General features: G+C 34.6%; 4 protein-coding genes and 1 non-coding gene across 6 annotated transcripts in view; all 5 read left to right on the top strand.

Moving 5' to 3' along the window:
* LOC130220153 (nuclear mitotic apparatus protein 1-like) overlaps positions 1 to 7961 on the top strand; it is a 9726-nt gene extending 1765 nt beyond the window's left edge. The window contains exons 2-6 of the mRNA XM_056452533.1: positions 297 to 638; positions 1800 to 1883; positions 4860 to 5090; positions 5997 to 6032; positions 7767 to 7961. Of these exons, the coding sequence (XP_056308508.1) occupies positions 297 to 638; positions 1800 to 1883; positions 4860 to 5090; positions 5997 to 6008 (669 nt within the window). The 3' untranslated portion in view covers positions 6009 to 6032; positions 7767 to 7961. The remainder of the gene's footprint in view (positions 1 to 296; positions 639 to 1799; positions 1884 to 4859; positions 5091 to 5996; positions 6033 to 7766) is intronic.
* Positions 7962 to 12710: 4749 nt separating this feature from the next.
* On the top strand, positions 12711 to 12839 carry LOC130220159 (small Cajal body-specific RNA 14). Its single transcript, XR_008836141.1, has one exon. It is a non-coding gene; the product is annotated as a small Cajal body-specific RNA 14 (non-coding RNA).
* A 15063-nt stretch (positions 12840 to 27902) lies between these two features.
* Positions 27903 to 33054, top strand: LOC130220157 (nuclear mitotic apparatus protein 1-like). Its single transcript, XM_056452537.1, has 3 exons — positions 27903 to 28190; positions 29963 to 30133; positions 32360 to 33054. Exons 1-3 carry the CDS (start codon positions 27912 to 27914, stop codon positions 32546 to 32548), a joined length of 639 nt encoding a protein of 212 aa, XP_056308512.1. The 5' UTR covers positions 27903 to 27911; the 3' UTR covers positions 32549 to 33054.
* Positions 33055 to 35141: 2087 nt separating this feature from the next.
* Positions 35142 to 51398, top strand: nlrc3l (NLR family, CARD domain containing 3-like). 2 transcript variants are annotated; one of them, XM_056452535.1, is made up of 7 exons: positions 35142 to 35274; positions 35391 to 35475; positions 38548 to 38637; positions 41622 to 41771; positions 44066 to 44351; positions 44635 to 44881; positions 45028 to 51398. In XM_056452535.1, the coding sequence occupies exons 2-7, from the start codon at positions 35435 to 35437 to the stop codon at positions 46620 to 46622; spliced, it is 2409 nt and encodes an 802-aa protein (XP_056308510.1). In that variant the 5' UTR covers positions 35142 to 35274; positions 35391 to 35434; the 3' UTR covers positions 46623 to 51398. The 2 variants fall into 2 exon arrangements, with proteins under 2 accessions (XP_056308510.1, XP_056308509.1); XM_056452534.1 differs by having other exon boundaries at positions 38542 to 38637.
* Positions 51399 to 53731: 2333 nt separating this feature from the next.
* Positions 53732 to 67700, top strand: chordc1a (cysteine and histidine-rich domain (CHORD) containing 1a). The gene is made up of 11 exons (XM_056452536.1): positions 53732 to 53924; positions 55399 to 55448; positions 56485 to 56541; positions 59135 to 59295; positions 60879 to 60985; positions 62067 to 62125; positions 62905 to 62975; positions 64204 to 64306; positions 65572 to 65691; positions 65779 to 65841; positions 67537 to 67700. The coding sequence occupies exons 1-11, from the start codon at positions 53861 to 53863 to the stop codon at positions 67672 to 67674; spliced, it is 993 nt and encodes a 330-aa protein (XP_056308511.1). The 5' UTR covers positions 53732 to 53860; the 3' UTR covers positions 67675 to 67700.
* Positions 67701 to 69844: the final 2144 nt, after the last annotated feature.

Raw genomic sequence — 69844 nt, 5'->3', positions numbered from 1 at the left:
ACTGATGACCAACAGTGAAAATGACAAATTGCACTATTTATCAATAGGGAAATCCACCAACAATCAAAAATGCATGTGTATATGCTGGCATGGCTTTTGCAGTCAAAAAATGTGATTTTTAAAGGAAGTCAATGGGGCAAAAACGGCCCTCAACATAATGAAAGGGTAGTCAATTTGAACAATGCACAAGGGTTAAGTCAGCAGAACATCATTCTAGGGCTTTTGAAATTTATTTATGAAACGCATTGATGCTGAAATGATATATTGTGCAACACTGAATCATTCTGTCTCGATAGCCCAGTCTAGGACCATCATTCACCGTAACGGATGAAGACCTGCGCTTGGGCGACCCGAGTGAGACGATCCGGCGTGCATCCATGATGCCGGGTCAGATTCTGGAGTCACTAAACTCTCGGCGGTTCTCCCTTGCACCTGAAGCGAGTTCAAGCCAAGCTCCCACGCGCTCTCAGCCCCAGCGCGCCACTATGCTGCCAGGTCAGATCCAATCCAGCACTGCCGCTCACCGGGCCTCTCAGCTCACAAAAACAAGCTCACATTCACACACTTCAGAGAACAAACGTAGCCCGCTGGCTCCCAAACGCCCGGCATCACAACTGCAAGGACCAGACACCCCTGAGGTAAAAGAGAGAGGAAATGTTAATTCTGCTTAAAGGGATAGTTCACTGAAAAATAATAATTGTCATGATTTATTTGTCATTCACACCAGTTTCTTTCCTTTGTTCAACGCAAAACAAGGTATTTTGCCATTGACTTTTTATTATATTTTGTCATACTATGGAAGTCAATGGCAATTGAGCTAAGAAAATAGTGTACACGATTTGGTTTATTCATTGTTTTAAGAAAATTGTGAGCTTGATATAATAATTTGTCTTTTGTTCTATGTAAATTGAATGCAAAGAAAAGTTTGGTGGTTGTATTTATTTTCCGTGTATATTATCTCAAAATTATTGTGGTTTATAAAGTAACAATAATAGCTATAACTTGCCAATCAGCATATATTAACTATGGAAGATGCCTGTTTATACACAAGTGGATACAATATGTAGCCTGAAGATGATTAAAGCAGTAGCAACTTTTAATTTTGTGCTCACAATTTAACTATAATGAGGACACAAATTATTATCGAGTGCAAAACAAGGGAACAAATAGTAAATCTTGCACATGATCTAGTAAATTGAGGGAATTAATAAAAAATCCAGAACATGATTTACATAACAAGAGGACCAATTAGCAAATTGTGTATGCTTTAGTAAATCGAAGGAAGAAATTAATAAATTGTGCACATAATTTAGTAAATCAAGGCAACAATTTAATACATTTTATGCATGATTTACTTAAAAAAAAAAAAAAAAAAAAAAAGATAAAAAAATGTATACCAAGGGAATGAATTGATAAATTGTATTAGGGTTGTCAAAAGTATCGATTTTAGTACCGATTGGTACTGAAGACGATACTTTTGTTAACCATAAATCGTATGCATGATTTACATACAACAAAGACAAACGAATTTCTAAATCGTGTGCATGCTCTAGTCAATTGAGGGAATTAATAAATCATACACATAATTTACTTAAAACAAGGGAAAAATTATAAAATCGTGTGCACGCTGTAGTAAATTTATGGGAAAAATGAGCTGACTTTTAACAGTTGTCAAATTTGTGAAATAAATGAGAAAATTCAATTTTCATTTTTGGGTGAACTATCACTTTAATTTATTCTGTTTGGGCAAAGAACTTAAGATTCAGGATGATAATTTATTAATGCTGTTGTTTCCACAGGCAAAGAAGTTGGCCAGTTGTTTCCCACGGCCAATGACACCTAAAGGCCGCTTTGGAAACCAAAACAGACCTCCAGTCTCTCCGGTAGGACACTTTTTAAAATTTATTTATCGGCAGTGGACATTTTAGAGAATAAATTTAACAGAACCAATTGCTCTGAAGTTACCTATGAGGAAACCTAATTTTTATTTAAGGGCAAAATTATTGAAAAGGATCTCTATTTTATTATTTTAATGTTTTGGGTGGGGGGAGGGGGGTTGTACATTGTATTGTCACTGTTGTTGTAAAAAATAAATGAGTGAAGATAGAGAGAACCCAGTCCAGCAGACTTGAAACAAGCAGAATTCCTTTATTGAGACGTGTTGGTTAATCTGCAGTCATACAGCGCCTTCAAGAAGTCCATGTGTCTGCAGAGCCTATTGGAGGCCTGTAGTCTGCGAGTTTTATCACAAGTCTGACTTAAGACAAAGATGTCCTGTCTATAATGTCTTCTTAGGAGGAGGGGAGATGGCTAAACGAAGCATGCAAATTAAGTTTTGGAGTCAGCATGACAACCAGCATATAGGTGTTAGAAACCGGCCCAGCAACTGACCACAACAAAAGGGTTTCTTTGGCCTGAAAGTTTCATCCGAAGACAAAGGCAGAGCATTCTGCCCGCAGCATTTGCATCACTTTGGCTCAGCCAGTAGTCAGAAAGACAAAGGATAAATGTCCCTCATGTCTATGAATAGAAATTATTATTAATATAATTAAAAACCAAAAGGAATTAACTTTTCAGTTAGGTACCGCCTACACCGGTGTCATAGTCATAACCGGTGTGACATTGCGCCACGACATGGATTTTCTAATACCGTCAATACCGTAATAAATCAATTATGCACCTTAAACGGCTGCATTTACATCAATAATAGCTAATTCTAAATAATAAGGCATTCAATTTTCTTCAAACGTTCAGTTGTGGTCTGAATACATGTCCTTATACTACAGGGCTCGAAATTGCAACCATTTTGGTTGCATGAGCGCCCAAAATGTAATCTATGCGCCCTCATAATATATTTGGGAGCATTTGTGCGACTGAATATAATGGTTGTAGTGCAATCTGATTTGATTTTCTCTAAAAACTTGCTGAATCGCTCTACCCTGCAGCTGTATTGGTTCATATTAGCTGTCAATCACTCAACGCTTCCCGCTGTCAGATAACAGGGAGCTTCTGTTACTGCAGGAAATGCAAACGGCTGAAGAGTGAAAAGTGCACAGGTTTGCAAACCTCACCTAAAGTTATAATAATAATAATGGCGCAGATGACAGCGATCATAACATGAGGTAAATGTTGATACTCCAGCTGAGATCTATCGAGTGTTTTCGGAGAAGGTGCCCGAATCTCGATGCGTTGCATTCACCGCGTGTTCAGCGCAAATGTCCGCTAAATATAAAGTCTAACACTGTAGACATCATCGCCAAAGAAACTCACCTTTACTAAGTTTACACTGAAACTACGGCTCATAACAAAGAGCGGAATTGCGCTGGTGGTCATCGCGAGAATCCTGCTGTCTGCTTATAAATTGGTGCGGCTGACTTGCCTGCTTTATTCCACCAACACAGAGAAATGAAGATCAGCTCATAACGAGACTGAGCATTTACAATGAACCAAACCAAAACTTTTAAAGAGTGATAAAAGTGAGACTTTCTTTTGTCCGTTCTTCCTTGAGATGTATATTATTTTGCTATTGAAAGTAATACCATGATATTATACCGTCACCGCTCAAAAGATGAAAAATACCATGATATTAATTTTAGGTCATATCGCCCACCTCTATTTTCAGTTATATGTTGAATATTGTTCATTTGAAACTAGATTATATAAATTTATATTTCCACACTGTGAATGTTTTATAAAGGTCATTTACAAATAATTTGCAGTGTATGGAGTGGACATGATTTACATTTTTCTGTTACTTATATATTGTTTAATAATATGATGTAATAATTTATATGTAAAATATCCATCTGGATTAGCTCAACTATACTAGTTGGGATGTGCACAAAAAGAAAAATAAAAATTTAGAAATAAATTAAATGAGTGTTTTTATTTGATTAGATTTTTTTTCATTTGTAATTTGTCTTTAAAACAATCAGCTTTATATTAAAACATTCAAATGTAATGAAATTAATAGTCTAACATTTAGACTAAAACAATCTATTGATAAAAAAACACCTAATACAAAAATGGTAGCATGTTAATGATGAATTTTAATGATCTCATTATAGGCCTATAAATGTATAATATAGGCCTAAAAATGCATAATATAGGCCCATAAAAATTTGCATGATTAATTTCATGTTTTGAGAATAATTTTTTAACAAAAATAGCAAAGATTATGCATTATTCATTCATTCATTTTCTTTTCGGATTAGTCTCTTTATTAACCTGGGGTTGCCACAGCGGAATGAATCACCAACTTATCCAGCATATGTTTTATGCCCTTCTAGCTGCAACCCATCACTGGGAAACATTCATACACACTCATACACTACAGACAATTTAGCTTACCCAATTCACATGTCTTTGGACTCTGGGGGAAACCGGAGCACCCAGAGGAAACCCACGCGAACTCTGGAAGAACATGCAAACTCCACACAGAAATGCCAACTGACCCAGCCGAGGCTCAAACCAGCCACCTTCTACCCACGTGCTACCCACTGCGCCACCGTGCAGCCAAGATTATGCATTATATTTGTACTATTACAAGTAGTGCTAATATAAAAGTCTTTGCATTGGTTTATATGCCTATAAGCTCTATGGAACTAAAAGAGTATTATATGAAGTAATAATATTTGGTAGCACTTTATTTTCCGATGTATTTTGTACACACATGATCCATGTACTTACTATAGTAATTACAATTCATTTTACTTCTAATTAAGTACAACTAAGCCTAAGCCTAATTCACATTCTACCCCTAACCATATAGTAAGTACATTTAATTCATATTACTCTAAAGTTAGTTACACTGTATAAACCCAATATTTCTCTTCCCTCTCTCTTATTTTCCTCTGTAGGCTGAGCGAAGGCAGTCTGTGATGTTTACTGTGGTAAATACTCCAAAGAACAGTGTTCGTGGAGACAGCAGGCTTCAGCGCGGCCTCAACAAGCTGCGTAACAGCGCCCGCAAATCTCCTGCCGTGGCCAGTCGGGCTTTGCGCTCGGCCGTGAGCGGGAAGTCTCCCCTGGACGTCACTCTGAGGAAATCTCCTCGAAACAAATCCCCGAAAATATCCAATGCCAAAAAGGTATGGTCAAGGAAAAACTGACTGTAATTAAAGGTACTGCGAAGTGCTTTGAAATGTGCATTCTCTTTATTTGGTGTGAAGTAATCTAAAATAAAATGGGGAGAGGGTGGGGTATAGTAGCGCCTTCCCTTTAAAAAAACAGCCAATAGCGTTTTGTTTTTATCACAGCTCTTCCAATGAGTGTTGTTGTTAATAGTTAATTGTGCATGAAATGCAATAAACAAACTACAAGCATAGATAATACAAAAGACCAAAGACAAAAGGGTGATAATAGTAGTGTTTTATGGTTATTTGGGCAGTCAAATAGTATTCCAAGTACAGAACTTAAATAATTATTGTAAAATAACATTGCAAAAGTCTTTACTGTGTAATTAATTTGATAAAAGTATTCTTTATTAAATGATACTATATGTTCCTGAATACTTTGAACTCTGTCAGGCCTTAAAAACATGTGCAAGTGATAAACTTTCACTCCGTTATGGTTAAACTCTGCTATAACTACACAATTCTCATGTGTTCTGAACAGTCTCTCCTGCTCAACTATAATCATAACTTAAGATTGCATATCCTGTGATGTGACTCTTGCGGATGTGCATATTGTGATATCAATGCTGAAACAATATATTGTGCAGCCCTATTAGCAATTTTTGTTTATAATATATAATTGATGCAATATATATATATATATATATATATATATATATATATATATATATATATATATATATATATATATATATATATATATATATATATATATATATATATATATATATATATAATATATATATATATATATTTATTTATTTATTTATTTATTTATTTATTTATTTATTTATTTAAATTCCAGCATTTCTGCTTAAAAATTGTTAGCATGTTAAAAGTGTTTGCTGTATGTGTGTTTAGGGAACACAGTGACCGCCTGTGCTGATCTATGCAGAAGTATGTGATTTGTACAGTACATGTCTGCTGTTTTACGGGAAATATAAGCTTTAACCCTGGTCTCTTTCCTTTATATGGGTTCATTACACTCACCTGCTAATTTGACCATTAATCTTTTTTTCTTTAAGTTTGGTGGCTGGTTTGATTTTTATTTTATTTGTAATATTTTATAATTGATTTATTATTGGATTTTAGCATAATCCAGTGAATGCAAACTTTAAACATGAAATTTACTTTATATTATTTATATATAAAATAATGCTATATATAAATGTTATATAATGTTATTTATATATGCAATATGATAGTAACATTAACATATAACATTAATTTTATATATATATATATATATATATATATATATATATATATATATATATATATATATATATATATATATATATATATATATATATATATATATATATATATATATATATAAGCAATATCTTGAGTTGCAGTGTGATATGGCTGTATATCAGCACTGGTGGGAGGCATGCGTTGGCTCGAGGCCACAGGCCGGAAACTTAAGTCTCCCACCTGTGATGATGTACAGCCATATCACACAGCAACGTATGTGATATTGTGTTTATACAACAGTTTGACAGCATTATTGTGTGTATAAAAAAGAAAATCAACCACAGAGAGTCTGAAAACCCTTTTGTAATAGAAACTACTTTCTTCCACCATTCATTCACATCTGTAGCTTACCATCGGAACAGCAGAAATCATTGCTAATTCACAAACGTCACTTTAGAGCTGGTATTTGAATGATTCTCTAGCGTAATGTCTAAAGTGATGACAAAACTGGTGATTTTGCTCACATTTTAAGATTTTAAGACTGAACAGCAATTAATTTCATCAGTCTTTCCTAGTATTTCTGTTGCAGTCGGGAGATCACAATTATTAACCCGGAAAAAAAGCCAAAGCAAAGTAAACACTAGCAGATTACTATGGTGTAAATACAGCACTACAACATACAAAAGAGAGAGATCGACTTAGAAAGTCACTTACCGGTTCTGTAATGATTTGTTCAGCTGTAGTTTGAAACGTATGCTGAAAAAGCTGAAAAAGGCTGTTTTTCTCCTCTAAGGGCTTATTATGCTGTCTCTGTCGCCATCTTGTGGCGGAACGTCAGCCGTCTTTACTCTGCTCAGTATGACAGGCTGATGACCACCAACGTGCTGTATCTCTGAAATTATAAATATTTAAAATAGGCACTATCCTTTTAAATAAACTGCATAGTTGCAATCTAAACAACTGTATTCTCACCTAAAAAGGCCTCTAAAGTACATTATATTGTCCAACAGCAGCAATATTTGTCAAACTGTAGTCCTCTGCTTGCCACTCATGTCGGCGTAGTAATACACAAGGGTGAAGCTGTAAGAGTGCTGATATTACATTATCTCACAGCTATCAGCCAATCAGATTCGAGAACCAGAGAGAACTGTTGTATAAATGTATATATTCATTAATCTATATTTTCACTTGACTAATGTTATTTTATTTATTAATATATAAATATAAAATAATTTATGTTACGTGTGTGTGTGTGTGTGTGTGCATGTACACTGTATTTGGTGATGGTGTTTCACTGCATTTCTGATTATTTCACCTGTCGTCGCTGCAGATCTATTCCAGTGTCTTTGTTGTCATTTTTCACTTGTAATCTATTTTGATACTGTAATGCACTGAATAATAACCCGATGCCTCTTTCTTTCTCTCTCTTTACAGATCAAGTTAAGGATCAAGGTTTAAATTTGAAGATTGGATCCAAAAACAACCATTTCCTTTTCCTTTTTATGTTCTTCTCTCTTTTCAGATAAGTTAATTCTTATTATGGGATGCAGTAGTGTTAATTACTGTCCTGTCATGTATTATATTTAAATGTGCTTCTTGTTCTCTGATAATAAAGTCTTTTATATCAAATCTTTGACATGTTTGTCAGCTGTTTTGCTAAATGAATGTAAAATAATTTCAATATTTGTGCAAAGTCAAATCAGAAATTATTGTTTTTCAAATTATACTTAACACAAAGCGATAGACAATGCATTCAACTTTAATGTATGTTCATTTTTTAATGTGTGTTTATAATTGAAGCTATATATATTTATATATATATATATATATATATATATATATATATATATATATATATATATATATATATATATATATATATATATATAAAGAGATGTTGTCTTTTTAATTCTAACTTGTGTAATATGAACAAATAGAGGCATCAGATTAGAGGGGAAAAAATGTAAATATTCTGGTTGTTATTGCTAATGTAATTGACATCAGATACAATTACTCTTAAGAAAACTGATTTGAAGCAGAGAGTTAATCAAATCTGGCAATATCATTTGTATCTCAATGTAATGACACTTTTTTTTCTTCTAAGGAATGCATTTATTAAGAGCTTTAAATTAATTCAAGTATATTTTGTAGTAATCTCAGCTATTACCAGTTAATATTTGCATTTTAAAGCATGAATAAAATGAAACAAAAAGCGTTTCTTGTGTCTTCCATAAACCATTCACAAACATCTTATTTTAGACTTTGAAAGAGTTATTAATTTAACTTATTTATTTTATAATGCCATTTCTATTTAAAAATTTCTATATATTAATTTTTAGGTACGACTTATGCTACATTACCTTAGTTGATATTAATACTGAGACTTTTTTTTTTAGGGTAGCATTTTTTTTTGTTTTAAATATGATTACAAATATTTATTTGTTTTTATAGTCGTGCCTGTGTTTTTGTATAGTTTTATGCATGTATTCTTGTGATACCTCTAGGTTTTTATATGTAGGTAAAGCATTTTGAGATGCTGCTTAAATTAGTTTATTATTATTATTATTATTAATAATAATAATAAAATTAAACCATAGGTCATGCCCACTTTCATTTGATTGGTCAGCTTAATCATTCTGACGTTGATGAGCGCTTTAGTCTTTTTAAAACCTTTTGTCATACCAACAACAAAGTGAGAGATATCAAAATCAAAAATTGATTATTACTAATAATATATATTTATATAGTTAGTAAATGTATATAGGAAATTGTAAAGGGATGCTCTCTATCTTTGGTTTATTATATAGATAGATAGATAGATAGATAGATAGATAGATAGATAGATAGATAGATAGATAGATAGATAGATAGATAGATAGATAGATAGATAGATAGACTAAGGAGAATTGTTATGTATGGACAGACTGTATGAGGAAAAATCTTCAACAGAGGATGTACTTCTTCAAGAAGTTTAATGTTCACAACACATTGTAATCATGTTTTATAGTGTTTTTATTGAAAGCATTATAACATTTTGTGTGATCTGTTGATATGGAAATGTTTCTGAGGCACAGAAGAGGTCACTTGGGAAGGTGGCAACAACCGCCTGTAAGTTTTTGGGAATAAAACTAAAGAGTATAGACAGTATATACAAAGAAAGAGTACTAAATAAGCCTGTCATGATTGTCAATGATGTGAGGCATCCTTTATTATACATCTTCAAATTGTTACCATCAGTTTGTTGATATAGGAAAAAATCTAAATATAATACCTCAAGCAATTAAGTTTTTAAATTCCTCCTCTCTCAGTAGCAGTTGATGGTCATAGACTGGATATTTAGAGTAGGAGACTACCATGTGTTTATATGATTTAGTTATATAAATGCTAAATGTAAAATGTCAGGTGTCTATGTGAGTGTGTGCTACAACTGGAATTTTCCTACAGGGAAATATAGAGCTAACTAACTAACTGCTAAGACGATGAAATTATAAACGCCTTACCCTTTTCAGCGTAGTTTCGATGTGCTTCTTGTTTTGTTGTCTACGCAATTTACGTAAGCCAATGAGCAGAGAGGAAGTAGTATCGCGTGAACTAATGAATTAATTGGTTTCAGCAGTCAGAAAAACAAGTAAATCATCTACTCAGGCGTGTTTGAGGTATTTGTTTCAAACTTTTGATAGATGAGAGTTATAACAAACAAGCTTTTGGCGAAACATCTAGCGGAAATGGAGCTGCACGTACTGAAGGAGGCAGCACTGTTGTCATGGGTAACGTAAACCTTTTTAATGTATCGTAGTCTGGTAACTTAGCGGTATTTTACGTTTAAAAACGTCTTTTATTATATTATTGGGGTAAAGTTGTTTTTATATTCACATATTAAGACTGTCACCTTCTTGATATCATTTCAGTAAAGTATTATTAGCAAATTCTAAATGGGGAAATAATATTAACTTAGCAGCCAATGGCTAACGATATCAAAGTAACGTTACAACATTGTTCACAGTAACGTTAACGTTGTTTTCGCGTTTAATAAAATAATTAAGCTGATTTAGTTATCGTGACGTATTGTTATGAGCACATCATATTTGTAACTAACACTATGTTTAAAGAGAAAAAGATAAACACAATTATCTCTATGGAGTGTCCCTAACTTGGATTGTTTACTATGGTATTTGAATATGGGGTATGGAATCACTTGTAAGTATGACAATTAAATATGAAAAATTTAGCACTATTTAATTGACTGTGAACAATGTTGTAGCATACTTTGATTGTCATTGGTTGCTAATATGATTTCACTATTCAGTTTGCAAAGAATACTTATCTGAAATTATATTAAGGATGTGAAAGTATGAATGTGTCAATATAAAACCAACTTTGCCTCAGCGTTTTATTTTGTATGTATTTTTTCTTTCGACAGATCAACAGTGTGAATCCTCAGGAGCCACTAACTAGACTCCTTCAGATGATGGACGGTCACCGACTCCTGAAGTTTGCATATAAAGTGTGAGCTGTGATGGTTGCGATTAATATACAGTCATTTCAGATTATTTGAGAAGTTTTTGTCCCAATTTTGTTTGTTTGTACAATTCTTTTGACTCCTTTTTTACTATTTACTCCCTTCAATCATTCATTCATTCATTTTCTGTCAATGATGCACTGCAAAAGACTACAAGTCAATCTCCCTATTTATACTAATCAGTTTATCTTTGGTGAGCAAATCAAGTTAAAGGCAGATTCTGCATGACTAGTGTATTCAGCAATGAACTTAGCTGGATTATAAATGTAATTGTTTTTATTGCATTAGGTTATAATTGAAAAAGTTAAAATGTAATATTTATTTTAAGATATTATGAAAAAAAAAAAATTAGGAAATTACCCATGTCAACTTTAAAGTAATATAGTTTGGTGTACTTGCCTTCGCCCCTCGGCTCTCAATGATATTTGGATTTTGGCTCTTCATACGAGCACCACTGCTTTGCATATAAAGTGTGAGCTGTGATGGTTACGATTAATATACCGTCATTTCAGATTATTTGAGAAGTTTTTGTCCCAATTTTGTTTGTTTGAACAATTCTTTTAACTCCCTTTTTTACTATTTTACTCCCTTTAATCATTCATTCGTTCATTTTCTGTCAATGATGCACAGCAAAAGACTACAAGTCAATCTCCCTATTTATAGTACTTAAATGTTTGATTGTTTTTATCATATGTATGTGAATTTTTTTTTTTTTATTTAATTTATTTCTTTCTTTTTTATATGTGCGCATATGTGACCCTGGATCACAAAACAAGTCATTAGGTGTTCGATTATGTATGTATTATGCATTTATGTGAGCATATGTGATTCTGGACCACAAAATGAGTCATAAGGTTAAAGTTTTAAACAAATTTACTTTATACATCAAATGAAACCTTAACAAGGTACATTTTTGGAAAGAAAAAGTATGCTTTTTCCATTAATTTTTGTATTTCCATTGTTGGTTTATTGTAATACAACTATGTGAAAATCTGGAATATGAGGGTTAAAAAAATCTAAATATTGAGAATCTTTTTTTAAATTGTCAAATTAAGTTCTTAGAAATGCATATTATTAACTAAAAATTAAGTTTTGATAGACTTAAGGAAGAACTTACTCAAGCTGTTCATGGAAGATGACGTTTATTTAATATATTCAATTGTATGTATTACTTTAGCCACAAATATATCTGGGCAACATGAGAGTAGTTTTGTCATCCAGGGTCATGTTTTATTATAAAAAAATTTAAGTTATGTTTATTTATTTATTTTTTTGGAAGTGCTATATTAAGTACACATGCACAAGTAAATTAAGTCTTGTGAATTTTATTTTTACATGTTTGTAGTGTCATGTTTCTTCTTGTAGACGTTCAGTATTTTTCAAAGCTTAGAACTCTTTAACACAAACAGTTTTAAATCCTTATGTAGAATTTATGAGTTGGTTGACAAAAATATTGATCAAAACATTTCTGATTTATTTACTTTAAATTACAACTTTTTAGACCATTTTAAACACTAAAACAATCTTTTAATAAAAACTGATAAATGATACCAATGTGAAATTGGTTAATTTTTTTCACGAAATGCATGATCTATTTAATTAGCAAATTAAAAGCATCTGTTAAATAAATTCTGAACAAGTTGTCATCTTCTATAGGCAAAGGAAAAGGTTCTGTGAGGATGTATTGCTGCCATCATGTCCTAATGTGATGGAAATGACCTTCTCTCTGCTGCAGGGTGAGTGATAAACTATCTCGCCAAACCATTCTTGAGTGTTGATGGCTCAGTGGGTAAAGAGTTGGACTGTGATTCTGAAGGTTGTGGGTTTGATTCCGGCTCAGAGCAGTAAATGTGGAGTATGTGGTTAGTCCCAGTGTGTCTGTAGATTGGAGCAGTGCTGCAGTCCTGGACGCCACACAGAGTGATACTGGTTCCTGCCGACAGGGCCTGTAGAGTCCTCGGGCTCCCTGTGCGATGGTTCCACACATTTACCTCTAAATTTAATCCCATTGAAGCTTGGGGCCTGTTTACACATGGTCATTTTAGAGCAGAGATGCTCAAACATTGGCCCCAGGGTAACCTTAGATTTGGCCCATCTGAGAAGAGAGGGAGAATGATGGGGCTGGTTTTGAGATTTTTATTTCAAATTTTATGGAACCCTTTGTATGTTTGTTTTGTTTTATTGTTAAAAGCCAACTGAAACTAAATGTTTCAATTTAAGTGGTGCAAAATAATCAGTTTATCTTTGGTGAGCAAATCAAGTTAAAGGCAGATTCTGCATGACTAGTGTATTCAGCAATGAACTTAGCTGGATTATAAATGTAATTGTTTTTATTGCAATAAGTTATAATTGAAAAAGTTAAAATGTAATATTTATTTTGAGATATTATGAAAAAAATTAGGAAATTACCCATGTCAACTTAAGTAATATAGTTTGGTGTACTCGCCTTCGCCCCACGGCTCTCAATGATATTTGGATTTTGGCTCTTCATACGAGCACCACTGCTTTAGGACAACGTTATAAGTAAGAATCGCATACAACAGTTATTATTTCATTCCATTTCAATATTATATACACCTAATATCATATTAATAGACTTTAATATTATATTAAAATACCCTTAAACATGGCGGAGAACTGAGCAGTAGAACGTGAATTATATGAATGCATTTGTGAATCAACTGCTGTTCACTGTAAACAACCACACTAAAACACCCTCAGTTCAAATAAAATGTTCAGCACCCATGTAAGCACCTGAAATCTTTATTTGACAAATGCTGACAAGTACATAGCAACTTCATTTGCAGTAAAGACCGCAATACACTCCATTTAAAATCCCTTTTTCTCAGTTCAAGCTGAAATCTGGCTGATTTGTGTTTATTTTTTAAATTTTATTTTTTTTGATGATGTCTCAACTTGAATGCAGACATCAGAAAATAGTCGTAGTCCCCATTTAACTGTATCTGTAGTAAATATACAGTTGGCTGGGTTATCTATGGTGGTTATCTAGGAGTTATCAAACTGGACACCGCAATGTGAAATGGGGAAAATGGTTTATTGAGATGCTTATGGCCTGTTTACACCTGGTCACCTCAGGGCCTCCTTATATTGGGACTTGTGGAGCTTCTCAGTGATGGATTTGCTCTTCGGACTTTCAGTAGTGAAATTTAAACCACACTGAACTTCAACTCTGAAAACTGGACTCACACAGTTTTGATTTACTAGAACATTCAATTTTGTTAAGCTGCTTTGGCACAATCTACATTGTAAAAGTGATATAGAAATAAAGATGAATTGAATTGAATATGGTCACCAGTGGAAACTGAAGTTCATCCGGTGGTGATGTCTGGTACTGCAACCAAACTATGTACTACTGAAAGCTCATTTTTTGAGTTATCAACTTTAAATTTGGAATATAATATGTTCAAATATTTAGTTTTTAGGATCTGCCAATTTTAGAGTAAAACAGGCTTTGTAAAATGCACTATGAAATAGGTCTGATATCAGTCCAAAAAACTATATCGGACTGTGTTAAAAATCTCCGATATAAGCAGTCCGATGCGCTCTTAACTCCGTTACAGCTATTATATCCAGCAGTGTCCAGAGCAGCCAGCGTGCAAAGCCCACCTAATCACAACACTGCTTGCTAGCAAAGTCCCTTTAAGATTTAACTCTTCACACTAAGTTATGGTGTATTACGATAGAAATCTATTGTGATGGTAGCACACGCTGACTCTATCAACAATGGCACATGTCTAACGTTACTAGTTTATTTACTTCATGTCAAGCGATCTTTACATTGTTTTGTATACGCTGCTAAGCAAGGCAAGGCACCAAATGGCGACGTAGCGCACATCGCGCAAGCCTCAATTCGGTCATGGCATGTCGTGGTGCTTCCAGGGTTGGCCGGTGCTTCTCAATCTCTCAGCAGCACCAAGACTAGGACTAGAGAGAGAGATTTGACCTGTCAGTGGTGCACATGGATAGTAGGAGTGAAAGAGTGGATTTCTGAAAAGAAACCGTGTCATGTAAAAGGTGTTAAATGCTAAACATCTTTGTTGTTTTAATTGTCTGTTAAATAAGAATAAGACATCATTCTGTTTTTGAGGGCCATTACAGTTTAAAAGAAAGAATGGTATTACTTTCGGGCAGAAGGCAAATTTATTTCGAGGTGTTCCCATATTTAACCCTTCTTTAAAAAGCCCAGAAAGATAAAGTGCTCCGATAAACAGTGTCAGCTTTGCACATGAGTTTGCAGTTCTGTCTTTATTTACATTGTCATACTTTTCCCATGTGGGATGTAGGGTGGAATCTGTGCAATATATTATGCAAATAAAATGAATTTTGATAAATAAAACTATTCTTAAAAGTCTCATTATGTTATGTGCTGTGGAGAAAAGGTGTGTGTCAATCCAGCTACTGCAAGTGTATTTATGTTAAAGATAATATGTGCAATATATATTATTATAAAATTAATAAGGTTTCGAACATTGATACAGCCATAATCTTTAATCTTCTTACGATACAAACACAGATTAAATAGATCTGATCATGTAAATGTTTGTACTAACCATACTGCACATTTTTATTAACTTAACAATAACTTATAACAGTAACTCCCTATTTCTGCTGCCCAGTGTGAAAGATATTTTTCAGCCTGAAACTGGATCAACAATTCATCAAGAAGCTGTATGTGAAATTGAAACGTTGGACACTCAATCTTTAACAATATATATTTTTCTTATGTTCCTGCTCTCAGCTGTTTCTACCATTTGCTGATGGTAAAAAATAAATAACTGAAGTGACCTTTGATTAGTATTTTGCACTTTAAAAAATATATTTTTGTTTATTTTAGATATTTTTCAGGGTCTTAAGAATATATAAAAAAGTATTAAAGAATAAAGATTATGTTAAAGGTTCATATTTATGCAACCAATATTCAATAAATTGGTAAAAATTTTTCCATACTTGCTGTTGCTGACTTTTGTTCTCAGTTTCCTCTAGCCGTTCAAACATTCCACTCAATGAAATGGGTAACAGTAAAGTATTCATGATTTGTGCTGATATCGGATTTATATCGGTATCGGTTCGTACTGAAGGCTGCAATATCGGTATCGTATTGGAAGTTAAAATGTGGTATCAGGACATCCCTAATTTTTTTTATGAGTTTTGATAATGGATCCATTTACATTTGACCAGATAAATACATCTCCGCTAAAAGGATGTGATCCTCAAATCCTGCACTATATGCAAATTTTACTAGCTTACATCAACTAAAGTGTTAAACTGCATATTATTTAATTTATATTATTATTTGCTTAAATGTAAGCTATATATCTTATTTGACATTCAAATTATTTTGAATGGAGGCTGTAAAACATCATTACAAGTGCACAAGGTGGGCTCTGTGATTACTTTCATTACAGGCTTAATGAAACGTATATTTTTGTTATACAGATGCGTGCAAGACCTCATTCAAAACTGTAAGGGGTTTACATTAATGTAAGGGGTTTTATTAATTTGTGCATAACCCAGTTTCCCAAAAAACTAAAGCATCATGCCTTTTGTAAATAAATGAAACAAACATTATTGTTATTATTATTATTGTTGTTGTTGTGATTGTTCTCTTTATACAGAGAGAGGCTACAGGTCGTTGTTGTTAATGCTGCCATCTGATATTAATTTAATTTAATCATTTTACAGTCAAAAATAAAACAAAACACAGTTTAAAATAAAACTAAACATTTAAAACAAGCTAAAAAGCATTACTTTGCTACAGCAATCCACATAAAATTGCAAAATCAAGTTGTTAGAAACCCTAATAACTTTTTACTTTTTTTCACTTCAGCTACATTATGACAAGTGTCTTTTAAACGAGACCAAGCTTAAACCTCTGTACCAGTGTGTTGAAGATTTACAATTTAAGTCACGTTAAGAACATGTCATTTTAATGTACATGCTCAAAAAGTGGGAGCGGCAGTTTAGGGGTTAAAATACTAACCTAACCTATAACCGGTTTACTTCCCTCCACATACAGATGACTTTAACTTCATCCCGAGTCAAGCATCCCTTCTGTTACAGAAAATCAGTAAGGGAATCGAGCTGGAGATTCAGCTTGCGAAGGTTTGTGTTTTTCTTTTTTTTCTGTTTATTTTTGCTGTTAATTAGATGCTTGTATTTTTTAAAGATAGTCAATAATGCTTGTAATAAATAAAAAATGGTAATAAAACATTAAAAATTTAATTATTAATATTACAAATTTGTATATGTTAAGTTTTTTGTGAATAATTTTTTAAATTGTAATTTTATTGGATTAATTTAGTAGTTTATTTAAAACCGTTACATTACATTTGACAAGACTTTTGTCACGTTTCTCATGTTCATGCTTCTCTAACTACGGTAAAATTGAAAATCATAAATTATTAGTGGTTTGAAAATGTATATCCATTTTAAAATCAATGCAGCAATGCAAACAAGAAGATATTTTGTTGTCTACTAAAAAAAAAAAGATAAAATAAGGGAATATACCTTATATAATAAAAGAAAATAAGAGAAAATACCTTAGGAACCTAGTGCATGTTATCAAACTCTGCATAAAACAGTTTTCACAGTGCTGAAAAAGCTATTTGGGATGTGGAATGTGTCTGTTTATATGTGTACTGTATAATATTAGAGAGAGACAATACCTTAGGAACTTAGTGCATGTTTTCAAATTATCCTGTATAAAATAGTGTTAATAAAGCACTTCTGAATGTACGCTTGCAGTAAAGGTAAATCAAATCCTGTGTTTTGTATGCGTGCAGGTGGTGATTGTGCTGTGTTATTGTGGTTTTAAAAAGCACAACCTGCCACCCTTGGACACAAAGACAGAGGTGAGGGTTTAATACTGACCGACGGCCTGTGACCTCGGTGGATTTTCTCCATCTTTCACTGTCTTTCTGTCGCAGGTGATGATCGCATCCATGTTTCAGTTTGTAGAAGATGATGCTGAAGGCCTGTCTTTAAACAAAGACTTAGATCAGTTTCTCACTAAAAGCTGTAAGTAGCCACAGTGTCAGCACATTCATTCATATGCAGTAGTCAGTATAGGAAGTGGATCAAAACCTTTCGTCAGAGTTTTCCTATTGAGCATCACTCATTCTTGTCTTAGGTCAATTTTGAGAAACCTTTTCTGATCCACTTCAAATGTTGACTGATGCATCTTTTGAGTTATGGCAATTTTAGTATTGTTCGTCTGCTAATTCACCAAGCTGGACTTATACTGCCAAGATATGCAGTAGAAGGGATACAGCTGCAGCCAAAAATTAACAAGAATTATTTATTAACTTAACCAATAATTGTATTTCATTAACATGTTTCATAAACCTAACCCTCACCGTAATGTAAAAACAGTAATTATACCAAGTATTATTCATATAATTAATTTAATTACCCATTAAATAGCATTTTATGAACACCTACCTCTACCCCAACCCTAAAGCCTACCCTCACGGTAATGTAAAAACAATTATAACGAGAATTATTTATGTTATTTATTAAATTACCCATTAAATAGTATTTTATTACTGTTTACCCCTACCTCAACCCTCACAGTAACATAAAAATATATTAGTTGTTGTACAGTGTCACATAACAATATGCTATATTGTTGTACGGTTATCAACGGTAGTGGCATCTTTTTTTGAACGCCTGTAGCAAGGCACTGAGCAGCCATTTTACAGACTTCTGGAAAGGGGAAGGCGTGTGACGCAATAACCATTTTAACTTGAGTGAGTGAGTGTGTGTGTGTGTGTGTGTGTGTGTTTTTCCCTTTATTTTGTTTTCAGCCAAATGCATCCAGAATTATTTCGGTTTCCGCCAGATTTGTCATTATGATGCATCTCCACTGTTTATCTGTCTAGCTGTCATGACCTTCTCCACCTCCGGCAGTGAGAGCAGTTCTCCTTTGACCACCATTTATAAGGAGTCTCCCATCTTCAGCCGCTTCCAAAACCCTCCCAGAGTTCAGTTTCAGGAGGTTTTCTCTGTGGCCTGCAGCTCCAGCGGGTAATGCTCTTTCTGCATCATTCCATCTCACACACTACCATTCACATTAAATCGGTTAAGAGAGACAGTGAGGACATTTATGAAGTTACAATAGGCTATATGCACAGCTAGTGTTTTTTTTCCCCTGCTGATAAACTTCAGGTGGTGAAAGGTTAATGTTACTTTTTTAAATGTTATACGGTTCCTTATACAGCATCAATGTTGTAATGTAATTAACAATAATCAGTTAAATAAAAATTAAGCATTCATTTAGTTCAAGTGTAAAATGAGTTGAAAAGCTGTTTACATTCACACTCTGTCGAGATCAGCAGGCTAGCCCAGAAACTCCATTGAATATACTGAAGTAAAAATAGTTTTAATTTTTTTTTCATTGAAATATTTTCTTTTTTTTGTTACGCACCGTCTAGGGATGGTGCACAACATGAAAGACAAGACAACGAAAGTGAAGTCAAAGATTTATTGGGGTTTGAATTCGGGAGCTGACAAGGCCAAAATAACAAACAAAAAATTCCTTTGTTAAATCTCTAACTTACCTGATCAAAAAGAAAAGAAAAGAAAGTACAATTCACTACCCTAACTACCTAACACAAAAACAGAGGTCAAAAAGGTTTTACAAAGAAAATGGCGTCAAACTCCTTACTATCCCAATATATATACTATTTACAAACTATTTACAAAACAGGCAATCATATTTAAAGGACAATCCAAAAATCAATGTCAGCAGGCAACAAATGTCAAACAAGCCAGTGGAACAAAGTATCATAAACAAAACAAACACTAACACAAAAAGTACTCACAAATCTCAATAGAATCTCAGTAGTCACACAAAACAAAAAGTACTCAATCTCAATCTCAAATCTTAATATTCAGACTTAACACATACAACTCTGGCCTATACCACATACAAACGAATCAACAAACACAAAGCAAGTGACCAAAAACAAGATGGCTGCCAAGGAAGTAGTGTCATGGCTTTTTAAAACACTGTAGGCCAATCAGGAACAAGCAAGCTGGAAGTGGCCAATAAGAAGTGTTCTAAGCAAAACAGAAAAGACAGATGAGACAAGAGAAACATAGGGTTGTAACATTTTTCATATTTTAAAGACATAATTTAAAGAAAATGTAATTTAATGCAGTGCTTCTTGTACATTCTGAGACCCACCTCATATCATATATCAATCAGGCAGTGAAGATCATTGAATTTTTAAAGAAAACAGCCCTTAAATGTGGCGATTTTAAAACGACATACTAGTTACCGAAAGCACTTTAACTGAGTTACTGAAAATGAAAAGTCCTTCTGCATCTGCCCTATAGTTAATAGTTCAGTTACAATTTTTTTTATTAAGAATCCAGTTAAAAAAAAAAGATCAGTTTCCATAAAAAATATGAAGCAGTGTGATCAAACATTATATGAGATATTTTCTGTTTGTTGCTTGACTGATTTCTTGCATACCTGCAAAAATGAGATGTTGCATTCAGAGAAATACTAGCCTAACACACTCTTTATCTGTAGCCAGTGAAAATCTTGGTCATGCTAATAATAAAACAGAATCAGTAGTTTAACTGAGCTATCAGAAATTAAGTACACATTCAATAAAAACTAACCATATTGATTTTGTTAGCTCTCTTTGCTAGTTTTGTGGTGAATAATTCATCTGTGCATGTCATTAAGAAAAAAACAATAGTTTGCCCTTGTAATCTAAAATTAAAGTCTGAGGATGCACTTCCTGTTTGTTTTCAGTTAAATCAGGGCTGGGGAACCTATGGCTCGGGAGCAACATGTGGCTCTTTGATGAAAAAATATATGGCTCTCCAGCTGTCTCTCTTCAGTAATATTATAAAGTTAAAAAAATTAATAACTGTCACTAGAAATCTTATTTCTATTGAAAATACAATTACAATTCCCTTTATATTGTATTTTTACAGCAAAATGAATATGGACTCAATTAGTTTCAATTAACGCATGTGTGGCGCTGTGGTTTAACTCGAATCATGACACAAATAAAGGGCGAGCAATTTACATTTCTATGGTAACCTCACGCATGTAAATTCAAGCAACACTCATGAGTGGCTGACAAAAAGGAAAAAAAAATCTATAATTTGTCCTTTCTTAATACATTGTGATGCGTAATATTTGCTTATTGTGCATGGACGAGGTTTTGTTAAATGCACACACCCCCAATGGCTCTTTAAATAAATGCATTTGATAAAAGAACATCAGAAATGGCTCTTTGCTGAAAAAAGGTTCCCGACCCCTGAGTTAAATTCTTAGATTAGGTCTGTCTGAGGTATTGGGCGTGGCTAACATGCTTAACCACGCCCCTCCAGCTGTCAGTTTTGTTAACAAACAGAAATGGTGAGGAGGAGGAGTCTGTTAGATTGTGATAACTCTCCCCAAATTCTTTTCCTGATCTTTCTTAATGAAATGCCTACTTTACATCCAATCAGCTCGCAGTAGGAAAATCAAGCCACGCCCACTGTTTTCTCATTTAATATTGCGTTTCTCTAGTAACTGCGTCACAATACGAAAAAAAAATGGTGCAGCTTCCAGTTCATGTGTACTTTTAACATTGTGTGGCATGGCCATATAATTATTAACAGTAAATCTATCAAGGGTATAATGCGATAATAATGAGTTTATCTTCGTATAACTTACACTCTCTCTTCCTTAATTTCCAGTTCTCCAGTTCACAATGTAATGAATACACCACATTTCCGGCTTAAGAGGCTTCGGGAAAAGCTGATACGTGAAGAAGACCTGAGAGATGAGCTGGAGAATGAACTGGCCAGTCAGATCAGCATCATCTCTGAGAAAGGTGTGATATCTACCGCCTGGAGCGAGCGAATGAGGACATTTGCAGTGCATTGGTTTGAACTTGTCTCATTTTCCACACAGAGGGTCTGATTTCTCAGTTACAGCACCGGTTGGAGCGTATGCTGCGGGAACAAGGAGAGCTGGAGAAAGACCATAAAGCTGCTCTGCTGGAGCTCCAGGAGAAGAATAAAAGGTGAAGAGCAAAAAGGCTAAATTATTAATTCACCCAAAAATGGAAATTCTGTTATTAAAGGGATAAGTGTATGTATATATTAGTTCACCCCCCCAAAAAAAAAATCCTGTTAATTTACTCACTCACAAGCATAGATATTTACATTAGATGTCGCCTGCCCTGTTGTTGTCTATTGGAAGGAATGTGTCAACAGAGCCGCCATTTTAGTACAGGGTAGCGCTCCTTCGAAATGAATGCGGGACCAAGCTGCAGTGGAGGACTGTAGCCATCCAGAGCCAGAGATATATACATATACACGTATATCTATGAACAATTTTTTGTTACATATACAAAATTTTAATTTTACATCACTTTTCTACATTGATGGATCAGTGACCGCACGGGCATTGCTGACAAAGAGCATGTGTTTGTGTGCATGTAAATGTATTATCCTCCCTCCTGTTAGATTTGATCTAATCCGTGTCCTGAAACACGCATCCTGTTCTGCTTTCACTTCTCACTCTGACGGAAGGAGCGATTCGTTTGTGAATGAATCTCCATTATGAACTATTCGTTCACTTAGCTGACCGTAATGCACGTTTCTGGCACCGCAGCATGTCGTTGCCGTATTTCTTTTGCATTGTTTGCTTATTTTATTTAACAAAACTAGCATAAGCCGAGAATTTAGTGCGAGTTGGTGCTACTTTGCCTTATGGTCAGTGCAGTAAGTGACTGTATTATCATCAATAACGTTAACATTCATAACTTATAAAAAACGTAAAAAACTAAATCTTACATACACTGAAAAAGATTATTCAAAGATGATTCCTTGGATTTACTAAATTTTTTTTTACGTTACGTGGTTGTAAACAATTTATTTGGGCTGAATTTAAACAAACAAATTAAGTTGAACATTGCTCAATTTAATTTGTTTGTTTAAATTCAACACAAATAAATTGTTTGCAACAGTTTTGCATGCAACATTTTTTCAGTGTAGGAAATATTCTGCCTTTTGTGCTTTGTTTGCTCGTTACTACACCGGTAAGCAGCGCTAAAGTCCAGCATCTTCACGTTGGCAGTTGGCACACTGTCTTGACTAGTGCGGTTAAATGTCATTTGTGCTGGGAGCACTGTACAAATGTGGTGGCGCTATTGACGCATGCTCAGGGTCTGTATGCGATATCTAGTGTATAAATCTATGACTCACAGGTCATCCAAGATGTGGGTGACCCCCTTTTTTTTTTCTTTTTCTTTTTCGGTAGAACATTAAAGAAGATTTTGAGCTGAATTTGTGGTCTTTGGTTAAACTAATTTAAACAAGTCCAAATCAAGTCATGACTTTTTATTATATTATATATTATATGTTTTATTATTAGCTATAACAATATTATTAGCTTTAATCCACAGCCTGTTCGAACAGTTCTCAACTGTAAAGTGATTGTAGTGTGATTGCTTTGATTTAAAAAATGCGAGGGCACGCTTGGATAGAAGGTTAGGTGACACATTTTGTTGATGGGCATTAGTTATTACGTTACCAGCTCTAGTCCTGTCACTTTTGATGATGAAAGCACTACTGTCGCACATGTGCCAAGAACTGTTTGGGACTTTAAATGCGTCTCTGAGGACTCAGTATTTAGTTTCCCAGGGATTTATTTAAATAAAATAAATGTATTAATAGAATTTTAATGAATAAATTTTCTTTTCTTTTATTTCCCAGTCTTCTCCACAGAGTGCATGAGATTGTAAAGCAGTGTCAAGACTTGAAAACAGACAATTCTCAAAAAGAGAAAAAGATTGATGAGCTGACAGAAGAGAACGGGACTCTCAGTGCTCAGGTCAACAAGCTGTTTCTTGTTTTGAAGTCCAGGTTAAAATATGACCATTCTTTTGTTTATTTTTTATTTATTTATATATTTAATATTTATTTGTTAAATTAAATGCATTTATTTATTTATATTATTTATTAATTTAATTATATTTTATATACTTAATTGTTAGCTTGCTTATTATTTTATATATATTTATTTTATTATTTATAGTTTTTTTCATATTTATTTGTTTCCTTGTTTAAGTTTTTCATTTAATTGATAATTAATTTATATATAACTATTTAAATCATTTATTTTTTAGTTTTATATCTATTTAACTATGTATTATTTAATTGTTTATGTATTTGTTAAATATTTAAATGTTTATTTATTTGATTATTTACTTAATAATAATAATAATAATAATAATCATAATAATAATGTCAGATTATTATATTAATTTAATAATTATTAATATAATAATAATAATAATAATAATAGTAATATTATCTGTGTCTTTGTCCCCATCAGGTTCGTAATGTTTTCTCTCAGCTGGCGAGAGCAGAGGAGGAAGTCTCCAAACTCACAGTGGCTCATGAATCTGCACAGACGGAGTGGAGAAACAGAAAAGAGTTGCTGGAGAAGGAGCTGAACGAGGCCGTCACACACAAGGTAGATCATTTCTGTTTTATTTAGAAGTACTTGCTGTGTTTATTGTCTGAATCATGTTCTGTTTGCTTTGTGCTCTGGTGTTTGATCAGTTTTGCTGGTGCTGTTCTCTTGTGCAGGAGTGTCTGAGTGAGCAGGTGCTGATACTGCAGGGGAAGATCTCCGTTCTGGAGGATGAACTGAAGAAAGCTCAGTCTCAGGAGAGAGGAGAGGTGCTGGGGCCCATCATGGAGGTGAGATGAGGACTTTGTTTTATTTGTTGAATTTTTTTTTGCTTGCTTTGTGTTTGTGTGTAGTTAATGTAATTTGCAATCTTGTATCTCGTCAGGGTTTGAACAAAATCGAGAACCTCCAAACTCAAATTCAAGATCTGCTTGATCAAGTTTCAATAAAAGACAAAGATCTCCGAAATCTGAGGAACGAGTATGAGTCTGTAGGCAACGAGCTAAAGCTTGTGAAGGAACAAAATGTTGAAATAAATGCAATGATCAAATCTAATCACAAAGAGCATGAGGAAACTGTTGAGAAACTCCAGCAGGAGCTTCATTGTGCTGCTTCTTCTGCATCAGAAAAGCAAGAGCAAATGCTGGTTTTATCAGCAGAGGTAACATCTCTGAAAGAGCAGATCTGCAGATACACTATAAATGAAGCACAGGAATCATCTGTACTGAAGGAGAAATTGACTTCTCTTCAGAATCAGTTGACTCAAATGAAGCACTCTGAGCTTCAGCAGAAGCTCAGCCATCAAGAAACCCTAAGAGAAAAATCTGAAGAGTTCGAGAAGACCATGAAGAAACTGAAATCTGAAATCTCCGCTCTGTATTCTGAGAAAGAGACTCAAGTAAGTGCTCTTAAAGCAGAGATGGAGGGTCGGCTGAGGTTTCAAGCTCAACTGGAGCTGAAGCTGAAAAAGCAAAGCTCCTCGATTCTTGATCTGAAAACCATCGGCAGACAATTCCAGCAGCAGAATAAAGAGCTCTTGGAGAAGCTGGAGAAAACCTTCAAGCAGCTGCAGCATTATAGTGCTAAAATCCAGGAGGCAAAGGAGACCAACAAATCTCTGGAGAAATCCCTGCAGGCCAGACAGAGAGAAATCAACACTCTGAAGATGGAGAGAGAGCAGGCCGAGGCCAAAGTGAGCAACTTTACACTCAATCAGGTTTTTTTTACTTATATACTGCATACAGTTAAAGTCAGAATTATTAGCTCCCCTGTATATATTTCCCCCCCCCCCCCAATTTCTGGTAAACGGAAATAGTTTTTCAACACATTTCTAAGCAATAGTTTTAGTAACTCATTTCTAATAACAGATTTCTTTTACCTTTGCTAGGATGACAGTACATAATATCATTCATTCATTTTCTTTTCGGCTTAGTCTTTTTATTAATCCGGGGTCACCACTGCAGAATGAACCACCAACTTATCCAGCACATTTTTACGCAGCGGATGCCCTTTCAGCCGCAACACATCTCTGGGAAACGTCCATACACACTCACTCACACTTGCACACTACGGATAATTTAGCCTACCCAATTCACCTGTAAAGCATGTCTTTGGACTGGGGGAAACCGGAGCACCCGGAGGAAACCCTCGCGAATGCAGGGAGAACATGCAAACTCCACACAGAAACGTCAACTGACCCAGTCGAGGCTTGAACCAGCAACCTTCTTGCTGTGAGGCGACAGCACTACCTATTGCGTCGCCCAGTACATAATATTTGACTAGATATTTTCAAAATGCTACAATTGTAGTACTAATATTGTAGTAATTATCTAATAAGTAATCAAGCGTTTTTTAAAAGTAACTCCAATATTATTACCTATTTTTCTAAAGTAATGTATTACTTTACTAGTTAAAGTAATATTCTTGTGTGTAATGTTACCCCCAACGCTGTTGATTTATCTTATGTTCTTTAACCTTATGTTTTATTTTCCGGCCATTTTATGTCCCAGTCTGCATGTAGGTGCTTTTTATTAAATGCTAATATAAATGGCAATATGTAATATAACCATCATTAACATCTTTATCATGTCCAGACTGAACTATAGCAATTCTCTGTATTCAGGGGTTTCTCATGTTTCAATTGCATGCCTGCTGCTGGCTCAAAATGCAGCCGCTATTCTTTTAACTGGGACAAAAAATTTGCTAGCATTTTACCAGTTGTATCATCCCTTCATTGGCTCCCAGTGCAATTCATGCTTCAGTACAAGTTATGGATATTTGTTTTTAAGGGTTTTTAGAGGAACTACTTGCATTGTGAGCTTCTTTACTGGCATACTTCATCTAGGCCTCTTAGTTTGAGCTAGTTGTTCCCAAGTCTCGATTAAAATCAAAAGGAGACGGGGCTTTTTCTGTTGCAGCCGCTCATCTGTTGAATGATTTGCTTTCATAAAAGCACCAAGGGAAGAGCATGACCTGATTTAAGTATCATTTAAAAAAATCATCTCTTTCATTTAATTGTGATTCTTTTTATTGTGTTTACCTGTACAAGTATAGATGTTGTGTGTTGGTTGATTTGTAAAGCACTTTTAATCAACATTTTGTTGTTTTTAAATGTGCTATATAAATAACCCAAACATCAACCAAGCTAATTCACAAGAGATGACTGTTATTGGGTTAAATATTTGGGATTTGACTACATATAAGGTTGTAATTCAGCACTTTTGAAATGAACAGTGACTACGACTAAGTAAAACATCGAAAGTGTTCTCACATGATCATGTTATGTTAACAGGCCATTATGTGCCATTTTGGGAAATGCCCGTTGCATCAAACTTTCGCAAACCTGTATGTACAGAACGCTCTTTCCTTCACCTTAGTCCCTTTGTTCATCAGGGGTCTCCACAGTGGAATGAACTGCCAACTTATCAAGCATTTGTTTTACACAGCTTCCAGCTGCAACCCAATACTGAGACCTAATTTATTATAAAGGCTAAAAAATGTGTATGACGCAAACCTGAAATGATAGTAGCATAATAGAGTATTCTCTAAACAAGCTTAAGCCCAAATAAATGTAATCTGATCGAGTGGTTGGTGTGAAATCCACTATGGAAACACTGGCATGTTTGTCATTTGGCACAACATTGCAAAATATAATGCAAGTAGTGTTTCCAAGGAGGCACAGTGGCTCTGCGGTTAGCATTATGGCCTCACAGCAAGAAGGTCGCTGGTTCGAGTCATGGCTGAGCCAGTTGGCATTTCTGCGTGGAGTTTGCATGTTCTCCCCGTGTTGGTGTGGGTTTCCTTCGGGTGCTCCAGATTCCTCAACAGTCCAAAGACATGCGCTATAGGGGAATTGATGAAACTAAATTGTCCGTAGTTTGTGAGTGTATGGGTGTTTCCTAGTACTGGGTTACAGATAGAAGGGCATCTGCTGTGTAAACATTTGGTGAATAAGTTGGCATTTCATTCTGCTGTGGCGACCCCTGATAAATAAAGGGACTAATCTGAAGGAAAATTACGAAAATTTCAACTTGTGTACCAGAAAGTAAGATATATGCTCTCTTTTAGTTTCTTTAAAAATGCTTTGTTTCAGATGCGCTTTGCTGAGATGTGCCTGCAGGAACAGAGAAACATGACTGATGACACTAAAGATATGAGACTCGGAGAAAGTCTAAGAGTCCCTGAGAAACAACAGGACACCATCACTGACTGCTTAGACTTTAATCTGGACGGTTCATTTAATGTTAACGCAGAGGAAACGCACCGTGTTGGAGCAGAGAATGAGTCGGAGGATACTGCAGACGACTGGATGCGCATCGCTGAACTACAGGCCCGAAACAAAGCCTGTCTGCCTCACATGAAGAGCAGCTATCCTCTGGAGTCTGGGGTGAGCTTGGAGAAATAGACTAATTTTCTGAGAAGGGGATCTTTTTATGCATTAAAGTGGACCTGTAATGCAAAAATCACTTTTATAAGGGGGTTAAACAGTTGTTTGGCAGCAGTGTGTGAATATAACCAGCTTCTAAAGGTAAAACTGCTTGTTTTTGAATCTGCCACTATGCTGATACATTCAATTCAAGTCACCTTTATTTGTATAGCGCTTATACAATGTAGATTGTTCCAATTTACTATGACCTTTTATGTGAAGCTGCTTTGACACAGTGTAGTTCAGTTTGTAGTGTTTAAGTTCAGTTAAGTTGAGCTCAGTTCAGTGTGGTTTAATAATCACTACTGAGAGTCCAAATATTGAAGAGCAAATCCAACGATGCGCAGCTCTACAGATCCCGAACCATGCAAGCCAGTGGCGACAGCGGAGAGGGAAAAAAAACTTCACTAATGGCGAAAGTGAAGAAAAAAAACCTTGAGAGAAACCAGGCTCAGTTGGGCACGACCATTTTAATTTCTCCGCTGGCCAAACGTCTTGTGCAGAGCTGCAGTCTCAGGGGCGGAGGCTGGAAGCTGGCCTCAGCGAAGACTTGTCTGTCTCTGGAGCGTCACAGGAATCAGTCTCATGTTCTCCACTCCTCCATGACCACCACAGTAGCTGCTCGGGATACGGCCTGGTCCAGGATATGGAAACCTTGGGATCATCTCATCGTTGGTCTTGGATCGAATCAGTGACTCTGCATAGTCTGAGGGCCTCTGGAAGAGTATCCCCAGGTGGGAATGGAGAATAAAGAGAATAATTAGCGTAGCTGCTGTTCATAGTGTATATAAACAAGATGCAGAACCTGTGTGGAAGCCCGCTAAGTGGTGCACTAAGTGTATGCTTTACTGAACAGATAGGCCTTTAATCGAGTTTTGAATTGGGAGAGTGTGTCTGAGCCTCGGACGTTATCAGGAAGGCTATTCCAGAGTTTAGGAGCCATAAATGAGAAGGCTCGACCTCCTTTACTCGACTTGGCTATTCTGGGTACTACCAGAAGCCCTGAGTTTTGAGATCTTAAAGAGCAAATTGACACATGGGCATTGTTGTTCTGCTCTCTTTTGAAAACAGCACAATCTCATTTGAATTTAAAGCGACAGTCACCAAAACGCCACAATTAGGATCAAAGCCTAAAAGGGTCAGTTTCAGAGAGTTATTACATTACTTGTGTGGTAGTTTTAGCTGAAACTTCACAAACACACTCCAAAGACATCAGAGACTTATTTTACATCTTGTAAAAAGGGGCATAATAGGGCTCCTTAAATAAAAAAAGATTGAGTAAGTTGGTCACACTTTACAATAAGGGTATACCTGATTTCACCAAGTAGGAAATGTTCCTGGATTAACATCTATGTCGATCCTGGAACAACATTCCAATCAGCCAATCAGAATTAAGGGATATGTTTACCATTTATGTTAAGGTTAAGTTTGTGCACTTCTACATGATTACTATGCTCAAATTTTGGGAATAATTTACAGTTATGGTTGGGTTTAGGGGTAGGGAATAGGTATGGATTACATTTTACAACAAAAATTGTTCCAGGATCGCATCGTACTTGACAATATCATGCTAATCGTGTGTAACGGAGCGTGCTGAATTTGCTTATTGTGCAGTGGCTAATATATCCTTTTGTGTTCAAGTAAAGTAAAAAAAACTTATGTTTAAATAGGAGTTAATAAATTACCAGAATTTCAATTTTTATAAAAACAATCCCTTAACTTTTTCTCTATAGCCCAATGTGGGAGTGCCGGCATTGACGGTAACAGACGAGGACCTGCGGATGGGGGACCCGAAAGAGACCATTCGCCGTGCGGCTTTACATATGTTAAAACCACAGGACACGCACACATCGCATACACGCAAGCGCAGAGGAGCTCCGCTGGATAACCTGAACACATCTGAGGTACGAGCTTCCAGATAACTGGCCTTACTGTCAGTGGTGGAAAGAGTACTGAAAACTCATACCTGGGTAAAAGTACTATTACTTACCCAAAAATGTAGTGCACGTAGAGTAAAAGTATCTGTTGTAAATATTACTCAAAGCCTGAGTAAAAAGTAAAAACTCCAGAGTAGTGAGTATTATGCTGTAAAAAGCTGATGCATTTACATGTAATTTGTGGATGTGTGTAAACGTAATATTCTGTAGTGCTTTTGTTATTGCCCAGCAGGCACACAACGTCTTGAGACGTTATTATTAGGGTAGATTTAGGTTGTGATGTCAGGTGACCAAAATTTAATGTTTAGCCAGTGTCTAAGGATGTTATTTTGATGTCCAATAATTACATCAAATGACGTTGATTTTAGGTTGTTAGAAAGTGACCAAAACTTAACGTCATATTGACCTCAGATAATGACATTTATTCGTCAGGTGTGGCAACCAAAGTCCAACATCTGATAGACGTCATGGTGGTAACGTCCACACAACATCAAGCTGTAACATCATTAGACGTTGATATTTGGTTTATTTAGGTTGACATTGACGTCGGCCTGATATTTGAGTTCTGACGTCAACCCGATTTTTTTTTTTTTTTTTTTAATTTCCAAACAAAATGTAGCGTCCCCATGACGTTGGGGTATAATGTCCATCTGACGTAACGTTGACGTCTTGTGCCTGCTGGGTTTAAGGCCATTTCGGTCATTATACAGTAAACCTCCATCTTCTTCTCATCAGTGACCTGTGTCTAAACAGTCTCTGGGTCAATGCAAATAATAAATTACATGAAATACAACCTGAAATCTCACAAAGAATTTTAAGAAATTTTAAGACTAGATTGAGACATGGTGAAAACCCTACTCTGTGTTTGTACTGCACAATTCCCCTTACTATAAAACACATTTTACTGGAGTGTTCTGCTTTTAATGATTCCAGAAGGCTATTTTTATTAAATGAACTCTCTTAAGGACATTTTTAGCAAAGTGACACCAGAAAAGATTTTAGAATTTTTTTTATCATTTATTAACAGTAAACATCTTATTTAAGTTTGTTTTTTTAAATTGTATATTTATTATTGAAATGTTCCTGCCATGAAAATAGCCTTGGTTGCTGACATGGCATTAAATAAAAGATACATCACATCACTCTAGGTCAATGCATGTAAAGATTTTGATCATCTTCTTGGACATTTTAATGCTTTCAAATAGTTTGCTGCAATTATGAGTCGCCCATGTCTTGAAGCAGTTCACTATGATGCAATTTACCTTCTGTGTGCGATCTGATTGGTCAGGAGTCACATGACTGATTTTTCTAATCTCCATAGAGAAGAAAAAAATATAGTAGTGACTGCAGGTTGAGGGAAAGTAGTTGAGTAAAAGTACAGATACAGCACTAAAAATATACTCAAAGGAAAGTAAAAGTACACATTTATAAAACTACCTAAATTACAATTCCTGAGGAAAACTGCTCAATTACAGTAATTTTTGTATTGGTAATTTGGTACTTACACCACAGCTTACTGTACGTCTGAATTTAGTTTAGTCAGTTGTTTAAAAGTGTGCATTATGCTATAGATTTACATCCTTCCAAGATTTAAAAAAGTACTCTCTACTATCCCTTATTTGGGGTCGCCACAGCGAAATGAACCACCAACTATTCCAGCATATGTTTTACACAGCGCATGCACTTTCAGCCGCAACCCAGTACTGCGAAACATCCATACACTCATTCACACACGCACTCATACACTACAGCCAATTTTGTTGACCCAGTTCACATATAGCGCATGTGTTTGGACTGTAGGGGAAACCGAAGAACTCGGAGGAAACACACACCAACATGGGGAGAACATGCAAACTCCACACAGAAAGGCCAACTGACTTAGCCAGGACTTGAACCAACGACTTTCTTGCTGTGAGGCTACAGTGCTAACCACTGAGCTACCGTGTCGTTATTAATATTATTATTATTATTATTATTATTATTATTATTATTATTACTATTATTATTATTACTATTATTATTATCATTATACCTTTTATTTATTACTCTGTCCATATAAAAACAATACCATACAATCACGAATATTGATAAATCAGCATCTTTATTTGAATGATTAAGCCAGAAAAAATATGCATGTGTATATTTACAGAAGAAAATGATGTGCACAAACATTTGTCTGCTTTTTCTTCCCAGCCCAAGCAAAGTCGGCAGTCTGTGATGTTCACGATTGCTAATACTCCAAAGAAGAGCATGAGCAGAGGCCGTAAGGATGCCTGTAAATCCTCCTCATTGTTCAGTCGTGCTCTTCGTCCTGCGGCCACCGCTGCTAACAGCAGATCTCCTCAGACCTCCAACAATGGCAGAAAGGTAGAAAAAGCATAATATTGTTTGACCTGAGGTGTATTCCTGAAAGCACCATCTGACCAAACACTTTCCATCTGCTAAACCACAAACAGAGAGGAATTCTTAGTGCAGATCGCCCCCTAATGGTAGCTGATTGGGTAATCTTAAATCTGTGATTGGTGAATTAGAATTATAGCGTTTGTTAGATGCTTATAATACATTAAATTAAAGGTTGATTAGATCATAAACACTACATGCTTGTCAGATAGTGTGTGTGTGTGCGTGAGTGATTTTTAGATTTGGTCCTAAAATGGACAACGCTAATTATAAACAAACCAGGACTAAATTGACCATTTTCATTTTTGACTTGAAGGTAAACTACCGGTGTAAACGCCCCCTTAGACATGTTGATTAAAGCTCAGTATTTAAGTCTATATTGAATGGCTATTTCTGTGTGTTTAGGGAGCACAGTTGAAGTAAAAACACCAGCTGCTTTTCCTGATCGTTATACTGTATGTATCTGGGTTTTCATGTGTCGATTGATGTTTGTTTACTTTTTTGAAAAAATTTCTTTTGCTGTTTTGTGTTCTAAAAATAAAAGATTTTTGTATGTTTTAAAATAGGAAGGGTGTTTCTATTATGTCAAAAAATACTAATTATTTAGTTACTCTTTGGAAAACTATTTATTCATTCATTTTCATTTCAGCTTAGTCCCTTTATTAATCTGGGGTCGCCACAACGGACCAAACCGCCAACTTATTCAGCATATGTTTTACACAGCGGATGTCCTTCCAGCCGCAACCCATCTCTGGGAAACATCCATACACACTCATTCACACACATACATTATGGTCAATTTAGTTTATCTATTCCCCTATAGCACATGTGTTTGGACTGTGGGGGAAATCGAAGCACCCAGAGGAAACCCATGCCATCACGGGGAGAACATGCATACTCCACACAGAAATGCCAACTGACCCAGCCGGGACTCGAACCAGTGACCTTCTTGCTGTGAGGCGATCATGCTACCCACTGTGTTTTTTAAATTTATTAATTTTTTTATCTATCAGTTACGAGTTATAGATGTGTAATTAATAGTTTACATGTGGAAGTTTTGACTTTTCCACCCTCTTACATCTTGAAATATAGTTGCGGCGTTTAATATTGCAATTTTGGATGTTTGTTTTTTCTCAAAATTGATACAAAATAGCAAAAAGGTTATGGAAATTTGTTATATGGGTTTAAGATAGCTGTCGCCTCACAGCTAGAAGGTCGCTGGTTCGAGCCTCGGCTGGGTCAGTTGGCATTTTTGTGTAGAGTTTGCTTGTTCTCCCCATGTTGGCGTGGGTTTCCTCCGGGCGCTCCGGTTTCCCCCACAGTCCAAAGACATGCGGTACAGGTGAATTGGGTAAGCTAAAATTGTTTGTAGTGTATGTGTGTGAATGAGAGTTTATGCGTGTTTCCCAGTGATGGGTTGCAGCTGTAAGGGCATCCGATGCGTAAAACATATGCTGGATAAGTTGTCGGTTCATTCCGCTGTGGCAACCCCTGATTAATAAAACTAGTAAGCCGAAAATAAAATAAATGAATGGGTTTAAGATAAAAGAAATTGCCATCGAAACCTTTGCTCCGGTTTTCCCCACAGTCCAAACACATGTGCTATAGGTGAATTGAATTAACTAAATTGGCCATTGTGTGTATATGTGAATGTGAGAGTGTAGATTAGATTAGATTCGACTTTATTGTCATTACACATATACATGTACAAGGCGACGAAATGCAGTTTGGGTCTAACCAGCAGTGCAATAGCAGCAGGTGCAGGATATAGGTATAAGTTATAAAGTGCAGTTATAGAAAAACTATGGTGATATTTTCAAATGGATGTACTATGAACATTATATACAGGTTGTATTAGCTATGAACAGAGATTTACAATAAATGATTGTATGTAAAGGTTGCTATTAATAATCAGAAGTGTGCAGATAGATAAACAATCTTTGTGTATGGGTGTTTCCCAGTACTAGGTTATGGCTGAAATGGTATTCGCTATGTAAAACGTACTGGATAAGTTGGCGGTTCATCCCGCTGTGGCGACCCCTGATAATCGGGGACTAAGCCGAAGGGAAATGAAGGAATGACATAAGTGTAATGCAGCTTTATTTTATGCATGATTGGAACAGGTCTTATTTTTATAAACCATACACTTTCACCATTATTATAAGAAAGCAACCAATAAAATTGCCAGCTGTGAGAAAACATTACAAACCTGATGAGCAAAGACACAGATGATGATGATAATAATAATAATAATAATAATAATAATAATAATAATAATAATAATAATAATGATAATAACAACAGCAATAATAATAATAATAATAATAATAAGTAAATCTAATAAATAATAATTATTAAATATATAAATAATTTAACAAATACATAAATTAAATATTAAATAATTAAATGCATATAAAAAAATGTATATTAAATAAATATATAAATTAATCAATAATCAACTAAAAACTATTAAATAAACAAGCCAACAAATAAAATAAACGTATGTCTTGTCTATCATCTCGTTGCGCAACAATCGAAACCGAAAGCAAGAAGACGTCATCGTCGACCTGACAGGAAATGCGGAAGTCCGTGTTTCCGACGGTCGCGAAAACCGTGGATGTTTCAAACTCTTTTTCAAAGCAAAATATCGACAGAACTGGCTATTAATCGAGTCGGTTTAACGCTCGATCGCTCACTAAATGTTTTGGGTAAGTTTAATCGCTTTTTTATTCTTAAAGTTACTGAAATGACCCGAAAAATACGTCGAGTTTTTTGGGTTGTGAAAGATAAGGTTAATTTACACATTGTGTTGTTTTTGAACCAGATGCTGTTCTGTGATCAGTTTGTAAGCACTTTATAAAGAACATCATGAGTAATTTTGCTGATGATAGCGATTCTGACGTGGATCGGTAAGTGTTGTTTAACTTTCCTCACATTGGTCTTGTTTAACCGGTATGTTTTGCTAGCTCTACCAAACCAGATTTAGCTTAGCTTTATTACCTGACACTCATCATGTCCAGCTAGACCTGAGCAAAGTAATAAATTAATAATACCCTAAAAAAATAAAAACAATCAACTACTGAACAGTAATGGTCTCAATGCATGTAGCATGTCAGTTGCCATTAGCCTAAACTGCTAATGCTAGTTTTACCATTACAGGTTGGCCTCGAGTTCATCCAAATGAAAATTTCCTCATTTTCATTACTCACACTCAAGTGCTTCTAAACTTTAATAAATATTTGATCAACGCTAAACAAGATAATGCGAAGAATGTTAGAAAAAAGCAGCCATTGACATCCATAGAAATCATTTTTTTATTAAAACGTTAAGTCAAAGGCTGTATTGAGGTAAAGTTGGTTTTCTATTTGCACATTCAGACTTTTTCCTTAATATAAATTTCAGACAAGTGTTGTTTACAAACTCTAACTAGTCATTGGCTGATGACAACATTGTTCAGAGTCAATTAAATAGTGCTAATGCTGTTTTGAAGTCATTCTTACATGCTATTTCAGACCCAATATTCAAAGTACCATGGTAAACAATACAGGGACCATGTTACAGGTTGTCACAAAATGAATGTGTGAATATAAAACCAACCTTACCTCAATAATGGCTGTACAGCTAACAAGTAGATGAGTAAATCTGACCACAGTTTTATTTTTGGACAAACTGTCCCTTTTTAAGATGTTTAATAATTTTATTTTAACTGGGTCGTATAGCTTAAATTCAGATACATAGATGTGTGTATTAGTCTTTTCTGAATAGTTAAATCCTTTTTCAATTGGGGGATTGCTTGTTAGTCAGACCAGTTTTGCAGCATTCATTTATTTTTTTTGAAGCATATGACTGACAGTTATACAGGATTATTTGATAACATGTGTAACAGTCATACAAAGCTTAGTGATGCAGAACATATGTCAAATAAAAAATACTACATTAAATGGGGGATCCATCATATTTAAATTATTAGATTGTATAGATTACTTTTCATTATTTGAGAGGTTTTATAGCCGCCTTGTTTCTTGTAATCGAGGTCATAGAATTATAAAATATTTTTAAATCTTTACAGAAAAAACAGAGGAAGTAATAAACATTTAGTTTTGCAGCATTTATTCAAATGAAATGTTTTATGACATTGTGCTTCTGATAAACATTCATGTGTAAATTGAGAGTGATAAAATGTCAAGACTGTAAATTTTCATTTTGTGGTGAACCAACTATTTAAACCAGTAGATGATCAGTATAGTATACAGCATACTTAAATTAAATAATGTGTATTATTTCATTTAAAATATTTTGTAACTTTACATTATATAACATTTTAAGTGCTGGGAAAAAATGTATCGTATCTAAAATAAAAGTTTATTTTTGAGATAATTTAAGTGTGTACCTTGCATATTTATTATGTGTATATACACCCACCGGCCACTTTATTAGGTACACCTAACTAGTACCGTGTTGGACCCCCATTTGCCTCCAGAACTGCCTTAATGCTTTGTGGCATAGATTCAGCAAGGTACTGGAAATTTTGCTCCATATTGACATGATAGCATCACACAGTTGCTGCAGATTTGTTGGCTGCACAACTAATGCTGAATGTCGCAGCAGAAATCGAGGCCAGGCAATCTTCTATTGTCCAGTTTTGGTGAGCCTGTGTGAATTGTAGCCTCAGTTTCCTGTTCTTAGCTGACAGGGGTGGCACCCGGTGTGGTCTTCTGCTGCTGTAGCCCATCTGCCTTAAGGTTGTGTGTTCAGAGATGCTCTTCTGCAGACCTCAGTTGTAATGACTGTTATTTGAGTTACTGTTGCCTTTCTATCAGCTGGAACCAGTCTGGCCATTCTCCTCTGACTTCTGGCATCAACAAGGCATTTGTGCCCACAGAACTGCCGCTCGCTGGATATTTTCTCTTTTTCAGACCATTCTCTGTAAACCCTAGAGATGGTTGTGCGTGAAAATCGCAGTAGATCAGCAGTTTCTGAAATACTCAGACCAGCCTGTCTGGCACCAACAACCATGCCATGTTCAAAGTCACCTAAATCCCCTTTCTTCCCCATTCTGATGCTTGGTTTGAACTGGAGCAGATCGTCTTGACCATGTCTACATGCCTAAATGCATTAAGTTGCTGCCATGTGATTGGCTGATTAGAAATTTGCCTTAATGAGCAGTTGGGAAAGTATACCTAATAAAGTGGCCACTTATTGTATAAATACACACAGGCATTCGTATATTTGAGAAAATGTTTATTTAGATACATACATATATTTTATATGATACAAATGAGATATATATATATATATATATATATATATATATATATATATATATATATATATATATATATATATATATATATATATATATATATATATATATATATATATATATATATATATATATATGTAACGTAATTGTATAGTATTGTTTCCATAAAATAATATAAATTTAAAAGACAAAAAAAATTATTTATTATGTCAAAACGAACTTTTATTTTGGATGCAATTAATCTTTGCCCAGTACAAAAATTTTTACGTGTGTTTTTTTTTTTTTTTTCAATATGTCTATGTTTTTGGGAAAATTAGATGTGTTCAGAGATCATCAGGATTTGGATTTTCTCATCATTTCCCCCCTCATCACGACTGTGTTTGTAAAATAATCTGACGGATCAAATATCAAGCCACTTAGTGCATCTGAAAACATTTTTGTTGTGTCAGCAGAAGACTTTGGTTTTCAGATAGAATTACAAAATGCATTTTTTCTGGTTCAGATATTCAGGATTTGCTCAGGCTTGTGTTAAAACCTAATACAAATATGAGGATCTCATAAAAAGCACAGCATTGCCTAAACAAAGCTTGTTAAACTTTGTTCATTGTCTGCTGGGATGAGTCTTCATTAGCTGAAAGGCCTTCAGACGTTCTGCATGCTTGTTTCATCTGCTTTCACTGTGTTTCTGGTTTAATGTTGATGTTTTTATGAGGAATAGGATGGACCGGCCACCCAGCAGTTATGGCTCCATGCACAGCGATGATCAAGATGAGGACTACTTTGACGATGTCGAACCACCACCCACAAGGTACAATAACATACAGATTAATACACAAAAGCATTAACGTCTGACCCTATGAATTATAGTAATGATACTAGACTGAATATGTCATGCAGGATGAATTCTGTCAAACATGCCAACTAAATTACAGTAGAAAACAAAATGATTCGCCCTCCTTTTCAATTATTTCCCAAGTGATGTTTAAAGGAGAAAATCAAATTAAAGTAATTTTAATATTGCTTTTTAAAAATATCTAATTTTTTGTATTTACATGTTATTTACTGTCATGATGGTAAAGTTTTAGCAAGATACCAGTATTTAGCCTAAAGTATTAAGCTGAAAATATATGTGTATATATATTTTAAGGGGGCTAATAATATTGACCTTAGCAGTAATAAATAAATAAATAGTAAATCCATTTGCTAAATTTCCTTTCTCTGTTAAACATCACTTGGGAAATATTTGAAAAATAATCTGTCTAATAATTTTGTCTTCTACTGTATATAGAGTATTTAAAATGAGTACTGTGTGCCAATATGCAGTGCAGTAAAATATTATACAGTATAATAAATTTCAGCATTCAGATTGTTGTATTCAGTCACTAAATGCTTGAGCACTTCATATTGTTTATTTTCAAACAGTTTCACATTTTAATTTGGCCTGTGACATGCCATGGATAGAAAATCTTTCGATCACGTTTACTGGCCTATTATTTACTACCTCTGCTTTTCTGCTACCACGTACCACTTTTCTTGCCACCATGTTTTTTGTGACATTTTATTTTTATACAAAGTTATTTAAGTACTTAATTGAGCTTATGGCTAAATCTTTTAAGCCAAAGTTATTTTTTAATAGATCGAATAATTCAATAGATAGATCTTTGCAACTAAAATTAGGTTATGTGTGTAAAAGTCTTACCTGTGATTTATATTTGGTGATGATGGTGATTTTTCCCAAGTTTAGTTACATTAAAGAGCCCATATTATACATGAAATAGGGTCATATTTATGTTGTAAGGGTCTCCAACAACAGTCTAATATGCATGCAAGGTCAAAAAACACTTTGATGGTCTTATAATCTGCATTTATTTTTACCTAATTATCCCAACGACTCCCATATGAATCGTTCAGCGATTCATTTGTTCCCAACCCCCTCCTCAGCGCGAAGCTAATCTGCGCTGATTGGACCGATGACAGCCTGCTGCGATTGGTCGACAGTGACAGGCTTCAGCACGAGACAGAGTGAAATGCCCAGCTGGTAATCAACTATATAAAGATAGTCACAGTGCACACGCGCTTCATAGTGTAAGGCTTTTTTCACACACACACACAACCCTCCTCAGAAGAACTGGAGAGATCGACGCGAGTCTCTCTCTCTCCCTCTCCCTCTCTCACACACACACACAACGCTCCTCAGAAGAACTAGGGAAAGCGACGCGAGTCTCTCTCTCTCTCTCTCTCTCTCTCTCTCTCTCACACACACACACACACAACGCTCCTCAGAAAAACTAGGGAAAGCGACGCGAGTCTCTCTCTCTCTCACACACACACACAACGCTCCTCAGAAGAACTAGGGAAAGCGACGCGAGTCTCTCTCTCTCTCTCTCACACACACACACACACACACACACACACACACACACACACACAACGCTCCTCAGAAGAACTAGGGAAAGTGACACGAGTCTCCTGTCTCCTAGCTTACGATCGATCGCCATAGCAACGACAATCGGCAGTGGAACGCGAGCTCACAAAAGCCTTTAACGTTAAATCGTAAACAAAGCGGCAAGCGTCGCGTTTTTAACGTGGCTTACATGTGATAAGAGAATATAAAGAGTAACCGCGTGTACTGTACCAGGTTAACAACTCATCTTTGGGTAGAGACTGTCAATATTATCCATCTGAGCACAGCGTGACTTCATTCGACCGGCGGCGTCTGTGTGTGTGTGTCTAGTGTTTTTTCTGTGTTAGTGGGCGGGGCCGCAGGTTTCAAATCTCCCTGGTGAGGGAACTACTGGCGAGGCTTGTGTTTCGTGGCTGCGTCATCGCGAAACACCTAATGACTCGTTATCAAGGCGACTCGTTTGAAGCACTATGAGTCGACTCTTTTATAGATGAATCAATAGTTTTAAACACTGTACACTTACAGATTTAAGCCTTAGCTGGATATTTCACTTCACTTAGAGCTGTGTTACACACTACATGGAAGGGCATTTTCAAAAACCCATAATATGGGCTCTTTAATGTTAAATTGTTTTTTAATTGTCACTTTATGCGGTCAAAGGTTATGCTGAATAAAAAGTGTATGTATACAATTCGATTTGGCTTTTAACAGAAATGTCAAAGAAATAGCTATTTTTTTTTTTTTTTTTTGGTGGGGCCAGTGAAAATTTTGACAGGGCAGGTAAAAATCTGAACCACTGGTCCGATCGGGCCGGTAGAAAAATTCCTTAGCGTTGAACCCTGTATTGTAAATATCTATATAAATAAATTATCTATAATAATCCTTTAGCAATTAATTCAGTATTTAATAACACAAATTTAGAGTTCTTTTTGATGTTATACCTGTTAAAGTAACACATTTTTTAATATCATCAATATATTGTATATCGGGATAACTTCTGCAATTATTGCTGCATAAAAATCTAATTTTCTACTTGGTACAGAGAACTCCAAATTAAGTGACAAATTGATCATAAATTGGTTCATTGATTTCTCTCGTTTTCAAGTCTCTTCCTACCAAAGTTGCATTTATTTAATCCAATATGCAGTCAAAACAACTATATTGTGACATTTTATTTTAAATAAATGTGAATTGAACTTTTTTTTTTATGGCTGCTGAAAATATCTTTGGCATCACAGAAAAGTCTCATTGCCAAACGATTCCTCATAAATCATTAAAATGTAAAAATACATATGAAAAAAATGAGCACTCATGCTTTAGATTATTTTAGAGACTATTTTAGTGGTCCATGTGTGTATTTATTTCTGTCATGCTTGTATGTTGTTCAGGGTCAGGCTTCAGCGGCCCGATTCACCGGAGACTGCCATTACTGAACGCACACAAACACACCAGTCCAGCATACACCACAGTGGTGGAGTTTACCTCACACAACAACCCATTACGCAAGAAGAATTCCGCTCTCCTGCCCCTCCTACCAGGTAACTATATTCTTTTTGCTTCAGTAGAGTAAGTGTTCGTCTTAAAATGTCAGCAATAGTACAACAGTTTATCATTACATTTTCAAAGTGAAAAGACACATAAAATTGATGTTTAACATGCATAAATAATAACTGACTTTGGAGCAACTTATTACAAGTAAGTCTTGTTTTTCTGCATGCTTAGAAGAACATATTATTTCTAGTTTAAAATTCTAAATATATAACCATATATAAAGCGCAAGACCTGTTTGGCGCGATTTCTTGCTATAAGGATTAAAATTTTACAAAAATTGTTATTTTCTACATAAATATAAAATTATAATATAAAAAACTACCTCTATGCCCTCATCTCGGGGGGCTTTTTTCAGTTTATTCATGACAATTTGCTTTTGTATAATGTTATTATTATCATTAGTATTATTTATTATATGCATATTTATATTTGTTTTAATAAAAGCAAGCTTGGATTTGACCACCTGCCAGGTTTTGGACTATATGGGGCAAAGCCAGTGTGTTTGGATGTAACTCAGTATTTTTGACCACACTTCGTTATTATTGTTCATTTATTGGTTTGCTGGAAATTAGAATTGAATTCAGAAATAGTTTTGAAACAAATCTTTGCACTTAAAAAAAAAAAAACTAAATTAAATATGTAGGCTAATGGATGTCTTCAGTGGAGTGTGTATAACACCGTTTCAATATCCACGAATGTAAATGAGTAAAGGGGCCAAATTGGAGGAGGCTCATTCTTTATCCTCGCGCTGCAGATGCTCTGTTTAACTGTTTTCTCGCTAGTGAAGCGTTCAGTTTTTCACTTACAATAGTGAAAAGGTATATAGTAATATAGCTCTACATACACTTGTCAATATGTATATTTGCACTCATTACTTACTTGTATTTTTAAAAAAATATATTTATTATCTTTTTTTTGTCCTGTCTCTGTTATCCTGTTGCACTGTAGAAGCTCTGTCACCAAAACAAATTCCTCGTATGTGTGAACATACCTGGCAATAAAGCTCTTTCTGATTCTGATTACAAAATCCGCCATGTAAATGGCAAATGCGCTTTAGACTTTGCGCCTAGACCAGAGGTAGGGAACCTATGGCTCGGCAGCCACATGTGGCTCTTTAACCAAAAATAGATGGCTCTCTTCAATAATATTTTAAAGTAAAAAAAATTATAAGAGTCACTAGAAATCAGTTTCCTAATGAAAATACAATTACAATTCCGTTTTTTATTGTATTTTTACAGCAAAATGAATAAGAACTCAGTTTACAATAAAAGGACTTTTTAACCAGTGCGCATATGTGATGCTGTGGTTTAACTTGAATCGTGACACCAATAAAAGGCAAGCAAATTACATTTCTAAGGTAACCTCACATATGTAAATTTATTTCAAACAAAATTTATTAGTGGCGATGGCAAAAAGAAATTTCCTTTGTCCATACATTGATGTGTTTTATTTGTTTATTTTTGAGTTGTGCATGAACATAAAGGTTTTGTTTATTAATAAATAAAGATTTTGTTATATACACACCCCCAATGGCTCTTTAAAAAAATACATTTGATAAAAAAAATCAGAATTGGCTCTTTGCTGAAAAAAGGGTCCCGACCCCTGGCCTAGACCATCAAAATAGAGCCCTACGTCTGCATGTGTTTAAAGCTTTGTCAGTGTAAAGGCACCACCCTCTTTTGCAAAAGGGGAGGAGAGAAGCAACTCATTTGCATTTACAAAAAAAAAGAACGATTAGCCCTTAGTGAAGTTCAAATTTCCTTGCTCTGTTAAACATGACTTGGAAAATTTTACAGTAATTTTTATCATATTTTTTCTTCTAGAGGATCCTATTTCTTTTAATTTGACTTAAACTATAGCTGTTTTTATTTATATGTAAATAATTTAAGGTTCATGTTATCGGCCCCCTTAAGAGGTTTTTTTTTTTTTTTATTTGGCTGCACTGTTGTCCAATGACTTGCCTAATTACATTAACTTGCCCAATTAACCAAGTTAAGCCTTTAAATTGCACTTTAAGCTAAGTACTAGTATCTTGCAAAATAACTAATAAAATATTAAGTGCTGTCATAAAATAAATGAGTTATTAGAAATTAGTTCTGTTTAAAAAAGTGTGTAGAAAAAAAATCAACAGCAAAATATTGGAAATATTTGAAAAATGATTACTATTTTGAAGGAGGGTGAATAGTTTGCCTTCAGCTGTATATAATAAATTTCACAGACATATTCTAGAGGCACACATACTCACCAGGCTGTCATTGTCTTGTCATTTTTGCATGAACAGAGAACCCACGATCCTGGATCAATCTGAGCTGCAGAGCGAAATCCGGACAGAAGCAGAGATGGACGAAGAACCGAATGACAGAGAGATGGATTTTCAGGATCAGCAGAACGAAGGCTCTGTGATGGAGGTGCAGGAGGAGCAGGCTGAGGCTACAACAGTTGAAGATTTTGATGAAATTGTTGTGTACGTTGAAGAAAAAAAGGATCCTCCTCCTCGTCCACCAGAGGGCGAGGGTCTGCACTTTCAGCATACACACACCGCCTTCACTTTGCGCCATGTGCTGATGGTCAGTCACTGCTTTTGCTTCCTTAAGTGGTTGAGACAGTAAATGTAGCTGTGATGAGATTTACTATATACATGATTTTAAGTGCCGTTCATAGCAAATACAATAACTATAAATATAACTTAGACGTCATACTAACAATTGTTCTGAATGTAAAATTGTAGAGTGTTAACAACAAAGATTGTTTTAGAAGGGTGTCACGGTGGCGCAGTGGGTAGTACGATCTCCTCACAGCGTGAAGGTCGCAGAGAATGTTTGTTCATGCTTTTTTGTTTGTCTCTTTCAGGCCATGGTGAGTAGTCTCTCTCAGCTTCACCCTTCAGATATGGGCTATTATAAGCGCAGTCTGAGCACTCACTGCAGATTCAAGAAGAACTATGCCACAATCAAGGATCTGCAGGACCCGCTGGATGTGGCCGATAAGATGATTGAGATCTGCGGACAGGGGGAAGCTTTGTATCTCACCGTACGAAACCTCCAGAGCATTGGTAGAGACGATCTGGCTGTAATCCTGAGGAAGACCTGTAGAAGAGGTACAGCAGCTTTACCACATCACCGGATAGATGATGGAGCTTTCTTTGAGCTACTTTGGCATTATTATCAGTACAACCCTGTCTTCAATTTGTCTTTACATAAAATATATCACGGTGTTAAGATGTAGATTGTTTTTTCTTTTCAGTCTTACTACAACATGACCTGAAAATTGCCCACGACAGACGCTATTACTCTCTTTATGAAGGCCGCTGTCGTCCGGGTCAGCAGCGCTACATTAGCGATGTCTACGTTGAACCGGTAACTGTAATCCAAGGCCAAAGAGATGTCGTAAATCTTGAGAACGAGGTCCGAAAGATACCGTACACAATCGAGGAGACCGCAATCAGACCTGCTGACATCTTCTGCCCCCTCCCTCAAGACCAAAAACCAATCCGTACCATCATGATGACAGGAGTCCCCGCCTGTGGTCTAACAGTGGCAATCAGTAAGTTCATTATCGATTGGATGGAGGGAAAAACCAATCAAGACTTTCAATTCATCTTCCCGCTGCCAGCAAAAGATCTGAACTTCGGAAAGGATAAAGATCGTAGCTTCCTAGAGGTTATCTCCTACTTTTTTGCAGAAGCTGAAAACATTAAATTCCTTGAGAAGGAAGACTGTTTGTGTCTCTTCATTATCGACTCTTTAGAGATGTGCCAGCATCCGCTGGACTTCAAAAATAACAAAACTATAACAAGCGCTAGAGAGCCAGCAACGTTTGATGTTCTTCTTACCAGTTTAATCAAAGGCACGTTGCTTCCTCATTGCAAAGTTTGGATTACTAGCCACGTCACTGATGCCTATCGAATCCCTCCAAATTTAGTCGACAGGTATGTTGAGTTACGAGGATGGACCGATGATAAAAAGGAAGAGTTCTTCACTAAGAGGACCCCCGAGCCGGAACTCGGGCGGAAAGTTTACAACCACATGAAACGCTCCAAAGCCCTGGAGATCATCTGCCATCTTCCTCTGTTCAGCTGGATGGTGGCGTATATCTACGAGCGAGCATTTCGAGATCCTGAATTTGGCAAACATCCGCCTGGGATTACGGCATTTTATTCACAGTACGTCGTGGTTCAGATGAACCGCTCGTTCGAGAAGTATCGCGGATGCAACGTGGATGCGCAAAAGTGGACTGACTTTGACAAGAACTTCACGGAGCTGATGGGAAAGATGGCGTATCGGATGCTTCAAGAAGCACGGGATTGTTTTACAGTGGATGATTTGCAAGCTGTTGGTCTGAAATACGAGGATTTGAAATGTCGAGATGAATTGACCACTGAAGTCAAGCGAGGAAGTGCCGACATTAGGACGTGGGTTCTCAAGTTTGTCCACATCACCGTCCAGGAGTATATCGCTGCTATGTATGTATACGTGGCGTACAGGAAAAATGGAAAGAATGTGATTGAACCGAACAAGATGACGTCTTGGTTGGCGGGTTCAAATAAGGATCGCTCTGTCATCGACTTGTACCGTCCTGCGATCGACCGTGCGCTGGCTTCCCCGAATGGACAGTGGGATATGTTTCTGCGCTTCCTGATTGGATTGGTGACTCCGGGAACTGAGGAGAACCTGCATGGATACCAGCTCAATCACTACCATCCCAAAGCCAAAGGCACGGAGGATGTTCTCAAATACATCAAGAAGAAGATGAAAGACAGCCTGAACCCGGACCGCTACAGAAACCTGGAGCTGTGTCTGGTGGAGCTGGAGGAAGGCAAAGAGGAGGTCCGGAGATGAGGAGAAGCAGAGCAGCGACTGTAAAACACTAAACTAAAGTCAGTCATGCAGAATGGAAAAGTTGAAGGAGTACTTCAACAAAAGATGATTATTCTGTTGTTCTTTACAGTACATGGTTGGTCATTGACACTTTGTTTAAATGAGACGGCTTTGAAATAGTTTTGAGGGGTTTATGGAAGCTTGTTTCTGTTACAGAATTTACAAATTCTAATCTCAATAATGTATCTTACAATTTAGACTCCAGGTGTACTTACACTAGGCTATCCGAACCGTTTGACCCCTATTTCCCGGTTCGCTTGACAAGTGTGAGTGCTCCGAATCACGCACAGGCCTTGGCCCAGTTGGAAGAGGTCTGCCAGAGGGCAGTTCGGTTGGGCTTTGGCGTGGTACACTTGTAGTGTAAGTGCAAAGCGTGCCTGAGCATGAAACTGAAGATGCGACATCACTTTTAAGGGACTGTTTCATATTGATTTATTAATCTTTCTTACTTTAATAAACTTTGATAGTTTGCGTTCATTGAAAAGACTCAAACCCCTTGCTGCACCTTCAGCAAACCTCCTAATACCTGCAGCACGAGGACTTTCATGAATATTTATGAGTGTCAAAAGTTGTGGGTCTGTTCAGCAGAAGATTTCACTCCATCTCTGCATCCCAAACGACTAAATATAATACAAACCAATAATACTAAAGCAATCACTATTGTACGGAGCAAGAGCGCTTCTCATCTGTTAACCGTTTAAGGTGCACTCCTTGAAAATGTTTTTGGCCCACATCTTATATTAAATGATAAACTGACAAAAACCTGATAAATAGTAATAAGCATTAAAAAAAATAATGATAACCTATGGAGTCAACCTGGTGGTTATGATGCCTGTTAAAGGGATAAACTGAACAATCGCCAGTTATTAAAAAGAAAAATGTAATTTCCTGCAGTAGGAGAAGCCAGTGTGGGCCTTTTTTCTTGTTTAATAAATTAAGTTATAACTGGATTTTAGAGTTTTTTTAGATATATTTATATTTATTTATATATATATATATATATATATATATATATATATATATATATATATATATTAAATGAAGAAGTCTGAAATATTAGCCCCCCGTTTTTCCCCAATTTCTGTTTAACGGAGAGAAGATTTTCTCAACACATTTCTAAACATAATAGTTTTAATAACTCATTTCTAATATCTGATTTATTTTATATTTGCCATGATGACAGTAAATAATTGACTAGATATTAAAGTGACATTTAAAGGCTTAACTAGGTTAACTAGGCAGGTTATGATAATTAAGTTATTATTTAACCTCCTAGGGCTTGAGTGTCCACATACGTTGACAGCACATTTTAGCTCTTAAGTGGCTATTTAAAATACTTTGTTTTATATTTTGTTACAGACATACAGTGTCATCCTGCAACCGTTTTGCAGCATATGAAATGTCCCAAACCCGGGTGTCCAAAATGGGAAAAAATATAGTTTTTACTCTCTGATAGTCAAAGCAAGTTCAGAAAAAATTCTATGTTAAATATGCATAAAAAATTCGGGAAAAAGTGTTTTGTGTAAATTCAGACCACGAGTCCAAATTTGTGAGCATCATTTTTCTCTAAAAGTACATCACATCAAAAGATAATACCTAGATTTTTATTCTAACTAGGTTCCAATAAGCCCAAATAGCAAAGAGAAATAAAAAAATGCATGTAAAAAAACACCTTGGGCCTTAAGAGGATAACGATGGTTTGTTCTGTAGACTATCGGAAAAATATTTGCTTAAAGGGGCTAATAAACTTGACCTTAAAATGGTGTTTAAAAAATTAAAAACTGCTTTTATTCTAGCTGAAATAAAACAAATAAGACTTTCTCCAGAAGAAAAAATATTATCAGACATACTGTGAACATTTCCTGCTCTGTTAAACATCATTTGGGAAATATTTAAAAAAGAAGAAAAGAAATCAAAGGGGGGGGCTAATAATTCTGACTTTAACTGTGTGTATATAAATATATTATTTCCCTTGTCTCTGCTATGTTCAAGTCATCTGGTCAAATTGTATTTATGGCAAAAAATTTTGCAGGAAAATATAATATCGCAGTGTTATTTTTTTGTTCCCATATCATGCAGCCCTAAAACATACAAACTCAAACTTTGTCTTAAGAGTGTTTTTGAATTAGCAAAACAGTAGTTCTTGTTTCTTGTCATATAGCACTTTACTTTTTTTTTCTGTGTGGATCCTAATGCCCCAGTATATAGATGGGGACGCTATACTGCTCAGTGAGTGATGTCTTACGGATGAGATGTTAAACCGAGGTTTTGACTCTCTGTGGTCGTTAAAAATCCCAAATCTGCCCCCTGGCCTCTGTCTATCGTGGCCTCCTAACAATCCCCCTACCATAATTGACTTCATCACTCTGTCTTCTCTGCACCAATCAGCTGGTGTGTGGTGTGCGTTTTGGTGTGTGTATGGCTGCCGTCACGTCATCCAGCTAGATGCTGCACACTGGTGGTGGATGAGGAGATTCCCCCTCAAAAAATGTGTAAAGCGCTTTGAGTGTCCAGAAACGTGCTATATAAATCTAATCATTATTATTATTATTATTATTATTATTATTATTCAGCATTATCCTGAATAAAAGCAAGTCTGTGAGCTTTCATAGACAACAGAATAGATCAGTCATTTTATTTTACATTAAAATCTTTAATTTTTATGCATTGAATTTAGAATCAGAAAGCTTTATTATCGAGTCTGTCTATACATGCGTGAAATTTGTGTGACCTTATTTTTTTAATTTTTTATTTATTTATGACTTTCATAGCAAATTACAGTAAAAAAAGATGACAAAACAAAAATATATTTCTAATTAAAGTATAAATAATATCAACTTAAGCACACACAATGAGAGAAAAAAACAAAACAAACACATACCAACAAATAGAAATGTAAATAATAATAATGTGGCTTAACAAAAAACTACAATTGTATAATCTGAAGCACACAATACACTCTACTTTGCACTTAGGAAAGAAAGAAAATCAATTTGCTGGAACAATAACTTGGTCTGTAGTTGACAATAAAACATGTTCTTGGATATATTTCCTAAATGGGTCCCAAATTTTCTTAATCTGGTTAGATGAACCTCTAGACCAGTGTTTCCCAACCCTGTTCCTGAAGGCACACCAACAGTCCACATTTTCAACCTCTCCCTAATCAAACACACCTGAATCATCTTATAACATCAGAAGAGACTCCAACACCTGAAATGAATGGGTCAGATAATGGAGACATCCAAAATATGTACTGTTGGTGTGCCTCCAGGAACAGGGTTGGGAAACACTGCTCTAGACAGTCTAATTTTTTCCAACTTTACAAAGAAGAGGACATCACGGATCCACTGTGTTGGGCTTGGAGGTTTCTGATCCTTCCACCCAAGCAATATTAGTCGTTTGGTGTGACCTTTATTAACAGTGTAACACAATGACAATGACAGGACTAAAATGGATAATAAAGGAGTAAATGGAGGATGCAAAAATGTTGAAGTGTACAATTGTGATAAGTGCATTTTTTTTGTGATTATTGTAGTATTTCTGTGACAGAAATGGGCTTCCATAGATTTAAATGAGTGTACATGATAAATTAGCATAAGTGTGTATTTATTGGGAGAGTTTTCAGCTTTTCCTCTTTGGTGCTGCGAGCAGAGAGCAAAGTTAGCATGTTTAGGTCAGTCTGACGATAGTGATGCCGGCTTGCTTTTCTAATGAGTGAATGAGAACAGACAATAACATTACTAATGAATATTAAAGTGCACATTATTCAACAGACTGAAGAACTATATGCACTACGGATCTGACGCAATTTACACTTTAGTGGACGACATGCTTTCATTTGATCTGTTTGCAAAACACAACTCATCTTTATTAACATTTATTACAGACAGTGTGGCCTTTTTTTTGTCTTTCTCTCCTGGTTTGAGTAATCGTTAGGGTTGTAATCAAAATATTGCTCTTCGGTTTCTGCAGAATAATGCGCTCCGTCATTCAGAAAACTTTAAATGTGATCAACAGTAGGCCTGTCACGAGATCTATATTTTGCTATATGATATATTACACCAAAATATATAGCGATAAACGATATTATTGTCATTTTATGCCAGTCATTATGCCAGAATAACAATATAATATCATCACAATGCAAGTGCACTCTCTAAAGAACACATCATATTTAATACTGAAGAATATTTCATTTAATTATAGTCATTTTAACAGTTTAATTATCAGGCGTTGGAATCTGAATGTGAAAACGCATATCTTAAATAATAACTCTTTACAAGTTAAAAGTAACAGAGGCTGCGATATCAGCTAGCAGGTCTATTTTCAGCTGTTAGACACACATGAAAATATACTAAAGTAATCTATAGTACATACTACAGTGTTTGTTTAACCACACTGACACCTCCAATAGAGATGTTGCACAATAAGCTAAAATGTTGCTAGAATTGTTTATGTATGGGCGATTATATATCGCGTCCCCAAAAAGGATTGAGGTCATGTCCATGTGTTGCTTGATAAGTCCATATATTGATTATTGTGACAGGCCGAGGTTAAACAGTGTACTAAATGTCTGCTCATGTATTGACATTATGGGTTTAAGATATTATAGTATTTAATTAGCCTCTCTCTTTTTTTTTTTTTTTAAGATTTGTGTCTACTAATGTGGGTTGTGTGCCATTATTAGCATTGTGTCATTTGCAAATATTTACAATAAAAGTGCCTCTTTGATGGCGATGGGGTGTATTATTTTAGCTGAATTTACTTTAGAAAACATTTGAAGTCTTAAACGCTTTTAAAAACTGCATGTTTGTGTAGAATTTTCTAGAATTATGACACTTTTTGGACTATACACGCACTGGCCACTTTATTAGGTACATTTTACTTGTACCGGGTTGGCCCCACCTTTTGCCTTCAAAACTGTGTTAATCCTTAGTGGCGTAGATTTAACAAGGTACTGTAAATATTCCTCAGAGATTTTGGTCCATATTCACATGATCGCATCACACAGTTGTCGGCTGCATATCTATGATGCGAATCTCCAGTTCCACCACATCCCAAAGGTGCTCTATTGAATTGAGATCTGGTGACTGTGGAGGCCATTTGAGTAGTGAACTCATTGTCATGTTCAAGAAACCATGATGATGAGATGATTCACGCTTTATGACATGGCGCACTATCCTCCTGGAGCCATTAGAAGATGGGTACACTGTGGTCATAAAGGGATGGACATGGTCAGCAACAATACTCCGGTAGGCTGTGGTGTTGACATGTTGCTCAATTGGTACTAATGAGCCCAAAGTGTGCCAAGAAAATGTTCCCCACACCATTACACCACCAGCAGCCTAAATCGTTGATTGCAAGGCAGGATGGGTCCATGCTTTCATGTTTGTTGACACCAAATTCTGACCCGACCATCCGAATGTTGCAGCAGAATTCGAGACTCATCAGATCAGGCAACGTTTCTCCAATCTTCTATTGTCTAATTTTGGTGAGCCTGTGTGAATTGTAGCTTCAGTTTCCTGTTCTTAGCTGACAGAAGTGGCACCCGGTGTGGTCTTCTGCTGCTGAAGCCCATCTGCCTCAAGGTTGGCCGTGTTGTGTGTTCAGAGATGCTCTTCAGCAGACCTCGGTTGTAACTAGTGGTTATTTGAGTTACTGTTGCCTTTCTATCAGCTGGAACCAGTCTGGCCATTCTCCTCTGACCTCTGGCATCAACAAGGCATTTGCGCCCACAGAACTGCCGCTCACTGGATATTTCCTCTTTTTCAGACCATTCTCTGTAAACCCTAGAGATGGTTGTGTGTGAAATTCCCAGTAGATTAGCAGTTTCTGAAATACTCAGACCAGCTCATTTGGCACTAACAACCATGCCACGTTCAAAGTCTCTTAAATCCCCTTTCTTCCGCCATTCTCATGCTCAGTTTGAACTGCAGCAGATCGTCTTGACCATGTCTACATGCCTAAATGCATTGAGTTGCTGCCATGTGATTGGCGGATTAGAAATTTGTGTTATCGAGCAGTTGGACAGGTGTTCCTAATAAAGTGGCCGGTGTGTGTATGTAAATTTGCAGTTATAATGAACAGCCATTTCCTTTAAAAGAAATCCCTTTAGGAAATAAGCTTTGGAATGCAGTCTTTTGTTAATGAAGTCAGAAGTATTAAAGTAATTTGAGGCAAAAAATATTTATTCTAAGCTTCGGTCAGCGAGCTCGGTCAAACTTGATTTCAGAGATGAAAACAATTCATTTCAGAGACCAAATATTGCTCTTTAAATGCAACAAATTAATTAAAATAAAAATATTGGCTTTAGCTGATCATTTATTAACTTACGCCATTAGTGATTTGCTCCAAATATACCTTATGTATCACGTTTATTAATAGATTTAAGTATTATCATAATAACTAATAAATTTAATCAAAATATCACATTTAATTTGCGCTGGAAGAACATAAAATATACAACAGGCTTACGAGTTTGCAGACTTGAATGTTGTATTTTCCGATCTTTGCCGATGTTGCACGAGTCTGCCATGTGCGGCGTCGGGCGAATCTCGGTATAAATTGTTTCTTGTGGAACGTAAAATTATTCTGCCTCCAGAGGGCGTTTGGTGGCCCAGAAATTTTTATGCGGAAATATTTTAACGTCCTGCATTATTTTCTGTAATTTGAGACATTTATATAGTACATTGCTTAACGGTTTATGCATACATACATTTATACAAACTAATTGAGATCTCCTGATAGTAGTTTTCAGTAAATAGTTATTATTTGGAAACCATAAATGACTGTGATTGGTACATTCTTACAATCGGTGAGAAAAGTAGCAACTGTCACGTGATTTTATTTTCCATTTCAGCATCGATTTAGATTATCTTACTATTTAATAGAGCTTTTTTATACATAATAAAGTTAAATAACACATAGTGAGTCATTAAAACAGGAAATTGAAAACAATAATTATAAATTCATCCGAGACTATCACACGTCAGTGCCGCTCTTTCGATTTATTTCTGTTACTGCGGTCGGGTGTCAGAGAAAAGTTCGCGAATTTTCCCGAGCGCCTCGCGTGAATTTCCGGCAGAGGTACAAACGGACGCACGCTAGACACATAAAGACGAACGTTTAGTGCAATAAAATAAACAATATACAGCTATTATATCTCGTAAATACCTCATTTGTATCGTGAAGCGTCCGTAATGTCAGCGCTGTGTTATAATAAAGGCTGCGGGCAGCGATTTGATCCTGAAAACAATCCGGATGGTGAGTGTTTGTTACGCCAAGTTTATTCACAAAACATTGTTATGTGGATAGTCTATGTACTCATTTTTATTTACTTGTCTATTGTTACGAATCTATGATCAAATTAAAGGTTTAATAATGTCTCACATGTGATTTAAACAACACGTTGGACTCAGAAATATAAATTGAGTTGCTGTTGGTTGGTTAAGGGGATAGTTCACCTAAAAAATTAAAATGTACTCACTATTTACTCACTCTCAGGTGTTTCCAAACCTTTATGAGTTTATGTCTTCTGTTGAATACAGATATTTTGGAGTAAGCTGAAAACCTGTAGCCATTGACTTCTTTAGGGACAACAAATACTATAGAAGTCAATGGTTACAGGTTTCCAACATTCTTCTAAATATCTTCTGTTGTGTTGAACAGAAGTAAGTAAGGCAAGGCAAGTTTATTTCTATAGCACATTTCATACACAGGGGCAATTCAAAGTGCTTTACATAAACAGGAATAAAAGAAACAATTATAAGAGAAATAAAAACAAATAATGAAAATGGTAAAAATTAAATAAATAAGCATAAAAACAGATAAAATGTGTTATAAAAGAATTAAAAAGAAGAGAAAAACATAGTAGTTCAATCTGTCGGACGTAGCACAGTGTTCATTCAGTAAAGGCACAGCTAAACAGATGTGTTTTCAGTCTTGATGTGAATGTGCCTAATGTTGGAGCACATCTGATCATTTCTGGAAGCTGATTCCAGCAGTGAGGGGCGCTGTTAGTAGCTGAAAGCCAATTCACCTGCTTTGACTGAACTCTTGGGATTTCTAATCTATTTGATCCTAGTGATCTGTTAGCAATGCATGAAGGTTTGAAACAAGTAAAGGGTGAGTAAATGATGACAGAATTTTAGTTTGAGGTGTGAACAGGCTCTTTAAGTAAAAATATGTGGGAATTATATAAGCTAAAATGCTTTGTAGAGCTGAATGTGGCTTTAAATATTTTCTGTTAATACGAAGCACCTGTTATAAAACATTATAAGAGGTACATTATTATTTTCTGTTATTTCATATTGTATATTTTATTCATGTTAAATGTTTTTTTAACGTGTGTATAAAAAAGAAATAATATTACATCATTATACACTGAAACATGTCTAGCAAATAAATAAGTTGTAACTATTAAGCAATGAAGTATTACGCATTAATTAAAAAGGTTTTGTATTAATTTAATTGGGTAAATGTTATCAATATGAGCCACATTTACTTTAATATGTCAAAGCAAACATGCATGTATATATTTGAGTGTTATGCAAATTTGTGTAATACCTTTTTTTGTATTAAATTTTGCACCTTTTTTTCATAAACAAATGAAAAAGCTAATAAATATAGTTGTAAAAATAAAAGTAATATAATTCACATGTAATTTATTATAGTAGCCGATAAAGATGTTTTTGTTTATGTCTTGTGGTGTTTATTCAGTGCAAATCATCTTTTGCAGATTCCTGCACATATCATCCTGGAGTCCCCGTGTTTCATGATGCTCTGAAGGTGTGTGTGTGTGTGTGCGTGTGTGTGTGTGTGTGTGTATGTGTGTGTGTTTAATACACGATATAATAAAAGATATGTATTTATCCAGTGCTGGGCAAAAGATTAACTGCATCCAAAATAAAAGTTTGTTTTTGACATAATATATGTGTGTGTTATATGTATATCATTAATATGTACATATATGGAATACACACACATGCATAAAAACAAAAATATACAAACATATTTTTGTTACATTTAAATGTATATATAATTTGCATCATATATATCTCATATCTAAATATAAACAGTTTCTCGAATATATGCATGCATCTGTGTATTTAAATAAACAAAATAAATATACACATATTCATATAATGTCAAAACAAGCTTATTTTGCTTGTGATTTTCATTTTCTCATCACTATTTTTACATTATAGTGCCCATGTTGCATAGAGCTGGTTTTATATTCGCACATTCAGACTTTCCCCTTAATAATATAATTTCATAAAAGTATTATTTACAAACTCTAAATAGCGAAATCATATTAGCAGCCAATGACTATCAAAGTACAACATTGTTCACAGTCAAATAAACAGTGTTAATGTTGTTTTCAAGCCACACTCGCATGCTAATTCCGATCGAATATTTAAAGTAACATGGTAAACAATATACAGACTTCTAAATGAACGAATGTGCGAATATAAAACCAACTTTACCTCTATCCACATAGCACTATAACAGTAATAATAAAAGTCAATTTCTTTAGATAACTAGAAAATAAACCGTGCTTTTATTTTGTATTATTCACAGTCTGTATTCAATAAATCAGAGTTTCCCAACCCTGTTCCTGAAGGCACGCCAACAGTACACATTTTCATTCTCTCGCTAATCAAACACACCTGAAACAACCCATCAGAACATTAGAAGAGACTCCAAAACCTGAAGTTAATGGGTCAGATGAGGGAGACATCCAAAACATGAACTGTTGGTGTGCCTCCAGGAACAGGGTTGGGAAACACTGCAATAAATCATCAGTGTCTTCATCTGTCTTCAGGGTTGGTCGTGCTGTAAGAGACGGACAACAGACTTCTCAGATTTTCTTAGTATTGCGGTAAGACAGGCAGATCCACTGATAGAGACATTTTTTACTTGTGTTTCAGGTTTAGTTGAACAGCTTGTACTCAAATGTTTGTGTGTGTGATGATTGCCAAATACAGCATGTTTTTTTTGAGGAAAATGAATAAATGACTGACAATTTTAACTATATAGCACAGTTAAAACACCCCAAAATGACCAGTGTGCTTTGCAAGAACTAAAAACCACAAACAACAAAAATTAGACAAAATAAAACTAATTAAAAATGTCGGTCACACTTTATTTTGGTGGTCCGTTTGTTGAAGTCAAGTTATATTGCATCTACATGCCAACTAATTCTCATTAGATTATAAGTAGGCTGTTAGGTTGTGGTTCATGTAAGTTGACATGCACTTGCAAAGTTTCTTATAGTCAAGTTGAATGTCTGTGTCAACAGATATTAAGCAGACAGTCTACTAATACTCAAATAGACCATCGAAATAAAGTGTTACCAAAATGTTAAATAGAAAGAATTAAAGCTTTTGTGTGTTCATAAGCCATTAAAATGTAAAATAAAATGCATTTGTGTGATGAATGTTTTTAACTTGGATAAAAAACTGACCAAGATGGTGCTAATCTAACGTAAAGAAGCATAAAGTACTAAATTTGCATTTATACTTAATATTTTTTAACCTAATTTAAACTGGGATGTCTTATTAACTTTAATCGAAATATTCCAAACCAAGCGTGCATGCATTTATTTTATTCAAAATTCTACATAAGTAAAGCAATAAAATCCCCATTCATGCAGATATTTCCATGCATGTCTCCATCATGGTGCTTGCATCTTCAACATGTTACGCCCTTTTTATCAGGGCTGAAAATTCCTCTTACTGTTTTGATTTGATTTGATTTATTTACTTTCGAACAAAGTATCGTACATAAAATATCATTAACAAAAGAATACGTTTCAACATGGTCGAAAATGGAGTAGGATGAAGCTCAAGCTTATTATTTTCCCACCCCATTACCACATACATCATTCGTCTATTACTTTAACTTATTTCTTCCTTATCTCTTCCTTTCACATGAACACATTCTATCCCATTGGCATATCCGACAAACTATATGTTTGGTTCCATTTGTACCGCTACACCTTGTAACATAAACCCAGAGGGAAAAAAAAAACCTAGTACTGCAAATAGCCATTAATTAAAATGTCATCATACCTTTCTCTTTTTATACCTTTTCAATCACCTTCATCATTATATTCCTTTAATAACATATATTTATACAACTTTTTAAATTGATTAATATCCTGACATTGTTTGAGAGTCAGATCTAGACTGTTCCATAGTTTTACACCATAGACAGACATACACAAACTTTTTAAAGTTGTTCTTGTTTTCAACCTCCTAAAATTGAGTTCTTCTCTCAGATTATATCCCCCTTGTCGTTCTTCGAAAAATGCTTGTATGCATTTTGGAAGTAGTTTATTCCTAGCTTTAAACATATATTGTACTGTGAAACTAATATAATTTAATTAAATATAATATAGTGTTGGATTGTGCTACTTTTAATGCCTGCAGAAGTTTTTTTAATGAAATTAACTTGCTTAAAGAGATCCAGCAAAGTTTTACCAGGAAGATTTTAGCATTTTTATCATATATTAATATGAAAAATTGTATCTAATATCTTGTCTTTTTTTATTGAATCTATTTTAAAGGAACTGTTTTTAGCATGAAAATAGCTGTTGTTGCTGACATGGTGTTTGTACACTTCAAAACATATATGCCAGGGTAGTTGGTGGTTCATTCTGCTGTGGCGACCCCTGATAAATCAGGGATTAAGCTGAAGGAAAAGTGAATGAACATATATTTTTTCTTTTGGAAAGTCACTATCATTCATTCATTTTCCTTCAGCTTTGTCCCTTTTTTAAGCAGGGGTCGCCACAGCGGAATGAACCGACAACTTATCCAGTATATGTTTTACACAGCAGATGCCTTTTCAGCTGCAAACCACACACACACACACACACACACACACACACAAGGCCAATTTAGTTTATTTAATTCACCTGTAGCGCATTTATTTGGACTGTGGGGGAAACAGAAATGCCAACTGGCCCAGCCCGGTCTCGAACCAGCGAGCTTCTTGCTGAGAGGCAACAGTGCTAACCACTGAGCTGCCGTGTCACCCCCGAAAGTCACTATATACAGCAGGGGTGACCAACCCTGTTTCTGGAAACCGACCTTCCTGCAGATTTCAGTTGCAACTCATATCAAGCACACCTGCTATTATCAAGTGCTGTTCAGGTCCTAAATAATTGGTTCAGGTGTGTTTGATCAGGGTTGGAGCTGAACCTTGCAAGAAGGTAGATCTCCAGGAACAGGGTTGAGCACCACTGATATACAGTATAACTGGAGGTTAACTGCGTTTGTATACCTCCAACCCTATACGCAGCTCCATAATCTTTGTGATTTTGACAGTAATGTAATAATGTGCACCTGTTGTGAAGCTGCTTTGGTTTGATAATTATTATGAAAAGTGCTATACAAGTAAACTTGAATTAATTTGAACATGGCATTAAATAAATACAGTATATATATGTGATCTGATGATTTTGTCAGGGCTGCACTAAAGGTCCTCATAACAAAGACAAGCCGCTTGAACCGGTAAAACCAGACGTGAAGGTTTCAGGAGAGAAGAAAGAGCTGGAGGATCTCAAACCCAAGTTTAATGAGTACATCATTCAAGCACCAAAACCAGTGGAGTTCATCCAGAGACCTAGGTATACCATCTTCATTCTTAAAGAGACAGTTCACAAACACCAAGACTGACCTAGCATTTACTCACACTCTGCTTGCTCCAAGTTTTATTCTGTTAAACGCACAATGCTGAAACATGGTAGCCATTGACTTTCTATAATAGATTATATAGAAATACCCAACTTAAAATAACACTTCAGTTGCTATTTTTGGCCATGAATAATAGAGTTTTATTAATGTGTCTGTTTTCTGTAAGCCAAGGCTGCATGTTCATCAAAGTGTTTTTGCACTGCGGAAATGAGAGTGCTTTTCAGTTTTTGTAGCCCATTGTTTTCATTTAGTCGGTTTCTGATACAGAGTCTCCCCACTGTACCGTTACAGGTTGAAAGGCTTTAGCAGATTTGTTGTTAACAGTTGTGTGGTATAGTCCTGGCCCTCCTCCACTGTGATTGGATGGACAGCTTAAAAGTGACTCTGAGGGCCTACTCACACTATGCTATCCGAATCGTGCCAATGTCCATTTCCCGGATTGTTTGAGAAGTGTGAGTGCTCTGAATCGGGCTCAGGCACGGTTCACTTGGCCGGCCCTGGTCTGGTTGGAAGAGGTGTGCCAGAGCGCGGTTCACTTGGGCTTTGGCACGGTACACTTGTAGTGTGAGTGCAAAGCGCGCCTGAGCCCAAAACTGAAGACAAGACCTGACATTTACGGGACTGTTTCATATGGATTTATTAATTATTCTTACTGTTCAATAAACGCAAACAGTCATGATTTATTAAAGATGCAAATCCCTCACTGCACGGGAGCTGCACCTTCAGCAAACCTTCTAATTCCTGCAGCACGAGGACTTTATGATTGTTTATGAGTGCGGACCGTCGGGCGAGTCTGAAGGGGGGACAAGCATGCTTTGGCCCGGTTCAAGGCAACTGTACATAGTGTGAGTACGCCCTGATGGGCGGTGCATTTCCAGTGCTGACTATAAAAATGTTCACAAAACACAGCACTACCATTGACAACAACTGAAAACAAATGCTCAGCTCATGGAAAATAATTCTTCGTTTCACATGCAGCCTAAAACAGCTTATTTGTATATACTTTTGTATAAATATGTTTATTTTTAATTCTTATCTGTTCAGTTAAAACAAGTCAAACATGGCCATCAATGCGCATAATCCACCTAGATGTTTATGTAAAATTTTTATTGTTTACTTTATTTTCCTCTTATTTAAATGTCTTTCTTAAACCCGTTTTTGTGTGTGCGTGCGTGCGTCCGTGCGTGCGTGTGTGTGTTAAGGTATGTTTTATGAGCTGTGCATGCATAAGGAGAACTGGGGCTTTGAGAACCCAGTTTGTCAATACTGTATATACGAGTTGGAGAGAATATAGTGTGTTAAAATATAAACCGCTGTTGTGGTAATTTGACGTATCATATATGCATGTATGCTGTATGAATGTTCCCTGAGCTCCTGTAAACCACAAAAAAATTCCTTGTGTGTTTGCACACATTGGTAAATAAATCTGATTCTGGAAATATTTTCTTTTGTGTTTAAGAATCTCAAACAAGTTTGGAACAAGCAGAAGGATAAAATAAGTGTGCTGTTGTTTCAGTGCTGATGAGCCACTGGTGAACCTGCAGAGGAAAGTGGCTCCGTCTCTGAATCAGGCCCTCGAGAAGCTCAGACTCGCAGAAGAAGCCAATCACATTAAAGAAAAAGGTATATGTACATCACAACACCCCCCCCCCTCCATTGATCTGTATTTCAATTAATAATATTAATAATTTTAAAAATAGATAATAGTAATTTGCATTTGACCACCCCTATAGTGGTTCATACCATTGTAAATGAACACGCACAGCAGGCTATGCAGGAAAATATAATCAGTAGCCTAAAACTGGAAAATAAAGTCTACCAGTAGACAATGTATATGTTCAAGACACTTTTCCTGTAAAATAGGTGAAGTAAAAGTAAAAAGTAAAGTGAAATTAAACTATATTTGGTGCAAAATACATTTTAGCTACATATGTTCTTCTTTTATGTTATGTAAATGGTTTAAAATTGAATCATTAGTTGCTATTTACCTCGATCTTGTTTTTATTCTCTCAAAGTAATGTTTACTGATATGTATAGCAGATTTGTTTCTCCATACTTTAAAGGTTGAATGTTTTTTTTGAATGACTGAAATATCTGTCCACATCACCCATCCCATACTTGAATATACTTCTATATTACTTAGAGAAGAATCCACTTTCACTTACACTTTTATATTTTGTTGACATTGATTTGAGAATTTACTAGAGGGACAGCTCAGTGGTTAGCGCTGTCACTGGTTCGAGTCCAGGCTGGGACAGTTGTCATTTCTGTGTGGAGTTTGCATGTTCTCCCCCGAGTTGGCGTGGGTTTTCCTCCAGGTGCTCCGGTTTCCCCCACAGTCTAAACACATGCGCTATCGGTGAATTGAATAAACTAAATTGCCCATAGTGAATGTGTAAATGTGAGCGTGTATGGGTGTTTTCCAGTACTAGGTTGTGGCTGGAAGGTCATCCGCTGCATAAAACATATGATAGAATAGTTGATGATTCATTCCGCTGTGGAAACTTCTGATAAATAAGGGACTAAGCTGAAGGAAATACTAGAAATTATTAAACATTAAATGTCAACGTCTTTGTACCATACGTCTTTAAGTAAACTGATGTTCTACATTTCTTCACTCTAACCGTAATGAAATTGAGCTGAAATGTATTCTCGTTTTACCTATGAATCTGTCATCTGAGTTGTATTTCTGTTTAATTTGCAGAAGAGGACGAAAGCGAAGTCAAAGTCGGGACAGCGTGTAAAAATGGAGGCTGTATGAAGGTCTGAAAACAGTTATTCTCAACATTGTATGATGTGAACGTGAGATTAAAAACTGAGCAATATAATTGTGAAAGTGTTTGCTGATGTTTATTCATGTTAGCTAATAAAAATTAAGCTTCATCGTTTTGTTCATGTTAGATTAAAATTAATAAATGCTGCAATTTTAATCATTTTTTATTTTGGTGTAAATAGTACATCTAGCCAATTTAATTATTTTATTTTAGCTAGTATTTGTGTTTATTAACAACATATACAGCTATGGGGAAAATTATTTAGGATTTTTAATTATGTTTGAGTAAAACAAACTCATATTTTTTACATCTTTAATGAAGTTTGGTAGTAAAATGTTTCTTGAAACAGAATAGGAGTTGACTTGAAACAAAATTAGGTAATAATATTAACTATAAAATGCAACTTTCTTTTATTTGAGCTCGATTTTCATTTAAGTTTCGGCATAATTAAATCAATTTTAAAGTGCAAAAAATCAACAATACAGATGTTGATTAAAATGAATAAATAGTCAAAAAACAAAACTAAAACACAACAGAGTTACTAAAACATATAAAGTGTAATGTATTAAAATAATTATTAATTATTATATAATAATAACAACACTTAATTCAGGTGCTACATAATATATACCATGCAACATTTGATTTTTAATTATGTTTTAGCAAAGGATTTTTATTGTCATTTTAACGAACACAGCCTTGTATTATAGACCGTTATGCATTTTTCCTGAAATATGCATGCTGATATTATGTCGTTATGATTATTAGACGTACAACGGACCAAAGACTGACGAAGAGACATGTTTGTATCATCCTGGAGTTCCCATTTTTCATGAGGGGTGAGCAGAATGCAGAAATCACACTGAACATATTACGTTTTATCATTTTTTTTAATGAGTGTGCTTTTATATAATCCCATTCTGCTGAATTATATTATATTATATTATATTATATTATATTATATTATATTATATTATATTAATTATATTATATTATTATATTATATTATATTATATTATATTTTATATTATATATATGATATTGTTATTATTATATTATATTATATTGTTATTATTATATATTATATTATATTATTATATTATATTGTTATTATTATATTATATTATATTATATTATATTATATTATATTGTTATTATATTAAATTATATTATTATATTATATTAAATTATATTATTATTTATATATTATATTATATTATATTATATTATATTATATTATATTATATTATATTATATTATATTATATCAATTATTATTTATATATTATTATATTATATTATATTGTTATTATATTAAATTATATTATTATATTATATTAAATTATATTATTATTTATATATTATATTATATTATATTGTTATTATATTATATTATATTATATTATATTATATTATTATTTATATATTATATTATATTATATTATATTATATTGTTATTATATTATATTATATTATATTATAGTATATTATAGTATATTATAGTATTTATATTGTTATATATTAAATTATATTATTATATTTATTATATTATATTAAATTATATTGTTATTATATAAAATTTTATTATAATTATATTATATTATATTATTATATATGATATATATTATTATATTGTATTATATTATATTATATATTATATTATTATATTATATTATTATGATATTATATTATGTTATTATATTATATTATTATGATATTATGTTATTATATTATAATATATTATATTATATTATATTATATTATATTGTTATTATATTATTATTATATTATATTATATTATATTATATTATATTATATTATATTATATGTTATTATTATATTATTATATTATATATTATATTATATTATATTATATTATATTATATTATATTATATTATATTATATTATATTATAATGTTCAATTATATAACATTCTGTTATGGATTTGTATTTTTAAAATCTTCAGTATTTAAGTTGTCTTTATCTTGTCCTTTTGATCCTGTATTATGTGAATTCACCAACATTGGATCAATAAACTATAATCTATGTGTAATATCTGTGTTTCAGAATGAAGTATTGGAGCTGCTGTAAGAGGAAGACGTCTGATTTTAACACCTTTCTGTCTCAGGAGGGCTGTAATAAAGGCTCACACCAGTGGAGGAAAGACACGGTGAGCTGCAGATTCACTCATGTACTCTACACTGCATCACTCGAAAAATGATCTTTGCCTTTTTAATCTACTTATTTAAGTCAACACAATTTTTGAGTTTTTAGGAACAACTTAATTGTTTTAGGTTCAATGCACTTATATTTGTAAAAACACTAAAGTTAACTTGATTGATTTGTGTTGGGAGTTAATGAAGGAATGTTCTATATGCACACAGACTTTTAATTTAATAGCCTCAGCGCTTCCGGTGAACTGTCTTTCCATTATTTGGAAATATAATATAATATAATCATATAATAATTTCCATTATTATATGACGTTTAAGGTCTAATTTCTTTAAAAATCTGTGATATAATATATATAAAATATAATATAAAGTCAGACCAGACAAGAAGCACTGCATTCAATTCCATTTTGCCCTGCCATGTCTTTAAAATATGATGGTTTATTTTACCCTAGTATTTTTAATGGAGTGCTAGCCTGCTGATTCTGACAGAGCTAGCGGGTACATGGTCTTTCATCATGTTTTACGCTTGAACAGCTAAATGAACGCTTAAGTCTATTTAACTGAGTGTATTGTAATTACATTACAACATTGATACTGTAAAAGGAACCTTATGAAATTGAAAAATAGTCACATAAACATTTCACACTTCACATTTAACACTAGCTGTGTATATAGACCATTGTGAGTAACCCAGGATTTTTTTTTTTACAGTGATTCGTATGATTTTTAAAAAGGCTATTATGTACACCAAGGTTGCATACAATAATGTATACCCAAAGTAGTGAGGCAGTGTGCTTTATTTTTAATAATTAGACTTTGTGATAATAATAATTAGATGTCTAATAAGACCAGCCAAGCAGGTGGCAAGGGGAGACAATCGAACTTGGGTTCGGACCAGGCAATTGACAATTGAAACCATCCCTAAAATCAGAGTCCAAAAATTAGTACACCCAAATTAATATGTTAGGAGGAAAATATGAAATAAAATTGCAATAAAGCGAAACAAAAGTCAAAATAAACATAATATTTATTCACTTTTATATCTTATAATATATATCTTGACCATTTTTCTATTCAATTTTATTTAATATTTTCCCCCAACATATTAATTTGGGTGTACTAATTTTTGGACTCTGATTAGTTCCAGTTTTAGCTTTGGAACTTCCTAATCTAATGTATATGCACAAATATATCATAGTGAAGCATCCTATAGAAACTGAATTTAAATTGTACACTGTACGTGATGTCTCTTTCTCTCCAGGGTAATAAAGTGGCTCCGTGTAGGTTTGATTGGCATCAGACAGGAAGTCAGGTGACCATGTCCATCTATGCAAAAAACTCCAACCCGCAGCTCTGCTGTGTGGAGGCCAACAGCGTCTCGGTGAGTGTGTTCATCTGATTAAACGGATTACTTCTCTCTTACAGTGCCCTATTATAAATGATGTTTAATTACTTTATTTAATGGCAGCTGAAAGTCCATCTGATCTTTGAGGGAGAAAAAGAGTTTGAGCTAAGCCTGAGCCTGTGGGGAGTGAGTATCATTAACCTCATTTATCTGCCATTAAACTAATTATTTGCTCTTCATAGGGTCATTGAGAATCATATTTTAGTTTGTGGGCATTTAAAATGCTAGGAAATGTTGGTTTAGTTTTGCCAACTACCAGCAAACCAAGTTTAAGTGATTAAAAAAATGATTGAAAATAAATAAAACTACAACAAAAATGAATAAAAATGCCAAAAATCCGATTAAAATAGCATAAACTGAAATTAAAGAATAAGTAAAACCTATTATATATGTAAAATATTTTGTATTGTGAAACATTCACACTTTTTTGAACTGTTATACATTAATTTGTTGTACTTGATTTGTCTATATAACATATTATTAAAATTAAAAATTATTCATTAAACTATTATGTTCTATTATATCCAATAGAGGATCAGTTTGTCTATATATTGGTAGTATTAAAAGGTTCAATTGTTCGTTTACATTAAATTATTATATTTTATTATATTACACTACCTGACAAAAGTCTTGTCGTTGATCCCAGTTGTAAGAGCAACAAATAATAACTTGACTTCTAGTTGATCATTTGTAAAAGTGGCAGAAGGTCAAACTGCATCCCAATAATCACAAATACTGCATAAGACCTACTGGAACCCACATGGACCCAAGATTCTCATAGAAATCAGTCAAGTTTGATTAAGTAAAAGTCATGGTTTGGGGTTACATTCAATACGGGGGTGAGCGAGAGATCTGCAGAGTGGATGGCAACATCAACAGCTTGAGGTATCAAGACATTTGTGCTGCCCATTACATTACAAACCACAGGAGAGGGTAAATTCTTTAGCAGGATAGCGCTCCTCATACTTCAGCCTCCACATCAAAGATTGGCCAGCCCATTCACCAGTATGAACATTATTAAGCAAGTCTGGGGTAAGATGGAGGAGGCATTGAAGATGAATCCAAAGAGTCTTGATGAACTCTGGGAGTCCTGCAAGAACGCTTTCTTTGCCATTCCAGATGACTTTATTAATCAGTGATTTGAGTCATTGCAGAGATGTATGGATGCAGTCCTCCAAGCTCAATGATGGAGTCAGACACAACATTCATTCTGTTTCCACTGCAGCATGACTTTATATTCTATACTGGACATTATTTCTGTTCAGTGACAAGACTTTTGTCCAAGCAGAGTCAGACATTACTGTCCTAATTAAAGAATTAAAAATCAAGCCATGATCATATTATATTGTGGTAAAATAAGCGTAATCTACAGGCCTTTGCCTTTCATATAAGCCACTTCTGAGACTAAATGATCAACTTGAAGTCAAGTTATTATTTATTGTTCCTAAAACTTAGATAGGTGACGAGGCATTTGTCAGGTATATCATATCATATCATATCATATATTATATTATATTATATTATATTATATTATATTATATTATATTATTTTATTTATATTATTTTATATTATATTATATTATATTATATTATATTATATTATATTGATCCATTAGAGGGCGCTACAGCACAAATATGTGAAGAAACACAATAGTGCTTGCTACAGTGTTTTACATTTTAGACATGATTATTGAATGGGTTTGCTTAAAAGATTACAGTAGCCATGTTTAAATTGATCTATTTTTATGTCCATTTTGGATTATCCCATACAAAAATTGATTGATTGTGGTTCTTTATTGATGAATATTTATCATATTATAGGTCATTGACATCAGTAAGAGTGTCGTTAATATGATGGCCTCCAAAGTGGAAGTAGTAATGAAGAAGGCGGAGCCTATGTCCTGGGCACGGCTGGACCTGCCCCCACCGAAACCGACCAGTGAGATGAAGGAGAATTAAGATAGACAGAAAGTGATGGTTCAGTTACAGCTGGTCAGTGATGAGTGAGAGTCAAACACTGCTTTCTGCATAATCTGGGGAATCAACTGAGAGATTATTTATTTATTTAATTGGAGATCATAAATACGGAAGAGGAGTACAGCCAAGCATTAATAATAAAATAATATTAAAGTGATGATAATGTGAGATTAAACTTGATGCTAAATGAAATATTGATGCTAAACTCAAGAATTAATCAATTTCGAGAATAATGTTATGGTTTGGGGAAAAACAAATCATTAAATTGGGAAAATTATTTAAATTAAATTCAATTAACAACTTGTTAATTTCAGAGAAAATGTTTTAATATTATATATATATATATATATATATATATATATATATATATATATATATATATATATATATATATATATATATATATATATATATATATATATAAAATATAATATTATTATTATTATTATTTTTTTTTTTTTTATGTTTTAAGATGCAAGTCTTTACTGACTAGGGCTGCATATCTTCTAAATGCTGTATCGTCAAGCTGTAGTATGGTTATGTTTCTCAATATGTTAGTTAGGGATAACTTCGAAAGGTCATTTTCCTTTTAGAAAACACTGTAAAAAGTTTGTTCTTGGACCATTTAGGAACTGTTGATAACCATTTAGGAACAGCACTATTTCTGCACACATCATATACAAAGTACTCCGACAACAAGATGGTTTAGTGCAGTGTTTCCCAACCCTGTTCCTGAAGGCACACCAACAGTACACATTTTCAACCTCTCCCTAATCAAACACACCTGAATCATCTTATCATAACATCAGAAGAGACTCCAACACCTGAAGTTAATGGGTCAGAAAAGGGAGACATCCAAAATATGTACTGTTGGTGTGCCTCCAGGAACAGGGTTGGGAAACACTGGTTTAGTGCACTTATAAATCAAGTTAAAATGAGCTGAAACTGAAAATTTCATGAGGTTTTTATAACTTTTTTCTTGGAGTTTATTCTCAACATGTAATGCAGTGACATTTTTCTCTGAAGTTAATGACTTTATTTAATTACAAAAAATAAATAATTAGCTTTTTTTTCGCCTGAACATTTAACAATTTTAATCTTGCATTATTATGACTTTTAATATCAAGATGTTGTTATTTATTTATTTATTTTTTACTACTGCTTTGCTTCAATCCTCTCCTCTACATTAAACTCATGTAGGACGTTTAGATTTAATTTGATTTGAATGACTGCAAGGCTGTGAGAGATGTAAATACATAAACATGCTATATCTTTAGATTAATATTATACAAAAATAAAAGAACTAGCTATTTAAATTTATTTTTGGTCTTAACATTGACTTATTTTAACAAACTCTATGATTTTCAAGTCTCAAATGGGTATGACAATTACATGGTTAATATAAATAATCTAATATTAGAAGAAAATGTCTAAAATATGAGTATAAACAAATGAATATAGGTGCCATAAGTGTTCAAACTGCTTCAGCTTTGCTTATTTTTCTCTGACATCACAAAGGTCAACTAGTAAATTACAGATTATGCAGTGTGGTTTACTGTGTGGTCAGGAAGTTATGATTAATGCCGTCTCAACACACTGTAAATAAATGCAGGCTTCACACAAGTCATTCATGTTGTCCCAATACAAATCCATTAAGGTAGCTTAACACATTTAAGTGGATTGAACATAAAACAATTAAGTTGCCCCAAAAACATCTCAGGAATTGTTTTATCAGCTCATTTTAAATAAGAACAAGCAGCAAAAATACTAGTTTGATTGCATGACATTAGTGCAAAATTACATGTTTTTCTGTGTACTGTTTATTTACTAAAATGCATATCAATAATTACTGCAGTGTCTCTCACAGCCTTGTAGTCATTTGCGTCAGTTTGAATATGACCTCTATTCTTACTGAAGTCTATTTTAAAATTAATTACTCAGCCATATATATTATAGAAATAAAACTGATATGGTTCAGTTATTCTAGCTTTCCTACTGTAAACACCGAAGTCAGGAACAGTTTCTGGTTCAGACTCTGTACTTGTCTGTATTTGGTTATTATTACCTCTGTGCTATTGGTGTTTATACAAGGAAAAACACCTTTTGTTGCCTTTTATCATCATCATTCCACACTGTAGTTATTTTCATGCAC

Source organism: Danio aesculapii, unplaced genomic scaffold (genome assembly GCF_903798145.1).
Source record: "Danio aesculapii unplaced genomic scaffold, fDanAes4.1, whole genome shotgun sequence".
NCBI classification, from domain to species: Eukaryota; Metazoa; Chordata; class Actinopteri; order Cypriniformes; family Danionidae; genus Danio; species Danio aesculapii.
Note: the sequence above shows the minus strand (reverse complement) of the source record. Positions and strands in the feature narration are given on the sequence as shown.

Excerpts from the sequence above, each read along its gene's own strand:
- LOC130220157 (XM_056452537.1), top strand. The coding sequence starts at position 27,912 with ATGTGCCTGCAGGAACAGAGAAACATGACTGATGACACTAAAGATATG. Across the intron at positions 28,191-29,962 it reads GCTATCCTCTGGAGTCTGGG|CCCAATGTGGGAGTGCCGGC; the intron begins GTGAGCTTGGAG and ends TTTTCTCTATAG. Across the intron at positions 30,134-32,359 it reads ATAACCTGAACACATCTGAG|CCCAAGCAAAGTCGGCAGTC; the intron begins GTACGAGCTTCC and ends TTTTCTTCCCAG.
- nlrc3l (XM_056452534.1), top strand. The coding sequence starts at position 35,435 with ATGAGTAATTTTGCTGATGATAGCGATTCTGACGTGGATCG. Across the intron at positions 41,772-44,065 it reads TCTCCTGCCCCTCCTACCAG|AGAACCCACGATCCTGGATC; the intron begins GTAACTATATTC and ends TTGCATGAACAG. Across the intron at positions 44,882-45,027 it reads GAGGAAGACCTGTAGAAGAG|TCTTACTACAACATGACCTG; the intron begins GTACAGCAGCTT and ends TTTTCTTTTCAG.
- chordc1a (XM_056452536.1), top strand. The coding sequence starts at position 53,861 with ATGTCAGCGCTGTGTTATAATAAAGGCTGCGGGCAGCGATTTGATCCT. Across the intron at positions 59,296-60,878 it reads GAGTTCATCCAGAGACCTAG|TGCTGATGAGCCACTGGTGA; the intron begins GTATACCATCTT and ends CTGTTGTTTCAG. Across the intron at positions 62,126-62,904 it reads AAAATGGAGGCTGTATGAAG|ACGTACAACGGACCAAAGAC; the intron begins GTCTGAAAACAG and ends TATGATTATTAG.